Genomic DNA, 72,089 nt, shown 5'->3' on the forward strand with positions numbered 1-72,089 from the left:
ACTAAGGTCATTCCCTTGGTAAAAGTACAATGGGGTCATCATTCGGAGGTTGAGGCGTCTTAGGAACGCGAGGCTGAGATTAGAGAGCGTTATCCCCATTTATTCGATGCTTGATTGCTTGTATTTCTTACATTGCCTTCTCTTATGTTTGATGATTGAGGTATATATATATATGATGATGTTTATACATTTTGTTGTTCCAGTTTTGTCAATTTTGAAGACGAAATTTCTTTGTTGGTGGGGAGAATTGTGAGACCCAACCCAAGTTCGCATGTGTGCATGTGTGTGTGAGTATGCATTCCATCCATTTTGGTCCCACGGTCCTATCGGTCAGATTCCGCCGACCCGCGACCTTCGGATAGTGATTGCGGTCACCCTTGAGTTCGGTCACGTAGACTCGACTCAGATTGACCTAAGACCTATGCCATTGCGACCACATCGTCGCCGCATTTTCAACGTTATGTCTCATGCATAAATCTGATATGTCCATCAAAAGTTATGGGTCGTGCATCATTTGGACCATTGATCGCATTTTAGGTGGGACCCGTATGATTTACACATTTCCCCATGTGCACGTTTGCCAATGGTGATGACATTACCATTTCCATGATGACCAATGGCCTAGTCTATAGACCTATAGCCACCAAGCAAGCATGAGATTTCTTTCTCCAACAAATAATCATGAGTTATGTTTTTTTCAAAGCAATTATGACTCACCCTACCCCATGAGCAATGAGTATTTTGCTCTTCTCAAAACCCATCATTTCTTTTAAACAATCTTTTTGTCCCATGGCTACAACTCTCTCATCTCTCTCCCTCTTTCTTCATTTCTTTCTTCTTCTCCTTGCTAAGCTTTAGACGTCCACCTTTGCTAAAATTTCCAGCTCTCTTCCCTCTCTTTTCCCTCTAAATCTAAGCATCAAAGACCTATCATCACCATAGAATCCCCTTCCTTCAAACTTGAGTATGGTAGTTGAAGAATCTTGAAGTCCATCGGGTGGGTGAGCATGTAGAATAGATTATATTGTTTTTCTTCATAGATCTTTTATTGTTTCATATGGAGAGTGTAGGACTCACCACATCAATGGTGGAGGTCCTACACCACTCCTTGGATGTGATCTTTAGCCACCACTTGCATGCATGTGATCTTGATGGGGCCATTCTCCATGGACCCCATCTTGATGAGATTTTTCCTTTCATCTATGCATCATGGGTCATCTAGACCTTAGATTCCTACCTAGGGCCCATGCATGTATGGGATCCTTTTTGATCTTGTATGTATATGTTAATTTCTTCATTGTGGAGGGTTCATAGTAGCGGAGCCCTCCCTATGGCTAACATGTTTCCTTTCTTCTTCTCTCCTTCCCTTTTTGTGGTTTAGATGTGATGATTTGTGTGGCCCACTTGATGTGCCATGCAACCAGGTCCTTCAGATTTTTCGGGCATCTAGGCCCAAGTTGCTTGACGCCCAGGCCCAACTATGTTGCATAGATTTGTTGCTTGATTTAGAAGGCCTTTGGGCCTGATTTCTTGGATTATGTTGGAAGGGGCTCGGGCCTGAGAGTTGTGTGACACATCAGGGTAGACCCCACCTTGTGTAATCGTTGATTTATTTCCCATTTATTTATTTTAAGGGCTGATCTAGACAACAACATGTTGCTGTCTAGATTTCAGGCCCACTATAGTATGATTTTGAGTAATTGTTTGGGACTGTTTGTATGTCCTTTTCTCCCAAATTTCTTTGGAGATTTTCTAGAGTGTGGACCTCACTTTGATGTGGATTGGGGCCCACATCATTTCCCCCATGTTTGAGGCCTATGGGATGGACCAAAGTAGGCTGACTGTCCAGAAATTTCTGGACAGTCCAGCAACATTGCATGTTAGAAATGCTCATTTTTCATCTTGATTTAGGAGTAAGTGGGCCACTCCAGTGGACCCCACTTACTGTCCATATGTGGGACCATCAAACACACCAATCTTCTAGTAATTTGGGCAAGTACAGGCCCACCCCATATGGTGCCAAACATGGGACAACAGTATTTTCTGCACCAGCAGATTTTTTGCATATTCATCGCTGACCATAATTTGTATGAATTAAATAAAATACTTATACAATATCAAAAATTCTAAAATTTTGTAAATAGGTGGCCCACCTATGGTAGGACCCACCCACACTATCTTGGGGCCAATGGACACTTTTACACAGCATGGTGGTGGTTGGACCGGCCCACTATAATGTGGTGTTCAGATCAGTCCGATTTTTAGGATAGATTGATTTCTTTAAATGAATTAAAATACTTATAATTGTCCAAAAATTCTATAATTTTGTAGAGGTGTGTTACACCCATGTTAGGACTCACCTACCAATTTTTGGGGCCAAAGGACTCCTGTGCACACCATGGCAAAGGCCGGACTGGCCCACCACGTTAGGATGTCCAGGCCAGTCCGATTTTCTAGACAGATTTCTTTATTAAAATTAATTAAAATATTTCTAGATGTCTACCAATCTTGAAATTTTGTGGGGGTGTGTCCTACCCATGGAAATATCCTCCTTCAAAATTTCAGAGCCATCGAGCCCTTGGACTGCCCGCGGTGCAGCTTGGAGTGGCCCACCAGGCAGGGACGGCTAGGCTGGGGCATCCAGCCTTGGCTAGCTGTCCAACCTGCCTTGTGGGCCCACCTAGATGTGTTGTGTTCACTTTGTTCATCTGGTGGGGCCCACTGTAATATGTGTGGGTCATCATGGTTCAGTAACCCATTTAGATTAAATAAATTTTTGGACTCCAGCAGGCCCAAGAAATGGGTGGGCTAGAATTCCAGCAAGGAGCCCAAACTTTGCTGCATGGTTGACCTTTTTGGAGCTGATGTGGCCCACCAGATTTAAGGGAGTGTTACACACACTCTTGCCTTCTTTCCTTAGACATTTTTGGGCTTAATTAATGCCCCTTGAGGCCCACCTTTGTGGTGATATTGTAGGTTAGCATTAACTAGATTTTAAGTAGTTTTATAGGCCTAATGGACTGTAAACCTCTTCCTTGAGCCAACATTATACAAGGGCTGACCTTATTGAATTGTGAGCCCAATGGGCCATCTATAAGCTAATCATGTATATTGTGGGCCTTCGTGCCCTCATGAAGTACTTAATTATGGGCTGACTTGTAAGGCCCACATTGATGCATATTGTGAAGGGTCTTGTTAAGTCTTTGGGCTGGTATGGCAAGGCTCACACTGTCAGTTTAGGCCCTGCCCATGTGTATTCTTGGGTTTATGGGCTGCCCTCTAAGTCCACCATAAAGCATGAATTGAATGCTTTTATTTTTGGGCTATTATGTGATGTAATATATATATATATATATATGTGTGTGTGTGTGTGTGTGTGTGTGTGTGTGTGTGTGTGTGTGTGTGTGTGTGTGGCTGCCATTTTGTGTTGGTAATTAGGCCTTATGTACTAAGACCTTTTGGATAGGCCCATTGATCTTGGGCCTATACTCTCCCATCTATTGTGATGGGCTTAGGGGCAAGAATATGCAAGAAATTTGGCCCTTGGCCGCCCATTAAAATTGACCCTATACTTGGGCTAAAAAGTGAGGCCCAACTCACTTGTGTTAAATGTGAGAATTGCCCATGTAAATGAACTACCGAGCTGCCCATGAAGCCCACCACAACATATGGGTTTATGACCCTCATGGTTAGGCCCAAACCTTACTTAAAGGCCCACTATATGGTCTATGAGATTGGGCTTGGAGTATGGCCCATTAGACCATACATTACTTAGGCCTTAGACCCTACATTATATGCTTAGCGGGCTACCTTTTGGGACCCAGTTGAGGTTGAATGTCCTCCTTGGTGGTCCTAAGGTAGGCCTATAGAGGCCCTTATAGGTGGTTGAAGGCCCACCTTAGGCTTGATTAGGACTGTTCGTCCTTAGGGTTATGACTCTTTTAGCTTATGGGTCGTCTTAAAGTACTGGGCCCCCACCAGAGGACTTCTCTTCTTCTTAGAACACCTGTCTATGTGCCTAGACCTTGTCCCTCCTTAGTATGGAGGATTCCATATTCCACAGGTAGCACGCTTACATTTTGTGACCCATATGCATCATCTATATGAATTGATTGTATTGTGTGGTGGTCATTGAGGGATGGAGTTTCTCCCCTTGTGACATTGTGTGCCTGCAGCTATGCATGATCTGTATGTGTGACTTATGCATTGGCATCGCATTCCATGATGATACCACCCTTGCTTCATCAGGGCCTTGCCTCCACAGGGGCATTCGTGGATGGCCGTATGTGTGGACACCAGAAATGATACTTGAGTATACTGGGTGCATAGGATGCTCATGGGTGAAATTCCTAAAACTTCTATGGTACCAAGGATCTGCTCCAATGTCATGACCGAGTAGAAACTATGAGCCCACGAGGGCCTTATACCGTTAGGCCCCGACTCTCACTATCGTGTAGTCGGTTGGATAGGGGTGTGGCCTTACCTGCTTGGTGTGAGGAGGCGTTGCTAGGCTGAGTCTGAACAGCTCATAAATGGGTCCACTACCTTCAGGCCTTGTTGGTGATTGGCTATCCACAGGTGGGTAGTGAGGTCTCTTATGCTCGTTTGACTGTGTGGGGTGTATAGAGCGGTAGTCATTCAGTAGTGTAATGGACGCCGGTGATTTCCTTATCATTGGAAATATACTTAATATGTGGTTTAGATATGAGCACTGGCATTACTTGCATCACATTAGCATTGGCTGTGTAAGCCCCTTCATGCATTGCCTTGGTATGACGTCCATTACTCATTGCATCATATTCATGATAAGCCTTGGTAAGGCTAATGACATTCTTATTGAGCATGTTTCTTTCCTTGTACCTCTTGCTATCCTTCTGTGTACCTTGGTCACACACTTACACCACCCTCTAAGCTTCTATAAGCTTATGCACGATTGATGCGTTCAGGAGACTCTAGGCAGGCATCGTAGCAGTAGAGCATGGAGTAAAGTTGATTTGAGGATTCCAGTGTTGCTGACCTTTCTCTTTTTTCTCATTATCTTATGTATGACCTTTTAAACCCGATTTAAGCTTGTAAAAGTTTAAATTCATAGTGGATTTTATAGTGTGTACCTTCGTTATTCTCAGATATACTTGTTATAATCTTAGGTTTGCTCATATTGAAATTGATTATACTTTCATGGAAATCCTCCTTGTTGGATCCCAGGATCGGAACCTATCTCAGGAGCCAAGAATGGGGTACTATGGAGGCTCTTACGGGCAGAACCGGCTATCGAGTTCCTTGTGAGTCCGGATACCGAGTCTGGGGCGTGACACGTAGCAACCCAGAATACCATATGCCGTTGATGTAATAAAATATGCGGTGTGAATGAATGACCAAGTTGGAGTGTGAAGTCGGGATGATAGTATGTAGTATTGCAAGGTACGGGGTCCATCACAAGGGACTTCTATCCAAATCAGTGTCATATCTAAATTTGGATAAATAAGCTCAATGTGGTAAACTCTTGATCTCAGGTTGGTCGTGTGCCCCAACTGAAATCCCAGTCATTACAAAGATACACATAAAAATTAGTTGCATACCACCAGCCAGAGTGGATAGTGAATGATGAATGAGTATGTAACTCCTACTTAATAAGTCCACATATTAGTACCGTACATCTCTGGAATCATCATTGGGGTCTAATACACTCTACGCCAGCTTGCTGCCCCTATCCGAGCATATAACTGAGTAAGTGGAAGAGACCTCACTATCCACCTACCAATATCGTGCCCGGCTCGTCGATAGCGGACTCATTCCTCAAGATAGTCAAACTCAACCTAGATATTGCCCCTTCACTCAGGCGGGTAAGGTCACACCCCCACTCAACCGACCATGACACAGTGGGAGGCGTGGCCAACTAGTATACTGCTCTCATGCGCTCATATACATCCACTCAGTTTAGACATGAGGGCGTCTCCTGGCCATGGAGGTTTAGAAATTTTCACCTAGGGACATTTATGGCACCCCAATGCTAGTAACAAATTTTCGGTGTTCCATCTGGCCATCCACGACATGCTTGTGGAGGTTACGACCCTAATGTCCCTAGGGCGTACAGTAATCACAATATAAAATGCAAGATGCATGAGTCATACAATCCAATCATGCATTAATCCTGCGCATACTGTGCGCTCATGGGAGACAATCTCTGCCTATCAGGGAGTCTCATAACAACCTGCCCAATGGCATATGCAATGGTCAACCAGATCTCATGACGAACATGTAGATGATGCGTATGGGCATGTATCATGATGTTATACTCTGACATACTCATAATCGGTATCTATAACCAGCATCGATAATCGGCCTAATAAAGGGCCTAAAGGAAGGTCACAATGTGGACATTTAACCATCATTGCCTATCAATGTGGATATTTAACCAACATCGCCCCCAAGGAGTGACCCTCATAGAACCAAACATATAGTAGGCTCATGGCCTCACACAAAGACCTCATACACAACATAATGGGCCGCATACAATCTTAATGGGCCTCATATAATCATAATGGGCCTTACACAAGGGTCTTATACATCACAATGGGCCGCATCACATGGGCCTATTTACACATCACATGGGCCTATTGTAAGCCCCGTATCCTAGATCGTACCGTTCCATAGGCTTCCGCGGTCTTTCCAGTCGAATTCCGGCAACCTTCGACCCTTAATCGGTATTTACGCGCGACCTGAATTCTCGTGCCGTCAACCCGAGTCGACTTAACCCAGGACTTGTACCTTAGCGACCGCGTCGTCGCCGCGGTTCCGATGCCACAATTCGCGCGCTGATGCGATACTCTGGTCAGGAGTTGTGGGCCAGCGTTCGGTGCGAGAAAACGCCACACGTGCGAATTCTAAGGGAATCTCTACAAGGTGTCACATCAATCAATCAATCCCATCAATCCCATCATGTCAAGTACACATCAACTTTCACCCTTTCCTAAGCAACCCCCAAAGTCAAAAAGCTCTTACACAACCCATGCTTTTCTTACACATTTAGCCAAAAAAGTCAAAAAAGTTCTTACACTCCCATCCCTCTCTCCCATCCATCACTCCATCACCCATCATTCTCTCTCTCTCTCTCCCTTACAAGTCTCTCTCTCATTTCAACTCTCCCTTAAGCAATTCCATACGTATGAGCCCCTCTCCCATTTCTCCCAAGTTTCAAGTGTGGCCCATTTCCTACCCCTTCATCTCTCATCTCAACCATCCATTTTTCATCTTCCTCCATCAAAGAGGAGCACAAGGAGCTGAGGAAGCCAAGGGAGCAAGAAGATCAAGTGGTGGGTGCCTTGATAGGGTAGATTTTCATATTTTTAAGATGGGCCAAGTGATACCAACCGATCAATGGTTGGATCTCACTTTGGACCCTAAGATGTGGCCAATGGCCCACTTGGATTATCATGATCGTTCCATGATGGGGCCATTCTCCATGGACCCCATCATGATGTTTATTTCCTTACATGTTTTGGGTCATCTAGACCGTCTAATTTAGTGGAGAAGGGATCTCCACCGTTGGATTTAATTTTAATGGACCCACATGTAAGGGGACCCACTTGATGTATGATTTAGTGCAAGGGAGGGCCCATAGTGCTGGGGTCCCTCCATCACACGGTCTCACTCTCTATCTCTCTCCCTTTTATTTATTTTTTTTTTTTTTTATGTTAATGAGGTTATGTAGCCCGCTTGAATGGACCCCACCATGTAGTATGTATTTTATTTAAGTGGGGCCCACCTCATATGTGTAGTACCCACACCATTCATCAGTGGTGGCCCACCTGAGCAGGCCACCTTGTATGGAAGACCGTCCAGCGTCTCTGGACGCTGGACGTTTCAATGGGAAAACACAAATAGTAGCTTGGTTCAACTTTGGGTGGCCCACTCATGTAGGCCTCACCTTGATGTATGTATTAAATCCATGCCGTCCATTCCTTTCCTAAGCTTGTTTTAGGCGTTGAGCCAGAAGATGGGACCAATCAGACTTTCAGGCGGGCCATGAACGGGTTTACCATTGAATTTTTCCTGTTGTTTCTATACGCCGAAACAGGTCCAATGTTGGGCTTATTTTGCTTGTCAGGAGCTATGGAAGGCCGTTGGACGGAGTAGATTGTTTGGATGTGGACCCCACCAGTGAAAACCTTAGAAAAACAGAAATTTAAAAAAAATAAAATAAAAGGCAACACAGCAGCCGCTGCTGCTGTGTCAGGCGGCAGCAGGCGTTGCCTGCGCCAGCCAGCCGTGGGCCCCACCTTGATGTTTATATACCATCTAAACCGTTCATAGGGTGGGCCACCCCCTGACATGGGCCCACCCCAAAAATCAGCGTGATCCAAGACTCAGGTGGCCCACACCGTATGGAACAGTGGGATTGAACCTCTACCTTTGAAACCCATTTGGGGTCCACAGAAGTTTTGGATCAGGGTGAAAATTGCTCCCACCCTCCACCTAGGCCCACTCGGCCTTATCAACGGGTTGGATGGAAAGTAAACATTATGGTAGGCCCCACATGGAGCCCACAAAATGTATGTGTTTAATGTCCACCGTTCGCCTGGACGGTGGAGCCCACTGTGATGATTGTGTGGGGGACTGTGATGTTCACAGTTGGGGGCCCTTATGCGTGCGTGTGCGTGCGTGCGTGTGTGGTGTGTGCGTGTGTGTATATTTATATATATATATATTATTATATTATATATAATATCATATGTATTATATATATATAATATTATATTATATATAATATCATATGTATTATATATATATTATATTATATCATATTTAACATAATATTTATTGGTGGGAGGCCCACCTTAGTTACTTGTGGCCCATGATTGAGGCCCACTTTGATATGCATGTAAGGCCAATGGGTCGAGGCCCATTTGAGGTATTAAGGGTCCATGGTTTAAGGCCCATTAAGACGTATTGGGGCCTATGGGTTGAGGCCCATTTGATGTGCATTTGAGGCCCCATTGGTGTGGCCCATTTGATACACATAAGGCCCATAAGATTAGGCCCATTTGATGCACTCTTAGGCTCACGGGTTATAGCTCATTGCAATGTACATAAGGCCCATTGGTGCGGCCCATTGATGTGGCCCACTTAATGAATATAGGCCCATATGATACGGCCCATTTGATGTATTGAAGGCCCAATGGGATATACCAAAGGTCCATTGCAATGTGCAATCCCAACATGATTTATGACAGTCGTGCCTTGGGAGCAATGTTGGTTTGACGTCCACATTGCAAGTATAATGTTGGTTAAATATCCACATTATGCCTTTCCCTAGGGCCCATTGTTGGGCCCATGCGTGTTATGTGTAGGTTGTCTAGGCCCACCTTCGTTATGCACGTCATCCATCCTATATAGCATGTTTAATTCCATAATTCATGATCATATGCATCATACGTATGCTTGATATGAGAAATGACTGATCATAGCATATGCCTTTGGGCAGATTATTTAGGGGCTCCCATACAGGGGGTGTTGCCCTACATGAGCGCATGATACGCGCAGGATTGTTGTATGACTGGATAGTGTGATTCATGCATTCGCATTGTGTGATATGGTTATTATACGCCCTAGCGACATCAGGGCCGTAGCCTCCACAGACGTATCGTGGTTGGCAGAATTGGATACCGGAAATACTATTCTACATGGGGTGAGATAGATATCCCTGGGTGAAAGTCCTTAAACCCTTATGGTACCAGGAGGTTGCTCCAACGTCTAGACCGAGTGGATGCATGAGCGCTGAGTGCCGATTACCAGACGGTTGCACTTTCCACTGTGTCGTGGTCGGTTGGAAGGGGTTGCGGCCTTACCCGCCCGAGAGTAGGGGGCAATGCTAGGCTGAGTCTGACCAGCTCGAGGAATGGGTCCGCTATTGACGAGCCGAGCCCGATATTGGCAGGCGGATAGTGAGGTCTTTTCCACTCACCTTATTGCGCGCGATGGGGCGGCAATCTGGCTTGGAGTGTACTAGACCCCGGTGATATCCTAGATTTTTGAGCTGTATTGACATGTGAACTTAGATGAGGATTTGTATGCTTAAGTTGCATTTCGCATTGCATGGCCTTGGTATGGCCGACATCATTCCTTGCACCGCATGGCCTTGGTACGGCTAATGGTATTCTTGGCATTCATCAGCATGTTCCGCATTACTCTGATACTGCATAGCTACATTATCACCTTGAGCATACACTTTCACCACCCTCTAAGCTTTCTATAAGCTTATGCACGACCGTTGCGTGCAGGTGACGTTGGATCGCAGCAGCGCTGAGGCTTGGGCGCGTAGCTGATCTTTTTAGAGCTTTTGGTCTATCATCATTGTATTTCCCTTATGCTCATTGTACTTGTAAAGTTTTTTATTATAGTGAAAATGTGATGGAGTTTTTGGTTGTTGTTTGTGGGTTATGTCTTTGGTTATGCTGATTACGAATTTAACTGATATTGAAAATCCTCCTTATAGCATCCCAGGATCGAAACTTAGCGAATAGGCGCTGGGAACCGAGAATGGGGTTCTACGGAGGCTGTCGGCGCCGGATTCGGCGATCGGGAATTTTGTGAGCCCGGTTTTCGAGTTTGGGGCGTGACACCTATATACATGAGATGAGCCACGTCCCATGGGCCTCGAATACATCACAACGGGCCACAACGCATAGGCCTCAAATATATCATAATGGGCCTCAAATATATCACAATGGGCCGCATTACATGGGCTATATATACATCACATTGGGCCTTACTCATGGGCCTCAGATACATCATATCGGGCCTCATACATGGGCCATAATTACATCATAGTGGACCTTGTCAAATGGGCCTCATATAAATCATAATGGGGCCACATCACATGGGCCACATACATCATAATGTGCCGCATCACATGGGCCTTACGCATCATAATGGGCCGTAGCTCATGGGACTAATACACATCACATGAGCCGCATCACATAGGCCTATATACATCAGATGGGTCACATCCCATGGGCCCCGAATACATCACAATGGGCCACAACCCATAGGCCTCAAATATATCATAATGGGCCTCATATCTAAGCCTCAAATATATCACAGCGGGTCGCATTACATGAGATATATATACATCGCATTGGGCCTTACTCATGGGCCACGAATACATTACAATGGACCTCACCAAATGGGCCGCAAATATATCACATTGGGCCTCATCAAAGGCCTCATATACAACACATCAAGCCTCACTCATGGGCCACATATACATCATGATGGGCCTCATCATATGGGCCGCATGTACATCACAATGGGCCTCATTATATGGGCCACATATACATCACATTAGCCACATCTCATGGGCCGCGCACAGCCAACAAGTGGCCTAATACGTTCAGCAAGTGGGCCCTGCATACACCCACAAGTGGGCCCTGCTTTTAGATGGACAGTGTGGATGTACAACACATACATCATGGGGGTCGCACGTCCCAGAAAATAGATGGCGTGGGTGGAACAGATGGACTGCTGGGCGAAACAAATGGACGGCGGGGGGTAAAACACTTACATCGATGGGCTCCACCGTCCATGGTTGGACGGTGGACGGTGTGGATATGAAACATATACATCATGTGCGGGACCCACGTGTGTGGACAGCTCACACATCAGGTGGGGTCCATGGCCAAATGGCCTGGATGAACACATACCTCATAGTGGTTCCCACCGTCCAGACCGCTGGATGGTGGAGATAAACACATGCATTATAGTTGGCCCCACAACATCGTCCAGGGATGAACGGTGCTGACAATACATAAATACAAGGTGGGTCCCATATCCAGCTCAAAATGGATAGACGAGATGGATATAAAATATATAAAATACATATATCAGAGGTGGGCCCCACCCCACACGTGCTACACGTGTGGGTGGGTCCCGTCCATTAGAAAAATGGACGGACGGTGTAGGATATAATACATACCTTATGACCAGAGCCATAGACACGTGTGAAATCCACATGTGGATGGATGGTTTGGATATAACAATACCTCATGATGGAGGCTCAAAGACACAACTGACGTCAATATAGTCAGCTATATATAGCTATGTGCAATACACTATCCAATCCATTTCCACGCAAGTGGGACCCACCAGCTCGAGACAAAGCCAATATTTGTATTCTCCCTTCATCCAAACCACTGGATGGTTAGTCCAGGCCGTTGGACAGACGTCGTGGACGCTGTACATACATCACGATGGCCTGCTGGCCCTAGATAGCTTGGATAAATACATCACAGAGGGTCCACAGCCATGGATGGACGGTAAGGATTAAACACTTACATCGGGTGGGTCCACGTAAACATGGCCCACCACCTGGATAACCCAGCTGCTATCTGTGTTATGCTCTACAAACAGACCCTGTTTGGGCATCCCTTTGATGGACGGCCTGGATAAAGAAACATACATCAGGTGGGTCCACACGTGTGGCCCACTTGCATAATATTAAGATGATATTTGTATTTCCTTTGGTCCGGACCAGTCCGAATGGACAACTAAAATGGGCCCTAGCCATGGCAACGAGGTGAGCCCCGCTTGGGCAGCGGTGTGGCTAACAAAATGGACAACATGGATCATCCATCAAGGCGGGCCATCATTCATGGAAAGAGAGAAAGATAGAGAGAGAGAGATCGGTGATTTGGAGGGACCCCGCCACTATGGGCCCCTCAAGGTTACAAAACATACATCAAAGGGGTTTCAAATAGGATCCACATCATAAATCATTAGGCCTCACTTGATCCATCACAAAAAAAACATAATCCAAACCTATAAACACCCACCGATTGCAAATCTTCTAGGCTCCTTGATCTCTTGAGCACCTAAGCTTCCTCTTTGATGGAGGATGATGAGAGTTGAAGGGTTAGATGGTGAGGATCTTAGAGTAGGAAGTGGGCCACACACTAGTCTCTCTCTTTTGAAGCTTGGACGTCCACTCTCTCATGGTTTTTTTTTGTTGAAAAATGTTAGAGAAAATAAGAGAGAGAGAGAGAGAGAGAAAGGAGATATAAAGAGAGAGGGATGGTTGTCGTAAGGAAGGGATGGGTGAGAGTTGACATTTGGGTGAGGGAGGAATGGGTGTCATGCCTTGTTGGGGAAAAAGGGACGGCTAGGTATGGGTTGGTACTTGACTTGATTGATGTGAAGTTTGGTAGAGATTCTCTCAGAATTCGCAACACGCTGCATTTTTTTCAAAATAAACGTGGGCCTACAACTCCTGGCCAGGGTATCGCATCGGCGCCCGAGATGAGGCGTTGGAACCACGGCGACGACGCGGTCATAAGAGTACAAGTCTCGAGTCAAGTCAACTCAGATATATGGGATGTGACTCAGGGTCACGCGCAAATGTCAATTGCAGGTCACGGTTTGCCAGAATTCAACAGGGAGGATTGCAGAAGTCTATAGAACGGTATGGTCTAAGATGCGAGTCTTACATCTAAATTGGTATCTTACACATGTATATATTAAGTTAAATTTCATGGTAATACTTGAGAACTTTCAATACTCGGATATTGAAAAGTTTGAGGTGTTACAATCTACTCCCATCAACAAATTTCGTCCTTGAAATTTAATTACTTCTACCATTTATGCAAATTCATTATATTTAACTTTTCAATCTATTCCTTATGATGTAAATATATATGTCTAAGTGTGCGTATAATTAATTACACAACGCGGAGCGCTACCCTAAGACAACATTAATGTGGTTTTATATATCTCGTATGAGAGGCAATTTTTTAGGGAGTTCATCGAGCATAATCGCCTTAAACTCCTGCAACACTGGTTTCAAATCCTCTGGGATGTTCACAAGCTCCATATATTTTTCCTTTTCAACTAATGCATTTACATCTCCTATTTCCTCATATTGTTTTATAAAAAAAATTTCAGTTATGAGAGACCATCCTTCCACTTTAGAATTCTTGGATTGGTTTCCATTCCCATAAAGACGAGGATAATATCTTTACTGTTTTAAATAAATATAAATACGTTATCCCGACATCTATGCATAATATCAATATTATATTGTCATGGTCAACTAAGTAACATGTAACAAGCTTTCATGTCAACTATGTCAAACATTACTTTGTCCTTATAATATTTGCCAATGGAAAACGATATTCGACATCGTTCAATTATCTCAATTTTGTTAACCTCCTTGATCCATCTAATCATGTACAAAGATGGGTACCTTTCTATTTTCAGTTATAACTTTTTCACCATTGTTTTCGACATGAGATTCTCATTGCTCCAGACGTCGATGATCACATTACAAACTTTTTGGTTTATAGTTCACCTTGTTCAAAAGATGTTGTATCACTGTAAATCTATCTCTATCTTTGGCATGTACAATGGCTTCCTCATGATCAAAGTGGTGGCCTGCGATTCACTATCATTGGGTGATACTCTGTAGAAATTGAGGTTGTGTTGTACAGTAACCACGGGCGGTTAAGCACCCCCTTGGGCTTAAGGAGGAATTAACACATCCGCAATATGGACGAGGGTTTCCTATAGCCCTTGCATGGTCAACTGACTTTCCTGGTGGAAAGCTTCCATTCTTTCCAAAAGATAACGAATCTTAGGATCACCGTCCATAGGATTTTGGTCCATACCTTTGTTGTTTGTCATCGGTCCGAGAGGAGTCCTCACTCTGATACCAATCGACGCAGGGATGGGCGTGATGAGGTCGATCACCATCTTCCTCAAGGGGATAACTACTCTGAATCCACGAAGCTTCTTTGGACTCCTCATAGAGATACCTCGAATCCATAAGGAAAATAAGAAAATAGAAATAAATTCTAAAAAAATCAAAATTTCATTAGTAGATAATAAAAACGAATTTACAATCCTTTAAATAGTGATACCAAACTTTGAAAGAAGTTTTAGAATTGAACTCCAACTCGAACTCCTGAAATTTGTAACTTATTATAAATAGTAAATTTACTATTTAAAGTAAGTGTGCTATCTGGCTTAACCATGTTATTCTCCTAATTTTTCTAAGCACTTTTTATGTTGGACACAACTCCTAAAGCTCAAAGGATAAAGAGTTATAATCAAACTAAAACTTACTATAAATAGTACAAACAAAAATCAAATGGATTTTCGACCATCAATCTGATGAAATCTCGCAAATTTGGCATGGGCAATCCGGATTACTACCCCAAAATCATATATGATATGTCAAGTAACTCATTTCGGTTTACGAGATACACATGTTGTAAGGTTCTGACAGTCCAAATCACCCCCGCCTCTAATTGGGTCTTCTCTGTTCCATCCTGGACATGAAAGTTTCCGCAACCCACTCTACATCAGGACCTGTCCGATATTAGTATATGTATACTTTTAAGAGGTAACTAAAAAATGCATCAATATTTCATTAATCATTTTAAACTTAATCTTGTTATTATGGTTTTTATTAGAGAAATGAAGAGTTACAAACAGTACGTGGTGAATTAAATATTTTCAGAGAGTTCTATCATTCAATGATATCTCATGAAAGAATCAATGATGTATTCATGCATTATATGTCAGATGGTTTACATAAATTAGAAAGTCACTTGCAAGGATGTGAAATGTTCATGGATGACGATAGTGAACTTGATTACATTATCAATAAAAATGATAAGCCTTATATTCTTACTCCAATATAGTATCGACAAACGCACAAAAGGGTACTCAAATAGTCTCTTTCAAATTCTAAGATGGATAAATATATTATCATCTAATCTTTCCCACTTATATTAAATTTATACTTGCATGTATGTATACTTAAGTCTCTAAAGCGCATTCATATTATTATTCACAGGAAGTATCAAGAATACGTTGAAAGTCTTGTGCTTTAAAGCCAAACATCAAGAGGTTATAATCAAAAGATTGCTTCACAATTGGAGAAGCCAATGGATTATGTTCCATGGGTTAGACAATAATTGGGTAATGAATCTACTACTTCGATCACAAAGCGGCTTGCCGATGACCCCAATGTTAACTATTTCATTCAATGCTTATGCAATTAATGGATATGTTTTCTATATGTCAGAATATAAAATAAATTTGTTGAGACAAAATTCTGGGATCTCTATGAAAGTTGTAACTGATTTCAGGAAAATTGTTGGAGATATTAATCTGGTGGATCAAGAAGTCACTTATTACGGCATTGTCAAACAAATACTTGAGCTGGACTATATTAACTTCAGATAAGCAATCATATATTGTGATTAGGTGCATATAGAAGACTCAAATGAGTATTTTGTTAATATAATAATGAATTTAATATATTTTAACTTAGAAATATTAATGAGAAATACTAAAGAAGAGGAAAAATATTTTATTCTTACATCACAAGCAACTCAAATATCATCATATTGTGAAGATCAAAGCTAGCATATTGTTACTTATCATGTTGTCTAAGAAGCTCTAAAGAGATTGAACTAAGATGTCAATGATTGTGAAGATTCGTTAGTTCTTGCAGTAAGGATGAATACAAGTCTTTTAACATTATAGTTGCGAGAAGATGTTATATAAGACAATGATAGAGTTTTGCATATTGCGTCAAATAAGTAATGAGATTTAGTTAAAAGAGGGATGCGGAAATGGAGATGAACTACAGTAACATGATCTTATCATGATGATAAGTATATAGGCAAGCTGCTCTGTAATTGGTTATGGAGAGTCTGATGAAAAAAAAAATCGTTACCACTTAGAATGATTGGATTAATCTAAGTATTATTGTTACAAATACATGTGTTTATCCATTGGTTCTTATATTTTTAAAAAATTATGATATTGATTTTTTTCAAGCAATTATTTAGAATGGGTAATGTAGGAAAAACTCAAAGAAGTCGATCTTCTAATCTTATGTTGTTACCACAGAAGTCCTAGAGAATAAGTTCAATTGTACTTTATTATATCTTTTTTATGTGAAATTTTATATATTTGTGGTTTATGTTACAATGATTAAAGTCATTAACCACATAATATAGTTGTTCATTGTCAATGTTAGGAAGATTGGCAAACCAGTATAAATTTCACTACTAGATTTACTCAAGTAGTCATTAAAAGATTGATGCACGGCATATTCAAGTCTATTAGACTTGGGAAGATTAATATTGACTCATATGTGTGGATAGAAGATGGTTCAGAAAGAACAACATTCAATGTTGCTTGTAAGTTCGTGGGAAAAGATGAACTTGTCAAAATTTTGATATATTTTAATTATATTATATTTTTTATTTGAAAAAGAAAAACAATGGATTATGGTGTTTATAAAAACAATGGATTATGGTGTTTATATAAATTATTTTTATAAAGTGTATTGTGGATTATGGATTTATGATTGAATATGTTTGATTTCTATTTTCTCTATTTCTAAACAAGTCTTCAAGTTTCAGACTGTCATTTCGAAGTTAGGTACAATTTATTTTGATAGTAAATCTGTGGCCTGGATGATGATAATACTTATCATTCATTCATTCACTAGAAGATGGTCGACGTCTTCCATCTTAAATCCATTGTTGCCATCAATTATAACCAGCTTTGAATTGATAATCGAAAATTTTGAAAGCATGTTTGGAAAAAATAAAGATAAACTACAGTGACCTGATCTTATCACAATAATAAGTATTCTGGTAGTTCTCTCGTTGGTTATAGGAGAGTTCAGTTAAAATAAAAATAATAATAATAATAAAACTTAAATCCTCGCTATGAACTAGTTACAGCGAAATTGTCTATCTTTTCAGTTGCATTTGGATGCAGTGTTTTGATTGACTTGTATTAATTGATTTGCGGAAATAAACAAATTGTAATTATTTAAGCATTCACATTGTTAGACCATTTAACTTTACATTTAGGACATGCTTGATTTTTGAATTACATCCGAAAATTATTGTAAATGTGTTATAATTATTTACTTTTATAATTATGACAAGTTACAATTATTTCATTTTGTAATTCTAAGATGTTTTGTAATTATTTACTTTTTGTAAGTACTTTATATTTAGGGCTTGTTTCACTTTGAAATCACTTTAAAATTTGTGGTTTCATATCATTTATGAGTATCCAACAATGTATGAGTTTGTATCATTTATGAGTGTCTGTGTACTAAAAAAAAACTTTCATAATTTGGATATATTTTAATTGTATTGTATTTTATTTTATTTAAAAATGAAAAAAGTGGATTATATTTATTTTAGATTGTATAAATTATGTTTATAAGTTGTATGGTATATTCTGGTGATTTTATATAATATAAAATATGTTTATTTGGTGTACGAGCATGGTCATAACCATAAGGCTTTAAAATTCAATTGCTTTTCTATAATAAAACAAAATTCGACGATCCAAAACCATCGAATGTAAAAAATATATCGGCCCATAAGGATGGTTATAAGCCGTTAAATAATATACCTAGAACGACAACTCTGAGCCATCGAATAATATGCTTAGAATGATAGCTCAAGATTGTCGAATTTATCATCTGCTGAAAAACTCATTCCACAGTACCCTCTAAGCCGTCGAAAACGTATCAACATAGTTTTCAATAGTTTTGGAGTGCTGTATTTTTTCTCCATCGAAACTCTTATTCAACTAATAAACCTGACTAACAAAAAATATTATATGCTTTTAAACCGTCAATTTTCTTTTCAGCCTTGAAATTTTTTTATGGTCATTCTCGACACCCTCATCCATTAATTTTTTATAATTTCGACGATTATAGGCCTTCGAATTGGGGCCTTTTTTACATTGTGCCCCTCACACCTTGTGTATCATGTGAGGCCAAACTTTAATGTGGATCGTTCATTGTGTGGGCCCCACCATGTAGGGCCCACCTTGGTTGTGGGTCATTCATCATTAAAGGCCAACCTTTAATGTTCATAGTTCATTAGGTGGGGCCCACCTTTGATGTTAGTCAGTCATCATGTGGGGTCCACCATTAATGTTATTGACCATCGTGTGGGCCCATCTTCAATATCCACTGCCCATCATGTGGAGCCCACCTTTAATGTAGATCATCCATCATGTGGGCCCACCTCCGATGTGGGTCGTCCATCATGTGAGACCTAGCTTGGATATGGGCCACTCATTATTAGGCCAACCTTTGATGTGGACTTTCCATCATGTGGGACCCACCTTGATGTGGATCATTCATCATGTAGGGCCCACCATTATTAATTGCCCATCATGTGGCGTTCACCTTTGATGTGGATTGCCCATCATGTGGGGTTCACCTTGGATGTGGGTCATTCATCATTAGGAGTGGACCTTTGATATGAATCGTCCATCATATAAGGCCAGTTCGATATGGGCTATCATCGTGTGGGGTCCACTAGATTACTACTCATTTATGGGAAGATTTTTCAATCTTAAGAACTTAGAGAGGCTCATGGCCACATGAGAGCATTTTCCCTTAAACAATTTCTTGAGTTTCTCGGTCCGATGAAAATAAAATAAATAAGTTTCTTTTGAAAGTTGAAAAACAATAAAAGAAAACTAATGATAATAATACTTCTTCTAAAAAGCTAGTTATTTAAATTTGGAACCCTTTTAAATACCATCAAATAAGTTACTTTGTCTACTTATAGCAATAGATAAGTAACTTATTTGAGATAAGTAAGTTTGGTTTATAATTAATTATAAGTAATGTTTTTTTAAAAAAATAAAATAAAATAAAATTTTTATATACTTAAAGCTACTTATTTACTTTAACTTGATAAGTAGAAATCATGATAAGTTAATGAAATCATAAGTAGCTTTAAATCCCAACGCTCCCTTAATAACCAAATTAACTTATTTAAGAAAATTAATCTTTTTTTTTTTACACACCTCACACACACACACTCACACCAAAGTGACTTTTTACTACAATGGTACTCAAACCCATGACCTTGTGTTGAAACTTTCATGAGTCTACCATGGCATGAGTAAGGACAGTATGGAAATAACTTCTAAATTTAAGTTAAAAAGTCCACTCATTTGGTAGTATCCAGACCGGCCCTAATTGTCTCTTAGCTTTAGCATACATTTCATGTGCTACGTTGTGAAAATGTACTGATGCTAATGGGAAGAAAATCGCATTAATAAGATGATCTCATCCACCGAGTTGGCCTTCTCTTTTATAGCCACCATTTTCAAAAGCCATAAGCGAGATGATTGAGATTCTTTTACGATGGTTTTTCTTGAGAATCATAAGAAATACGTGTAACAATTGGCTCAAATTGGGCTACTAGGCCTGTTCTTCGAAAAAGAGGTGGAAGGCGATTGATGTGAGGTTAGGATTATCTAGTCATGTGATTTTACATGATTGCCTGTGAAATGCGTGCCGGACCTAACGGACAACCAACATTGGTTGACAGGACGGTCCAATCATTGCTATACGGTTGGGAAGCATTATAACTTACAGTGATGATGCACTATCGGGGACGCGGTTTGGCAGGTGACCTCAACATCAGCCAGCTAGCTGATGTCAGAGCTCCGTGGCCCACCATGATGTATGTGTTTTATACCTCCGTCAATTCATTTTTTCAGCTCATTTTAGGCATGAATCTAAAAATGAGACGGATCCAAATCTCAGGTAGACCATAAAAATGAGACGGATCCAAATCTCAGGTAGATCACCCGGGGAAAATTATCGGGGATTGAACGTCCACAGTTAAAAACTTCCTAAGACCCACTTTAATGTTTATTTGCCATACAACCTGTTGATAAGGTCAAAAATAACTGGATGAAGGGAAATCATAAATATCACCATCATGATCTGAAACTTCTGTGGCCCTAAAAAGTTTTTAAATGTAAGCTTGTTTCCTGTGGTGCAGTTTACATAAGATTTCGATTTACTTCATTTTTCCATTGGTATTCTAAAATGAGCTTACAAAATATGGATGAACGGTGAGGATCAAATATATACGATAGTGGGCCCACAGATCTTTGACACCAGCTAGCTGGCCGGTGCTGGCGTCACTGGCCAAACCGCGTCCCAGGGTGTAGGAAGCCGACTGCGTACTGAGTAAATCTGTAGGGCTTACAGTGGATGTATGTATCATATCCACACCGTTCATCCATTTTTCCAGATCATTTTAGGGCATAAACCTAAAATTGAACCATGTCCACAGCTCAAGTGGACCAAAGTACAGGAAACAGTGGTTATATTCACATCCACCGTTGAAACCTTCCTAGGGCCCACGGTGATGTTCATTTGTCATCCAAACTGTTCATAAGGTCACACATACATGGATGAAAGGAAACCACAAATATCAGCTTGATCCAAAACTTCTATGGTCCTCAAAGAAGTTTTCAACTGTAGGTGTTCAATTCACACTGTTTCCCGTGTTGTGGTCTATTTAAACTTTAGATATGCTTCGATTTTATGATTTTCCCCTAAAATAATATGGTAAAACGGATGGACGGCATGGATAAGACACATACATCATTGTGGACCCAATGGGTTTACTCAGCACGCAATCCGCATCCAGTGGTGTAGCACTTGCAATGTTAGTGGAGCGAGAATGGCAGTCAAAAAGTTTTTTAAAAAAAAAAAAGAAAAAAAAGAAAAAAGTAAAAAGTAAAAGACCATGAAATTCACTAAAGTGGATATCTATGATTCTGAGGGCCAGCACACCGAGACAACAATGATAAACGGTCTAACAGAATTTTGTGGAATTACATTTTTATCCTTCCATTCTTTTAAAAAGTAATCAAAATTTATAAAAAGCATAATTAATAGTCTTTGAAGTGGGCCATACCTGGGCCGTAAAAACAAAATAACCTTTGATACGCAAATCCCAATAATCTCAATTGTAGGCCCAAACTAATCAGGCCCGGCCTAATGCTAGCCCTAGAAATCATTCTTTAGAATTACAAGCTATCTTCACATGTTAGTAAAAAATAAGATTTCGGCACGCACGTTGGGCTTGTAATACTCTGAATGTTGTATCATTTTGATGAAAGGAGATTATGTTATGTGCGACCAGCACGATTAGGTGTGTTGATGGTTCTGGGCCGGCCTTTGAATGGCTCATCTTTAACAGCCCTAAAAATGAGGCCAGAGGCCAGAGTGTAGGTCCATTAGAAATTGGACCTTTAATTCAGGCCACAGCCCATTAAAGTTATAGAAAAGCCAGTGGTCGGTTCCGCCAAGATTTCTCTAAACCTAACCATGGGCCTAATGAATGTGCTAGAGTTAGGTGCCAAGGCTCCACCCATGGTAGCCCATGAGCCTGAAACACGACTAGTCTTGTATACTGGGCCCTATGGTCTAGTAATCCGGAGCATTGGTCTGATTCACTCATTTATCGATGGGCCATGCCCCAAAAATCTTCCAGGTTGGCAGATCCAAGCATCCAAACATGGTCCATTCCTTGTATAGTTGTCTTTTTCAGTGTCTACCCATAGGTTAGTGCACTTGACTAAAGGTTCAAGGAGTAGTCCATCTGAAGTCAATTCAACAGATCAACGGTATGGATTACCAAACGGTGGGCCCCCACTAAACATCACTGCAATTTTGTAAAAACCTAGGGGTATTTTCGTAAACGAAATAAACATCATCACTCCCCATGGCATTGCAACTAGTTGCATGATTTTGCTCCCCATTTGTTAACACCATTCAGATCACAAAAATTCAAGACTAAGCAACAACTCCCTTTTACCCCCTATAAAAGCCCAGGGAATCCAAACTCAAACTACTACAACCTCCTTCCAAATTCCACCAATCCAATCGAGAAAATGGCATCCATGTCCTCCTCCTTCCTCTTCTTCCTCTTATCTCTCTCCTTCCTCTCCATGACCCAAGCCCAGGTCACTGGAAACCCACAACCCAGAATCCATGGTCTGGCCCAGGAGAAACCCGCTGAATTCTCTCCGTCCGCTTTCAACTTCTTCCACCCCAAATTTCCTACCCCAACTCACCATACGTTTTGCGCTACTGCCCGTTGTTCAGCATCGCCCGTATCCTCAGTTTCCAGCACATTTGATAAGCCGGAGGCAACTCAAGTTCACAAAAGTGTGTGGCTGGGCCCACATGAAAATGGGCCGGGGATCGGGGCTGGTGGGATAGCTGGCATTGTATTTGGATCAGTCCTTTTCGTGGTTCTAGCAATGGGAGCTTACTATGCAGTGATCACCCATCGAGCCAATGCCGATCGAGCCAATAGCATGGTTCAGCCCGATGTTTGATAGGCTCATCATGGTTGTCAATGTGGAACGAGTCAATGGAAATTGTGAGCCATTAGCCCCATGCGGCATCACCGACACTCGACCGGCTCATAGTAGCGACTCCAGTTCCCAGTCATTTTCTTTTTCTTTTCATTTTCTTTTTCCTGGAGGTTGGGAATGTAAGATAGTTGGATTGGTGATTAGTTAAAGATCCTTCTTTATTATCTTTGTGCATGAAGAACTTAATTAGCTGAGTCTGATTCAACTTGTCCGAGTCGACTCAGATTCGGTCTAGTCCAAATAGGGTAGGCACCATGAATCTGTAGATGAGACTAGAGCGTGACATGGCCTGACTTGACCAGACAAGCAGGTCCGAGTGTCCGAGTCAAAAGTAAATGAACATAACTAGGCCTGACTTGGCCCAGTCACAACTTGACTCGGGACGGGATGAGTCTGAGTCTCCAAGGAAAAGAAAACATGAACATAACTCATGCAAATCGGAAACGAGATGGACCGAAGAAAAGAAGCCAAGAATGATCGACAAATTTCCGCATAGTTCCAACGTTTGACAAGTCACAATTCTGCTAGAAATTCCATAATTGTTGTTGGACACTTTCTGCGAGTTTCAACATGTTGATAGGTCTTGTCGACAGGTCAAAATACTAATTGACGGGTTGACAAGTCGAAATTCATAGAATTTCTAGTTTTAGTCTCTGGACATTTTTTAGTTATTTTGATCGATCAACAACAAGTCGATGGGCAGCGGAAATTTGCATATTTTTTCATAAATTATTTCTTTACTTAATTAGGACTTTTTTATTATGTTTTAGGGTTTGTTTAGGGTTATTTAAGAATACCAAAATTATTATTTTTTATGATTATTATTATTTTTCTATCAATAAAATTCTCAAAAATTAGTTATTCTTCCCATGGATTTGAGAATTTTCTCTTGTGGATTCAAGGTTTTTATCGATCGAGGAAGACAGTGATCGACCTCATTACGTTGTTCCCCACATCAGTTGGTATCATAGCAAAGTTTTTCCTCAGATCAAATGCTTTTAACGATGAGTCGGGCAATAGAGGACACGTCTAATCATCCACCCCAAATGTGACACATTCCCTCCCAATTCCATGGACGATGCTCCAGGGAATTACTATTTAATAGTGGCAGCTTTTGAAGCGGCGCAGTGAGAAAATCAACAAGTCATGCAAAGGCTGCAGGCTACCATCAATCACATGACGGAGGCCCTAGGGCAACTCCGTATTCATGACAATGATCCACATCCGCTAAGCGCTAGAATTTGCAATCATGCTCATCGCAGGGTGATGCCGGCGATGTATCACATAATCACAGCTGAGGAGGTTGGATCTGACGACAAAGGCATCAATGACATAATCCTTTAACATCCCGAACGAAGCGGCGATCTGGTAGATCAGACGGATCAAGAATTCAGGATGAAAGTCGATCTTTCTAGTTTCAACGGCCAACTTTACATTGATAACTTCCTTGATTGGTTGCTTGAAGTCGAGCATTTCTTCGATTACATAGAAATTCCTAAAGAGAAGTGGGTCAAATTAATAGCATAAAATTTGAAGGGCGGAGCTTCGACATTGTGAGAGCAACTTCGGCTCGCAAGAATGAGACAAATGAAAGTACTAATTCGTACATGGCAGAGGATGAAGCAACTACTATGTGCATGTTTCCTCCACAATTACTACGATCAAGTATTGTTCTAATAATACCAAAATTACCGACAGGATATTCGAACAGTGAGAGATTATGCTGAGGAGTTCTACCATTTGGCGGTACAGAACAATTTAGTTGAAATTAAATCGCAATAAGTCATCCAATTCAACGGTGAGTTACATGTTGCAATCTAAGATTGGGTTCAAATACAGCTCATTTGAACAATAAATTAAGTGATAAAATTGGACATCCGAGCAAAAATGCAGCTTAAATGATCCAATACACTGTCTTATCTTGCTAATAAGGTAACCACAGCGGGTCCTTCACAAAGAGAACCACGTACCAAAGTGAAAGAACCTGTAGGGGGCATCATCAACCTCCTATACCCGCGAACCGAGAGTTGAGGAGCGGACAAGAAAGATCCCAATGAGTAGCAACCACTACTGCCAGTCCGAGCAGGATCTCGAATCCCAACGGTCAGCCAAGGCCCGACCATTGCTATCGATGTGGCCAACTAAGTTATTTATTAAACACTTTCCCCCGGCGACAAGTGGCTAACCTCACCATTAATAATGGTAGCGTTGAAAACGTAGAGGAAGATTAGGATATTGATGAATTAGAGCACGCGGTGGAGGATGAAGCAGATGAAGCAAATTACTTTCCTTAGGATTACGGTTAATATCTAATAGTGAGACGACTATTGTATGCACCAAAAAAAGAGCTACACCCGCAACGATATAACATTTTTCGAACAAGGTGTACGGTGAATCAAAAAGTCTGCGATATGATCATCAACAGTGGGAGTAACGAAAACATTGTCTCTAAAGTCATGGTGGAGAAGTTGCAGCTGAAAATAGAACAACTTCTCTCCACATATATAATTAGATGGATTAAGAAGGTCAGCAAGATGAATGTAACTGAAAAGTGCATTATTTTTTTTTCAATTGGTAAACATTACAAGGACAAAGTAGCATGTGACGTAGTTAACATGGAGGCTTGTCATATGTTACTCGATCAACTGTGTCAATCAAATCATGATATCATCCATAGAGGATGAGACAATATATATATTTTTCATCAAGGATGGTCGAAAAACCATACTCACCCCTATGAGCTCAGATGAACAGTCTAAAGCTTCTAAAGTGGAGAGGCATTCTCTCCTAACCATATAGGACTTCATGGAGGCATCCAAAAATATGGAAGAAATATACACATTAATAGCGAAGGGTGAGGATGTGGGACCCACGAATATCCTTAAGAATTTGAAACCCTTGCTTCATGAATTCAAAGATATTCAGCTGATGATCTTCCTGATAGATTGCCCCCCTATGTGGGATATTCAGCACCACATTAACCTTGTCCTAGGGGCTAGTTTACCTAATCGGCCTCATTATTGGATGAGCCTGAAAGAGTGCGAGATTTTATAGGGACAAGTGGAGAAATTGATCCGTAATGGTCTAGTTTGAGAAAGCATAAGCCTATGCATCATTCCTGCCCTACGAACTTCTAAGAAAGATGAGAGTTGGCGCATGTGTGTCGACGGTCGGGCGATCAACAAGATTACCATAAAGTACAAGTTTGCCACACTGCAGTTAAATGATATGTTGGACATACTTAAGGGTGTGAAATTGTTTTCTAAATTAGATTTGAGGAGTGGCTACCATCTGATCTGAATACGACCGAGTGATAAATGTAGACAACTTTTAAGACCAATGAGGGGTTTATGAATGGATGGTTATGCCCTTCCGTCGTTCAAGCGTGTCTAGTACATTCATGAGGTTGATGAATCAAGTTTTGATACCATTCATTGGACAGTTCATGGTAGTTTACTTTGATAATATACTTAAATACAATCAGAGTGAAGTAGACTATATGGAACAACTCAAGCAAGTACTATAGGTGCTAACCAAGAACAAGTTATACCTCAACCTAAAGAAATGCAGCTTCCTGACCGAGAGTCTCTTGTTTTTAGGTTTCGTAGTGACATCCACGGGCATCCAGGTAGACGACGAGAAAAGTGAATTTTATTCTTACAGGAATTCACATTCACACTGAAACATAAAGCCATGTAGCAGAATAAGCTGGTTAATGCACTTAGTCGTAAAGTATCGTTATTGGTCACAATGAGTAACAAGGTTGTCGTGTTCAATTATCTCAAATTCATTCAGAAGATGACAACTTCAAGCACGCGCGGATTAGATGCCAAGAAGGTCATCCTAGCGACCTTCATATTCAGAATGAATTTCTCTTCAAAGGAAATCAACTATGCATCCCACAGAATTCCTTGCAAGAGCGCATTATCCAAGAGTTACATGGGGGTAGCCTCGGCAGTCACCTAGGGTGAGACAAGACTATAGCTCTTGTGGAGGAATGACACTACTGGTCATTGTTGAAGTGTGATGTAAGAAAGACGGTACATAGATGCCACATATGTTAATCTTCTAAGCGACATTTTCGGAATACGGGCTTATACATTTCATTGCATGTCCCTGAAGGTCCTTGGGATGATTTATCCATAGATTTTATGCTTAGTCTACCGTGGACCCAGTGTAGCATAGATTTAGTGTTCGTGGTGGTGGGCATATTTTCAAAGATGGCGCACTTTATTTCATGCAAGAAGACTCTCGATACTACGCATGATGCAAACATATTCTTTTGAGAGGTTGTACCGCTAATAGTGTTCCTAAATCCAGCACATCCGATCATGACAAAAAGTTCCTCAGTCACTTTTAGAGAACTTTTTTAAAACAATTTAACACCCAGCTTCAGTTCAACAGTGTGTATCACCCTCAAATAGATGAGCAAACTGAAGTTGTGAACCATACACTTGGGAACCTCATTCGGTGCATTTTTAAAGATAAACCGAAGCAGTGGGATTTGGTCTTGACTCAGGTAGAATTCGTATTCAATAACATGCTGAACTATTCCACCGACAAGTCCCCATTTGGAGTTGTGTACAGACAAGTGCCCCACCATACTCTTGATTTGGTTCCTTTGTCGAAGCTCACAGGCATGAGTGTTCTAACAGAACATATGGCAGACTAAATCATGGGCATTCACGATGATGTTCAGGGTAAGTTGCAAGCTTCCAATGCCAAATACAAAGATTTGGTTGACAAACATCAGCATCTAAAGGTGTTTGAGGTGGGCGACAACACAATAGTTCATTTACGCAAAGAAAGATTTCCGACTAGAACGTACAATAAACTAAAAATTAAGAACATTAGACCAGTACCTATCATCCATAAGATTAATGACAATGCTTATGTTATTGATCTTCTCAAAGATACAAAGGTCTCACGCACTTTCAACATAGCAAATATGTATAAATATCATGAACTGATGCTGGAAGATAACTCGAGGACAAGTTCTTTTGAAGTGGAGGGGACTGATGTAGAATAGGTCATGGATTTTTTCATAATTATGATGGATTGAAGAAAAGAAGCTAAGGGCGAGTTTGGGTTGGTGCGTTAGGGTGGAATAAGAGGGGTAGGATTGTAAAATCCTACCAGTTTCAATCCCTAACACGTTTGGGAAACTCCTTCATCCTTCCCATCTTTCATTTCTGAATCCGACTGTCAGAGGCGAGGGATTTGGGTGATCTTGCGTTGGGGAACGGATGGTATTTCGATGACTCCTCGAGCCCATCCCACAATGATAGCAGATCCAGTGTACGGAGACCGCCGGATGTGAAATGGCAACCAGTTGAAGAGGAGATGTTGGCGGGATCCGTTTTATACCACTACGGCTATGTCTTTGGATGTGGAGAGGGAGAAGAGAGTGTTCACAACCCCAAGTGTAGGGTCATGATGTAGTAATAATCTCGATAAGACTGAGGTCAACTTCATAGGGACTGAACTTGTACGTTTCTGAAATTAACTAGAACTAGAACTAGAAGAATATGTGAATCTAATTATGAAGTAATTGAGAGAGTAATTGTGATTGAAATAATTAAAACTTGTAAATTTAAAGGTGAGAACTAGGGTGCCAAGAAACCATTTGTACCTCTTGGGATGCTACCTTACTTTTATTCAAAAAGCACAATTGGAATTGGAGTCCTATCTTATCCAATTGGAAGATAAAACAATCAAATTACATCTAAACTTTCATTAACCTAATTCTCAATGGAAGAGAATTGTGAAGGTTGGAAGGGATTCTATCACCAAACCATGCCCAGGAGACAATGGCAAACAACGAGATTTACCAATCCCACAATCTCAAAATAGGACGAAGAAGATACTTAAAGCCATTGCAGATCTATTATAATTTGAGTCACAACAAACCATTAAAAACTAAAAGTATTCCTTAAAAATCAAATTAGAATCCATGAAGTTCAACATAAACATGAATCAAAGCACAGAAAACATCTTAATCACACTACAAGCTTCACCTCTTACCCCTAGTTAAGAGGTTTAGCCAACCATAAACATAATTAAACCAAAGTCTTTTAAATAAAACATGAAAACAACTATGGAATAAGAAGAAGAACTCTTGATGACGACTTCTCCACCCTTTTGCTCTACTCTTCAAACCCTAGAAGATGCTTAGGAATATCCTAGGAACTCTTATTTATAGTTGGGGAACTCCAACTTTTGCACCGATTTAGAAAAGTTCTGAAACCACCTCAAATTTACGCAGTTCGTGTAAAATCTGCGTAACCCTGGACTAGTCGAGGATAGTCTTCGACTAGTTAAGGGTCACCTTCGACTGGTTGAAGATCATGCAAAATTAAAAGTTCATGTTACTGGAGTTTGAGCTGAAGTTTCTTCGACTTGTCGAGATAGAGCTTAGATTGGTCGAATGAGGACTTAGACTAGTTGAAGCAGGCAAGTTTTTAAGATTCCTTTTTTTCACTTCAAGTCTTTGATTCTCTCCATTCCTCACTTAGTTTTCTTGGATCTTTAATATGTGAATTCTTCATTTTTGGTCTTCTAAGATCCAATCTTTGGCTTGATGATTTTTCAGCATCAAATCCATGCTTTTAACATTCTTTTCAATCCAAGCTCTCAGATTCACATTGCAACGAAAACATGTATAAAATAAACCATTAAGCATTATCATGTTTATAAAACCAAGATATAAATGGGGGATAATATACAATATTTGACCCTCAACACAATCCTCAACCAGCATTTTGCTAATCCCGAGCAAAGTATGCGTGAAATAAACCTCAATGCTCAATGTCCAAAACCTCTTTTAAGAAAACAATCTTTATGCAATCAAGTATGAATAAGTAGACTCAGGACATAAAAGTAAGATTTTAAAAACCTAGAGCCGAATCACATAAGCAACCAATCAAATAAGTTCTTTATCCATTAAATCATAGCATAGTTTGCATATCCAGTTTTTTTCAATGTGCTCAGTGAAAATCAACTTCCCGTACGAATACTATCAATTCATCATGTTAACCATGTTTACCATAACTAAATTACTTGAAGACATAAGTACTGATTTTGAACTTATCCCATTTTCTTTCTTTTTCTAGTCTTTAATTTTATATCGACGGTCAATTTTTATACTTTCTTTTCAGACTTTGCATTATTTTTCATTCTTTTCCAATGTTTTCACTATACATGACCTTTTAGTCGATCTCACTATTTTTTAACTGGTTCTTTTCATCTTTTAAGGTGGATAAAATTCTCCAGACTCAATTCTTAATATCTATTAATGATTTACATGCTAACAATTAAAGGTTCTAGTATTATTTACAGAAAATAGTTTGAATGTATCATGTGATTTAGAATAACATGATATTCAAACTTCCTCTTAATCAATTGAACGCAAAAACTTAGGTGATAGATTACTTAGTTGATCAAACTCCGACAATCCAAAATTCAATCTCTATCTTATCATACTCAAATCATTCTTAAGTACACAATTCATTGCTTCCCAAACAGATTTCAACTTGAAATATTGAAAATTTTCAAAAATTTTGCCCAAAACTAAGAAAATATTGATTAGTTTGCCTAATCCTCTATTCCTAACCTAAAATCTACGTTGTCCTCAATATAAAAGAAATAAGCATGTAATGCAAAAGCGGCAATGAAAAGAAAAGGGAAGTGATGGAAAGATAATACCTAAAGAAAGAATTTTGAGGTTTTTCCAATGATCTCAGTGTGAAGATGGGTTAGCACAAAAGTCTTAGACGGGCAATAAGCAAACTATAATAAACACAACATATATGAAAGCAATATATCTAAATATACCTCCATCAGATTAGGAGGTTAATCCTGGTAAACAGGATTAATCATAGGTATGGACATGTCCTCTGAATCAAATTTCTCAACAAATGGCTTTAATCGATGTCCATTTACTTTGAAAACATTACCATTGTTTGGATTCTGAATCTCGATGGACCCATGAGGATAGACATTAGTAATTGTGAAAGGGCCAATCCAATGAGATCAAATCTTACCCGAAAAAATATGTAACCGAGAATTGTACAAAAGGACCTTCTGACCTGGTGTGAATGATTTCTGAAGAATGCGTTGGTCATGAAATACCTTCATTGTGTCCTTGTAAATTCTCGAGTTCTCATATGCGTTATTTCAAATTTCTTCAAGTTCATTCAACTGAATTTTGCGCAGTGAGCTAACGTTGTCCAAATTGAAGTTCAGATTTTTAATAGCCTAATAGGCTCTATGTTCCAGCTCCACATGTAAGTGGCAAGCCTTCCCATAAACAAGTCTAAAGGGAGACGTTCTAATCGAGGTCTTAAATACAATACGGTAAGCCCATAAGGCATTGGTCAATCGGATTGACCAATCCTTATGGTTACGGTTAACTATTTTCTCCAGAATATGTTTAATATCCATGTTGGAAATCTCAGCTTGCCTACTTGTTTGTGAGTGGTATAGAGTGCTCACCTTATGTGAGATATCATATTTCTTCATTAAGTTCTTAAATGGCCTATTACAGAAATGTGAACCTCCATCACTAATGATGGCTTGAGGCGTTCCGAACTGGGAAATGATGTTCTCTTTTAAAAATTTAATGACCGTTTAATGATCATTATTCCGGTACGGAATCGCTTTGACCCATTTAGTGACATAGTCTACTGCTAGCAAAATATACAAATTCCCAAAGGATTAGGGGAACGGTCCCATGAAATCAATGCCCCAACAATTAAATGCTTCAATGATCAAAATGAGGTTTAAAGGCATCATGTTTCAACGAGACAATGCTCCCAACTTCTGACAATGCTCACAGGCTTTACAAAACTCATAAGTGTCCTTAAACATATTGGGCCAGTAAAAGTCGCACTACAAAATTTTGGCTGTGGTTTTTTTAACAGAAAAGTGACCACCACAGGCCTAAAAATGACAGAAGAAGATGACACTTTGGTGTTCGTTGTCTGGCACACATCTCTTTAAGATTTGGTCTGGGAAATATTTAAATAAATATACATCATACCAGAAGAATTTGTGTACCTCGGTGAAGAATTTTTTTTAATCTCACGCAGTCCAATGTGTTGGCGTGAAACCTGTAGCAAGATAGTTAATAATATCAGTAAACCAAGGTGAATGGAAGACTTTGAACAATTGTTCGTCAGGGAACATGTCATTTATATGTGTCGTGTCAAGGGAATCAGAGAAATTAAGGCGGGAAAGATGGTCAACCATTCTGTTCTCTACTCCCTTTTATCTTTTATTTCCAAATCAAATTCCTAGAGTAAGAGGATCCATCTTATCAAGCGAAGCTTAGCATCATTATTAGAAAGAAGATACTTGAGCGCCGCATGATCAGTGTAAATGATGATCTTGGATCCAATTACGTAGGACCTAAATTTATCTAAAGTGAATACTACGGCTAGGAGCTCCTTCTTTGTAGTAGAGTAATTCCCTTGGGTAGGATTTAAAGTTTTACTTGCATAATGAGTAATGTAGGACTTCTTTTCTTTTTTCTGGCCTAACACTGCCCAAGAGCGCCGCATGATCAGTGTAAATGATGATCTTGGATCCAATTACGTAGGACCTAAATTTATCTAAAGTGAATACTACGGCTAGGAGCTCCTTCTTTGTAGTAGAGTAATTCCCTTGGGTAGGATTTAAAGTTTTACTTGCATAATGAGTAATGTAGGACTTCTTTTCTTTTTTCTGGCCTAACACTGCCCAAGAGCATATCCGGACGCATCATACATAATTTTAAAAGGAAAGTTCAAATTGGGTGGTTGCATGATAGGTGTAATTGTCATGCCCCAAACTCGAAAACTGGGCTCACAAAATTCTTAATCACAGAATCCGGTGCCGACAGCCTCCGTAGTACCCCATTCTCAGCTCCTAGCGCGCATACGGCAGATTCCGATCCTGGGATCCTATAAGGAGGATTTTTCAACATACATTTATCTCGTAAGAAGCATAACCACGAGTTTACCCAAATCACAAAGGCAACAATATCATCACATATACACTAATATAATGTAACACCCTAGTTCTCAAAACCCGAGGATAGTCACTCCTCATTGAGACCCCGAGTATTACACTATGAAGTAAACAACTTTACCTCTAATCACTAGAAAAATTCATGACGTAAAACAAGGCAACTACCATGTAAACTAGATTATCAAGAGTAATAATAAGGGAGTTTAGTACAAGTAAAGGAAAGAAAAATGAAATCTCACAGTAGGGAGTTATTATTACAATTCAAACAAATTACAAAATCTGAAGTACAAAAGTAAGTAAATCCTAGAGCCCTAAAGGCTTAACAATATTTACATAGAGTTCTTCCTCGCCAAACTCCACCTCAGCCGTCCCTAGAATCCCGTCATAGGGGTCTTCACATGTTCATCATATCTATGTCTATTTGATGCAACCGCACGATTAGGTAAGTGAAAACTCAGTGGGAACTTCCTGCAAGGATTCATGCATATCATATCATTCCACAATAGTTTAAATTAACATATTCAAATTATAAGGAGACAAATCATAAAATTATAAATGAATATATGAGTGTATGAATGTATGTACAAGTCACAGATCTGGGAATGCACATCCAGCTATCAAAATAAAGGGTCGCCCAAGGCGAACTAGTCACCCAAAAAAATACTCATAGGTACACCCAAAGAGAATTAGCCACCCGGAAAAGACCATGCAGACCGCCGACAGTAGATTATCTACCTGAAAAAAGCCATGTAAGTGAGTGCACATAAGGATATCTCCTGAAAAAATACACGGGGTACGCCCGAGGAGTGTTTAATCCTAGAAAATCCTCATGTAAAGAAAGAGCACCCTAAGTGGCACAAATGCACATGCTCTGTGAGTTTAACTGAGCCTTTAGGAATTCAATCAGAGTGTGACTTACATCGAGTACTCAGAAAAGCTCATATGTCATGTGTGAATGTCATGTACCATGATGCTTATGCACATTCCATGGGATTAACAAGATTACTCTCATAAGCATGATCAAGACTTGTAGTCCTTTAATAGGATATCTAGCATTCAAATATGTGCTTAATATAAATTCATTTACTTTTCCAAGGTCCAAAGGAAGGCCCACAATTATTACATTTCAAGCATATTAAATTGTTAACAAGTTTATTCAACATTTCTCATGTAAGATAGCGTTCTATACATAACTTTAGTTTGTAAAATATGATGAAATGGAATATCGTAACACTTATCATTACTAGTAGGACTATGTCTAAAATCAAGCCATTACTAAAATATCATAAAGAATGTAATGCTAAATTCCAACTACATAGTTATCAACTGTGGGGCTTGAGTAATGGAATTTAACATACTAACTCATGTTTATCTCATCCATATGGGAAACTAAGGGCTACTTACTATTGATGTTATTCTAAAACTTCATTAGTATCAAATTATAACAATTCTAATCCATTTAGAAAACTTAACATTAGAATGGGAGCAAGAATCTTAAATTTAACGCAACTAGTAGAAATATACATGTATTTAAGTAATTTCAAATGTGGCATAATGAATGTATTATAACTCTCATGGGGTGGATTAGAGTAACACAATTTTAGGATATTCTCACATGATTATGTAAGAACTCTATTTAGTGGGCCTCACTGATCAACGGTCTGGATTGTTATACAGTTGGACTGGATGATTGAGTAGACCAGTGGGCCCCACTTCAGGTGATGCGCTGCGCAGTTTATCTGCGCAGCTCTGCGTACTAGGGCTGGAATGCTATAGCTATCTTACGCAGACATCAGTTTGAGTTGAACTAGGATGCTACAACGTGGAGCATGGGAGAGAGAGTTGTGATGGGTTTCAAACTCCCTCTCCACAGACTCTATAAAAGAGAGCTAGGTCCCCAATCCTACACTGCAGCAGAAATTCGAGTCCCATCTACTGATTTACAGAAAGGGTGTGAAGGAGAGGAAGATCCTAAGTTCTACAGGTATTCTGGTATTCTTATCCGGCTTCCATGGCGGCGTCTCAGCTAGGTAAGCTATCCGACCCCTGATCGCCATGTCCCATGCACAGACAGATCCGTGGGCCTATTCCGCATCTAGATTAGATCCCACAGTTGGTATCAGAGCTACCTGTGCATAGGAATGGATGATCAAATCCAGCTATACTTGATTAGATCAGGAATTATTTTTTAATTCCTAAAACAGATCAGCATTAGGGATTTCGAATCCCATATCAGATCAACATCAGGGATTTTCGAATTCCTGAAACAGGATTTCGAATCCCAAATCCAGATTAGGGATTTCAGTTCCAATAGCCCTAAAATTTGAGATTTTAGATTCGAACCCCTAAATTCAGACATCCAATTAGGGACTTTTAATCTAGTAATTAGGGATTTAAACCCCAATTACAAAATCCAGAGTTAGGGATTTCGAATCCCCAAATCCAATTGAGAAATTAGGGATTTCGATTTCGGCCCCCAAGTCAGAAAATTAGGGTTTTTTCAATTTTCAGATCCCCAAATATGCATTCGGATTAGGGATTTGGATTCGAAACCCTAAATACAGAAATCTAGATTTGGGATTTTTCCAATTGGGGATTTCCATTCCCGAATTCCCATTATCCTAAAACCTCTCACTGTGATCTGTTGGACCGGCGGCCATTGTCGAACCTCATTCATTTGGACGATGGTGATGAGTCTCCACCTTTTTCCTTCCTCTATCCGGAGAAATCACCAGCGCCTCGAGCTTTTGCATTCGTCTATGGCAGCCGATGCACCTGCCGCAGCCACTGTTTTTCGTTGATGTTTATAGAGATGAAAGAAACCCAATCTCTTCTCCTTGCATGAGGCAGACGCCGAGAAAAGCTGAGACTTCGTCTCTCTTCCTCCCTCTCTCCAGATGCTGCTTCCATTGTGATTTTTCTCTCCCTCTTTCAGACGCTGTTGCATCAACTCATTTTTTCGCGGTTCCAACATCCGAACGATGGCACACAGAGAGAGAGAGAGATAATCGGGATTTGAGATTTTTATCTCTCCGCTCGGGCGATGGATGTTTTAATCCATCTGGTCGGCGGACCCGATTGATAATTTTGGACCCGCTATCGACCATCAATTTATAATGGTGGGCCGTGGCCCATTATATGAGCCCATTGATCTAAGTTTTTAGACCGTTGGATTTAGTTCCACACTTAATCCTTGATCTAGGCACTGTATTTGTTCCATCATGAGCATATAGTCTGACTCATTCAGGAGGATATGGACCATCTAATTACGTTGATCGTGAAATTTCATACATATTAAGACTTTAAACTTAATTATTCAAACTGTGAACAACCATTCATGGATCTACCCGTCCAGTTACATAGTCCATTCTATCTGTCTATCATGAGAATGACAGGAGTTAGATTTAGTTATGTTCATTTGAACGAATACACATCAAATAAGAGTTCTGATTCGGCCCTATTATAGGCCCATCACCCATCCTTAAGAATTGATATAGGCCATTGGAATATATAGTATGAAACCTATCTGCGTGTATCACTTTAAAGTTCATATATATTTTCCAATGATCAATACCAACTATCTTGTGGGCCGCATCGGACTAATTAAGATATAATCCATAGAGAGGCAGGATTATAATAGCAATCCTAAAGTCTATATTTGTAGTTTTGGATTCGGTTGTGTTAGCCACCATAGTGACCTCAATCGATGAAAATATTGCAAGTACAGACTTGTAACATTGAGATAAGTGGATTGCATACAGTTGCGTTCACATTTTCATGCATACGGTAACGAAAACACAGACGATTACCATTTGGCAGTCAAGTGAACGGGTGAAGTAAATGGTTTTGATGATGTAAAGCTGAAAGACTCATCTCACCTACAGGTGTTGAGTGTCTCAGATTTACATGACTGACATCACTTAGCTTCATGTTCAGGAGAATCAGTAACATGTTGTCATTACCTCCCACAGGAGGAATGATGATGATGTAACAGATTCTCACTAAGATGTGATGGTTGGGCCCATCTTCATCCTGGATGATTCAGTTGATGCCTCCCTTAGCAACTGAATTGATTAACTTTGCCTGATATTTATTTACATTCACTAAATTGCTTTGTGGAATAATGAACTAATGTGAGTATGTGTATCTCTTATATTTCAGTCTCAATTCCAACTAATACGCATCAAGTCCCTGCCTTAAATGGGTCTAATTATACTCAATGGAAGAACGCCATTGAAGTTGTACTGGGCTGTCTTCAATTAGATCTTGCCTTGATAACACCAGAACCGCCAAAGCCATCTAATAATGCCACTGAAGCTGAATATAATAGATGGGTTGCATGGTTTAGATCAAATGATACATGCCTGAAAGTCATTAAGTATTCAATTTCTGAATCAATGAAGGGTGCCATGCCTGAAACAGATAAGGCCAAAGTTTTCCTGACTGAAATGGGAAAACGATTTAAGAAATCTGATAAATCTGAAGTGGGCATTCTTCGAAATAAATTGACCCGCTCGTCCTACGATGGAAAAAGCAACATCCGTGAATACATCGTAGAGCAGATCGAAGTCGTTTCTAAGATCCGTGCTCTAGGGCTTGTACTCACTGATGATCAACTGGTTCATTTGATCATGAACAACTTACCTCCCCTAATACGGCACGTCCTGGTAAACTATAACACTCTGAAGGACATGTGGACATTGGATGAACTCATCACTCAGTGCGTCCAAGAAGAAGACAGGATCAGACAGATGATAAAGGTTCAAAATGTTAACATGGTGACTTCAAGACAAGGGCATGGGCAAGGAAATAAAGGTAGAAAGAAGAGGAAACAAGGTTCTAATAATGGATTCTCTGGTCCTCCATCTGGAAACCATGAGAATCAATCTGGAAATGGATCTAAACGTAAACAGGTTAAAGACAAACCGTGCTACTTTTGTAAAAGACGGGTCATCTAAAGAAAGACTGCGAAGGTTTTAAGGATTGGCTCATAAAGAAAGGTAATCATTCTGTTCTTGTCTGTTTTAAATCTAATCTGACCGATGTGTCAGTTGATTCCTGGTGGATAGATTCAGGAACTACTATTCACATATGCACTTCTATGCAGGAATTACTACAGGCCAGGCCACCAACTGATGCGGAGCGCTCAGTATACGTAGGCAATGGTGTCAAAGTTGACATGGAGGCAATAAGAGTCTATAGGCTTAAGTTGAAGTCTGGTCATTTTTTGAATTTAGTTAATACATTCTGTGTGCCATCTATAAGGCGCAATTTAGTTTCAATTTCCTGTTTAGATAAGTTGGGATATTCATTTCACTTTGGAAATAAAAGTTTTAGTATTTACTTTAATTCGATTAAAGTTGGAACCGGCTCTTTAGTAAACAACTTATACCAGTTAGACTTGATTGCCTCTCACGTCTATAATATTAATACCTTGCATGGAACTGTAGCGGGATCCAAGCGAAGACTAGACTATGAGAATTCCTCCATGTTGTGGCACAGGCGGCTATGCCATATATCTCGTGAGAGATTAGACAGGCTTGTGCGGGAAGGAATTTTGCATTCTCTAGACTTCTCTGACTATAAATTATGCATTGATTGCATAAAAGGGAAACAGACTAGAACGAGAAAGAAAGGTGCAACCAGGAGTGTAGATCTATTAGAGGTTATACATACAGATATCTGTGGACTATTTCCTACAGCCTCATGGAGTGGCCACAAATATTTCATTACCTTTATAGATGATTACTCTCGCTTTGGGTACCTATACCTTATCAGTGAGAAATCGGATGCCCTGGATGCTTTTAAAATTTATAAGGCAAAGGTTGAAAATCAACTCGATAAGAGAATCAAAGTTGTCAGATCTGACCGTGGTGGTGAATACTATGGCAGATATGACGAATCAGGACGCAATCCAGGGCCATTCGCTAAATACCTACAGGATTGTGGCATTGTTGCTCAGTACACTATGCCTGGTACTCCAGAGCAGAATGGAGTTGCTGAGAGACGTAATCGCACCCTTATGGATATGGTGCGAAGTATGGTAAGCAATTCAACATTACCAGAATCTCTGTGGGGTGATGCGATCAAAACCGCAGTTCATATATTAAACAGGGTTCCCAGCAAAACAGTAAGCAAAACTCCTTTTGAGTTGTGGAATGGGAGAAAACCAAGTCTCCGATATCTACATGTTTGGGGTTGTTCTGCTGAGGCCAAAATTTATAACCCACATGAAAAGAAGCTTGATCCTAGAACCATAAGTTGTTTCTTCATTGGATATCCAGAAAGATCAAAAGGCTATCGATTCTACTGTCCTTCCCACTCCATCAGGATTGTTGAGACTGGGAATGCCAGATTCATTGAGGACACTGAAAACAGTGGGAGCACGAACATAAGAAATTTTGTATTTGAGGAACAAAGGACTGTGACTCCTGTCATAGTCAATCCAGATCACGTGGACATTAATAATGCAGTCACTGCAGAGCACCACGTAGAACCTCATATACAAACCACTGATGAGGAAAATCAAGATCAGACCCAACAAGCTGAACCATTAAGAAGATCTGAAAGAGAGAGAAGGCCTGTAAATCGAGACGATTACATCGTATACTTACAGGAACACGACTTTTACATAGGGGTGGAAAAGGATCCTGAATCCTTTACACAAGTCAAACAAAGTGCGGATCCTTCTCGTTGGTTTAATGCCATGAAAGATGAGTTGAAATCCATGCAGGACAATAAAGTATGGGATCTTGTAGAGTTACCCACTGGAATAAGGCCGATTGGTTGTAAATGGATATTTAAAACCAAACGGGACTCCAAAGGTAATGTCGAACGATATAAAGCCAGACTTGTTGCCAAGGGTTTTAACCAACGTGAGGGCATTGACTTTAAGGAGACTTTCTCACCAGTATCAAAGAAAGACTCATTCAGGATCATAATGGCTCTTGTAGCTCATATGGATTTAGAGTTATATCAGATGGATGTAAAGACTGCATTTCTCAATGGGGATATAAATGAGAATGTGTACATGTTGTAGCCCGGAGGTTTTGTAGCTACTGGCGCAGAACATTTGGTTTGCAAACTTAAGAAGTCCATCTATGGGTTGAAACAGGCATCGCGGTAGTGGTACCTTAAGTTTCATGAAGTAATTTCTTCATATGGCTTTATAGAAAACACTGCAGATGAATGCATCTACATTAAAACCAGTGGGAGTAAGTTCGTTATGATGATTTTGTATGTTGATGACATTCTGTTAGCTAGCAGTGATACCAGGATGTTGAGCGACACTAAGAAATTTTTATCTCAAAAGTTTGAAATGAAAGACCTTGGTGAAGCTTCTTACGTCATTGGCATTGAGATTCGCCGTGACAGAACACTTGGACTGCTCAGTTTGTCACAGAGGACCTATATTGCTAAGGTACTTGAAAGGTATGGCATGCAAAATTGTGCTTCAGGAAAGTCCCCCATTGTGAAGGGTGACAAATTTGGTTTATTTCAGTGTCCAAAGAATGATTTAGAAAAGAATCGAATGAAAGAATTTCTGTACACATCAGTAGTAGGGAGCATCATGTATGCTCAAGTCTGTACGCGACCGGACATTGCCTTTGTCACTGGAATGTTGGGAAGATATCCATCTAATCCAGGAATGCAACATTGGATGGCTGCAAAGAAAGTATTACGGTATCTTCAGAGAATAAAAGACTTCGGACTCACATACAGAAGGTCTGATCAGTTGGAGTTGATCGGATATTCAGATGCAGACTTCGCAGGCTGCGTCGATACTAAGAAGTCTACTTCAGGATACATCTTCATTATGGTGGGAGGAGCTGTGTCGTGGAAAAGCGTGAAACAATCTACCACAGCCTCATCCACTATGGAAGTTGAATTTATTGCTTGTCATGAGGCATCTAATCAGGCACTATGGTTACAGAGTTTCTTCTCAGGTTTGCGGGTACTGAAGCATATCCCGAAACCGTTGAGAATATTTTGTGATAATTCAGCTACTATTCCCTTCTCTAATAACAACAAGCATTCGTCAAGGTCGAGGCATATCGACATCAAGTATCTTGTTGTAAAGGAAAGGGTTCAGAATCATCAAGTGTCCGTGGAATTCATCGGCACTAAGCAGATGATTGCAGATCCGCTCACTAAAGGGCTCCCTATCACGCCATTTCAGGAGCATGTAACATCCATGGGAGTCATTGATCCCACAGATGTTTTCAGTTAGTGGGAGTTGAGCATACTTTGATTTTCACAGACACTTAGAGATCTCGTTTTATATAGTTTGTTTGGATGATTTTGATATAAAGATTTATTTCTGCTTATTTATATATATGCGCAAATTTTGAATAAGTGGAACTACAGTTGTGTCTCGTTAGAGACATGAAAAAGCTTCAGGACCTCTTAAGGAAAGGCACATATTATCACACTAAAGTGTGTAATCCTTATACCACATTTCCTAGTTCGTGATCTATGTCGTTAAGATTGAAAGTATTTGTAATCGCGCTTAGACTCACTTCGCCTAAATTAAATGTTGTGATGACTACCGCGTTTCGATACTGACTGTTTTGATGGACCAGATTGAATAGCATTACTCATATTGTCCAACTGTTTTTCATTGGTTAACCATTTAGATATTTTCTTAAAATATCAAAACTTGTTTACAAAATTATTATATATATGACTATCATTGACGTTGCTCAATGAGGCCTAAGTGGGAGAATGTAAGAACTCTATTTAGTGAGCCTCACTGATCAACGGTCTGGATTGTTATACAGTTGGACTGGATGATTGAGTAGACCAGTGGGCCCCACTTCAGGTGATGCGCTGCGCAGTCTATCTGCGCAGCTCTGCGTACTAGGGCTGGAATGCTATAGCTATCTTACGCAAACAGCAGTTTGAGTTGAACTAGGATGCTACAACGTGGAGCATGGGAGAGAGAGTTGTGATGGGTTTCAAACTCCCTCTCCACAGACTCTATAAAAGAGAGCTAGGTCCCCAATCCTACACTGCAGCAGAAATTTGAGTCCCATCTACTGATTTGCAGAAAGTGTGTGAAGGAGAGGAAGATCCTAAGTTCTACAGGTATTCTGGTATTCTTATCCGGCTTCCATGGCGGCGTCTCAGCTAGGTAAGCTATCCGACCCCTGATCGCCATGTCCCATGCACAGACAGATCCGTGGGCCTATTCCGCATCTAGATTAGATCCCACAGTTTTAGGATATTCTCACATGATTATTCATGCCAATTAAAAATTAAAGGAACACAACTACTATTTGTACAATTAAAATATCTTTATACAACTATCTTAGAATTCAACGAAATGATGAAGCCACGTGGGATATCCATCACCTTGGGTATATATTCTTCTGTTGATTTGGAATGCTCCTACGAGGTGAATGTCAGGATCTGGTTTGGACTGATTGAAGGAGAGGATGTCTTCCAAGGCAGTCAACTTCAGGTAGTACCTGGATTAGGACTATTCCATGCTTTTGATGAGGTATGATTGTCCTCCCAAGCTTAAAGGTGTTCCTGGATGTACCATTTCACGGGTCACCACTGAGTCAACTCAGTCTAGTCCTTAAGCATGTAAATGAGTGAATCCAAAGAGCCCATTTTCTATCTGTTCCTAGGTTATTTAACTCAGGAGATTAGGGATATCTCCTAAGGGTCTACGTAGATCGTTCTAAGCATATATTCCTAGAGACGGAACGCACTTGATTTGGTTGGACATTTGTAGAGTCAACTCGCTAACGAGTTGAGTGCGGTGACCCATCAAACGGTTGGAATAAACTCGAGTTGTCTGATGGTGTGGAGAGATTGAAGCAGCCCGAGCTCCAGGTTTGATCTGAGTCAGGGTCTTAGCTTGACATACAGATAAAAATCGAGTTACATGTTGTTAACTCGACCGTGACTCGATCTCGAACTCAGCCTTGGTTAGAGATCTGATACCTAGAATGCGAGTCGGATGAGGCACAACCATCAGATTCTTCTGATTCACGGCTGATATGAGCTGCTAGAGATGACTGGTTGAGCTGGTCAGGTCGGGATTTGCTGGGTTGAGGCGGAGCAGCCGCTGGAAACTCTTTTCAGTCGGCTCTCTCTCTCCCATTCTCTTCTCCCTTTCTTTCTCTCCATCATTTTCTTCTTCTTTCCTTCCTACTTCCCTTCTCTTTCTCTCTGTCTTCTTTTCTTTCTTCTCCATTCGAACTGGCAACCCCAACCAGCGTCCATGACCCAGTGGGTTGAGGCAGCCGACTCGACAATAACAGCCCAACCTCCTTCTCTCTCAGATTTTTCTCCTTTTCTTTCTCTCCATATGCTTTTCTCTTTCTTTTTCTTCTTTCCTTCTTTCATTCTCAGAACTTTCTCGTAGGGTTGCTCTAATAAACCCGACCTGACTCAATTATCAGTGAGTCGGATTTACTCGACTTGGAGGTTTGGTGCGGTAGGGAGACAACGGCGCAATGTAGCCCTAAAAACAGTCTTTTTAAAGGCTCTGCTAATCTCTTTCTAGATGTTTCGAAAGCAACATTAATCGTTGATTAATTACAAGTTACCAGCTCCAAACCACGAGAATTCAGGGCAGCATCACCAAAATTTGGTGGCATGGTTGAAATCTGATGTTGCAGATGGATTGCTGACACCATGATCCACCAGGTGAATGGCTCAGATCAAGAGATGGGGCCCACTGCAGATGGTGGGTGTTTTCGTTTTAACGAGGAAGATGATGGCCATAATCATGGCGGGTTTTGATCAGGTGGCTCATCCCTCGATCTGAGGCACTTGGATGGCGTGGATAGGTCCCAGGGTCATTGTGGGACCCACCGACCGGATGGCTATTAACAATCTTATCCTAATGAGCTCGGTTTTTTTTTTTTTTGTCCTATGGCGGTGGGTGAGAAAAATTCAAGCCATAGCTGAGGAAGCCCTGAAAGGGAGGGCTGAGATCTGCTGAGGTGGAGGGATGGGATCTTAGAAAGCAACCCTACGCGGATTGCCAGCGTGGAAAAGCAAGAAAACGGATTCTTTCCATTTTTGAAAAAACCAACCGCACACAGCAGTTTTGTGCCCCGGGTTGTGTACACACATGTGCGACCCAGTGAGTGGAATCGCCTACGGTTTGGTCAAAACGGAGGGACGCACATGATGGATGGTTTGGATCATGAAAATGTACCGTGTATGGTGGTCCACTGATCAAAACGATCGATGGCAGTCCGTTGCTGGTGCAAACAAGGAAAGGAGAGAGAAATTTCTCTTTTCCAAATAGCGTCGGGTCAGCGTTTTCTGATCGAGCTGTGCATTCTAGTGCACAGCAGGCGTGCACGACTTGTGTATGCGCACAGGTCTGGAAGTGGGGTCCACGTACCTCTCGGTGCAATCCACTCCATCCATTTACTTTGGGGCGTCCAAATTAACTTAATTGCCTACATATCAGGCATACCAAAGCTCATGTGGATTAAAATTCTCTGATTTGATCATCTACTGACAATTTTTAATAATCCAATGGTCAGATCATTTTGGTAGTTTTAATAATCAAGATTTTTGAGCCTAGGGCCTTATTTCAATGTGGATTATGTGAATAAATGGGCCACAATTAATTTAAATAAAGTTCCTAGTAGTTACTAACAAGTTATTGAAATCTAATGGTTTGATTGGTTTCGAGCTGTCGACCCGTGTTAATCCAATGATTGGATAGTGTCTATTACTAGTCACGGATTAATCGATTGGTGGATTCATGAGTTTGGTCAGTGTCGGATTTCTAAATTCAAGAGTGTGGATACAATGAATGACGATTCGGGTCTCAAACTTACAGACGATCTATGATTAGGGTCTTCTATGATTCGTAGTGGATGCTTTAATCTGCCTATCAAAGTAATTAGTTTATTGGGGTGATTGAAATCTTAAAAACGGAGTTTACTTGTTGATGTAGTGATCCCTCTATAAAATCAACGAATGGATATTTTGTTCTAGGATTGAATATTACCCCCGACGGTCATATTTGACGTAGATCGTGTGAACATTTAGAGAATTTTAGATTTGTGATTATATTGAGTTAGATTACCCGGTAATACTCGAGCACTGAAAAGTATGGGGTGTTACATATAAACAGTTGAATACAATACTGACAAGGAAATACATATATCAAAAATCAAAGCTCCAGAAGACCATTGCACGCTTCAAACTCGATACTATTACAACCTAACATCACCTGCACGCATCTATCATGCATAAGCTTATAGAAAACTTAGAGGGTGGTGTAAGTGTGTGCACAAGGTAAGTGCAAAATATTCAATACAATGCTATAATCATACAATATCGAAAATTCTAGTAAGATCATGAATCATATGATATTAGAGTAAGCGGAAATACTAACAAGTCTATGAGTCATACAATATCAGAGTACGCAAGACAGATCAGCTATACAAATGAGGAGTCATAAAGAGCCAAATATCAGATGTTGAGGATGTAATGCAATATTCGATGCGAATGGAATGACCATACTGGAGTGTGAAGTCGGGATGATAGTACGTAGTATCGCAGGCTACGGGGTACACCACAAGAGACTTCTATCCAAACCAGTCTCATACCTAAATTTGGATAGATAGACTCAATGTGGTAAACTCCTGATCTCAAGTTAGTCATGCACCCTAACCGAAATCCTGGCCATTGCGAAGATACATGTAATAAATAGTTGTGCACCACCAGCCCGATTGGATAGTAAGTGAATGAATGAGAAAAATGCTGAGTATACAGCTCCTACTCAATAAGTCCACATATCAACACTGTACATCTTTGGGATCATCACCGGGGTCTAGTACACTCTATATGCAATCGCCGCCCACTAGACATGCAACCATACAAGTGGAAGAGACCTCACTATTCGTCTGACTAGTAGTCAGCCAATATCTACCCGGCACGTCGATAGCGAACCCATTTACGAGCTGGTCAAACTCAGCCTAGCTATGCCCCTACCCTTGAGCGAGTAAGGCTACACCCCCTCCCAACCAACCATGACACAGTGAGAGACGCGGTTTACTGGTATTTAGCACTTGGGCGCTCATGTATCCACTCGGTATAGACGTTGGGGCGTCTCCTGGCTACGAAAGTTTAGAGACTTTCACCTAGGGATATCTATGGCACCCTATGTAGAAAAGGATTTTCAGTGTCTCATCTAGCCATCCACGACATGCCTGTGGAGGCTACGGCCCTGATTTTGTTAGGGCGTACAGTAATCACAACACACAATGCAAGATGCACGAGTTAAACAATCCAATCATGCATCAATCCTGCGCATATCGTGCGCTCATGTGAGATAATCTCTGCCTATCAGGGAGTCTCATAAAAACCTGCCCAATGACATATGCAATGGTCAACCACATCTCATAAAAAGTATGTAAATGATGCGTATGAGCATGTATCATGATGTTATATTCATAATCGGTATCGACAACTGGCAATGATAATCAGCATCGATAATCAGCCTATATAATCGGCCTCGACAATCGAAATCAACCTCGATAATTGAAATCTGTCTCAACAATCAGCCTCGACAATCGGAATCAACCTCGACAATTGGAATCGGCCTCGACAATCGGAATCAACCTCGACAATTAGAATCAGCCTCAATAATCAGAATCGACCTCGATAATCAGAATCGACCTCGACAATCGAAATCGGCCTCGATAATAGGAATTAGCCCTGGCAATGGAATCAACCTCGATAATCAAAATCGGCCTCGACAATCAGAATCGGCCTAGATAATCAGCCTCGATAATTAGAATCGGCCTCGGTAATCAGCCTCGACAATCGAAATCGGCTTCGATAATTAAAATTGGCCTCGACAATCGGAATCGGCCTCGACAATCGGAATTAGCCTCGACAATCGGAATCGGCCTCGATAATCGAAATCAGCCTCGACAATCAGAGTTGGCCTCAAAATTGGCCTCGACAATCGGAATCAGCCTCGAAATTAACCTCGATAATCGGAATCGACATCAACAATCAGAATCAGTGAGAATGGGCCTAACAAGGCCTAAGGGAAGGTCACAATGTCGACATTTAACCATTATCGCCCATCAATGTGGACATTTAACCATCATTACTCCTAAGGAGTGGCCCACATAGAGCCAAACGTATCGTGGGTCCATGTCCTCACACAAGGACCTAATACACCTCACTATGGGCCTCACTCATGGGCCGCATATACATCAAATAGGCCTCTGCACATGGGCCATAATTACATCACATCGGGCCTCACTCGTGGGCCCCATATACGTCACAATGGGCCTTGACACATGGGCCGAAAATACATCACAATGGGCCTTACCAAGGAGCAGAAAATACATCACAATGGGTGCAGGAAAAAGAATGTAATAGTCTTCTACTTCCACTTGTATACATAGGTGATGGATAGATGATGAAAGACTAGGAAGAGGAAGAGATGGCCGAGTCCATCATTGTTCTTGCAATGGTAGCATGCATTACAGCTGTTAGGGAATACTGTCGACACTACATGTTGAGAGAACTGGCTCGTCAAGGGGATGATGTGCAGGCCAGATTTATCGATTCTATTATTCACACAAGTGATAGGGACCGTATTACTCAACTCACGATGAAATAGGATGCATTTTTCCATATATGTCAAGTAATGCATGAGAGGACGACCCTACGCGATGCACATAATGTTAGTTTGGAGGAATAATTAGTCGTGTTCCTATATATAGTCGAATATAATGTCTGTAATCGCGTGATAGGACACAGGTTTTGTTGTTCACGTGAAACTATAAGCCATCACTTTCACTGAGTTTTAGATGCAGTAGTCTCCCTATACCCTGAATAGGTTAAGCAAGCCAGCGCAGAAACCCTGAATGAGATCCAATCAAATCCATATTGGGCCACTTACTTCCAGGTACCATTATCGACCAAAGACTCTTTCTTGAAGCAGTAGTTAAATTATGCATCATTCATACTAATCTTATAGGCTCAAAAACTGCCCCCATATAGGATTGTGTTGGTGCAATTGACGGGACACATATTCCTGCACATATATAAGCATCACAACACGCAAGCTTCCACAATCGAAAGGGTATCTTGTCTCATAATGTACTTGCTACTTATTCGTTTGATATGTCAATATTATTCGCGTTAGCCGAATGGGAAGGTTCAGCTTCGGATATAATGATCCTACATAACGCCTTGACGTAAAATGATGATCCGCTAATTGTGCCACCTAGTAAATGCTCTTCACCATCAATCACTCATCATTTGCTGCGTAAAATCATGTTGCTGATAGGCTGAAAGAATAATTTTGTCAATTATGTAGGAAAATACTTCGTTGTCGACCCAAGTTACGCTCATTCACCAGGCTTCATGGCCCCTTATTGTGGAGTTTGATACCACCTGCAAGAGTATCATACCAGGAGAGCGTCTATGGATATCAAGGAATTATTCAACAATCAACATGCGTAATTGCAAAACGCAATTGAGCGATGTTTTGGTGTAATGAAGGGAAGATTTCCAATTTTAAAGACGACAGTGTAATATCTTTTTGATACACAAGTCAAAATTGTTATTACTTGTTGTGTGCTACATAATTTCATACGAAAAGAAGATGGATCAGACCAAGATTTGCTTGATGTTGGTATACCTATGGGTGATGTTAAGACTAATCTTACCCCAAATGAGGTATCAACAAATGATGGAAGCAATGGCTAGTCCAAGTCACTCAACGAGAGAAAGATGCTTGGATCAGAACTCGTGATCGAATTGCGGAGCGCTTATGGGCAAACACCCAAAACAAGAATAGGATAAGATAGGCATACTTAATGTGAACGCTGAAAATTGGCACCCACGCAAGTTGGCATATTTTGGTTTGATTTGTGGAGGTGATTAGGCAGATTCATGGATGTTGGAGTCGCCACTAGCCAATAAATCTCAGAATACCGTAGTCGGCTAAAACCCGCGGAATACGTAATGTTGGAGAAATCTGAAGACTCTCCTACCTTAGATTGACTCCTGATTTGCGATCCGAGATTCCGGGTAAGGGACCTTGCTTACAAAGATGGAAGGTGTTAGGCACCCTCTCTACCCGTACAAATATATGGTCTCCACGTAGTGTGATAAAATAATCTCAAGGGATGATGAATGCTAGGGACAAGATAGGACTAAGCACACACACAGATTTCTGATGCGACAAGATTTGAGATTTCGGCAAGCCACAGAGCATACGTCCAACGGCGTGTCTAGAAAGCGGATGTAATGATGCTTATGTAAAAAGTAAAGAATAGTGGCCTAGGTCACTAGGAATTTCTAATGTGACGAGATCCGTAGTACGGCAAGTGACGCAGGGATGAACGTGATGAGGATAACTACTCCGAATCCACGGAGCTTCTCTGGACTCCTCACAGAGACTTCTCGAATCCACGAGGAAAGAAAATAGAAAATAGAAATAAATTATAATAAATTTAAAATTGATTAATTGATGAATAAAAATGAGTTCACAACCCTTTAAATAGGGGTACCAAGCAATGAAAAAGAAATTAGAATCAAACTACAACTCAAACTCTTAGAATCTACGACTTACTATAAATAGTAAACTTACTATTTATAGACGGTCGTAATGTCTACTAGTGCGCAAGGTTTTCGGCCAAAAATAGTAAGTGTCCTATTTGGCTTCACCAAACCGTTCTCCTAATTATTCTAAGCTCTTTTCACATTGGGCGCAACTCCTAAAGCCTGACGGATGAAGAGTTATAATCAAACTAAAACTTACTATTTATAGTAAAAACGAAATTAAAACGGAAAAATGACCATCGATCTAGGGATTTTTCACAATTCTGGGCTGTGTAACCCAGTGTAGCGGGGTTGGTTGGCTTCAGTAGCTCGTTCTACCCCAAAATCATATATTTTACGTCAGATAACTCATTCCGGATTGCAAGATACGCCCGATTTAAGGTTCGATGGTCTGGATCACTTCTGTCGTCGACCGGGCCTTTTCTGATCCATCTTGGCCATGTAACTGTCCGCGACCCGCTCTACATCAGCAAGTCACAAAGCAAACGTTCACTAGAGCTTTAGAGAAGCAGGGGGGTTGAGAAGGGAATAGATGTCATGATGGTGAATGCTTGTATGAGATTATTTAATCTTTGGCTTGAACTTGAATAGGCTAAAACATGGACCGAACCATGACCAATCTGGGCTAGGCTTAGGGATTGAAAAGGGTAAGAGGAAGGGCTAGGGGGTGGCTAAAAGATCATAACTTGGAGGTTTGAGAGCTCTTTCCCTTTCCTTCACTCTCTCTCTCTCTCTCTCTCTCTTGGATATGGATGTGTTGTTTTTTAAATGTGAAGAGGAGAGGGCTATTTATAGCCTTCTCCAATGGTCTTATGGTAAATGTGGGGTTTAGGAGGGGTAAAAGCTAATGTGGCAAGTTGTGAGTGGTTGAGGGGAGAGGAACGCTACCTGGCGCACTCCCATTGGCTCTTGGGGTTGGTAAAATAGTAAATAAGGTTGAATAGGGGGTTAAAGCTGATTTTTGGACGTTAGGCCAGCTGTTACTCAGAGGACACACGTGCCTCGGGAGCGGTGGTAATCGGAGTACTGCCGGCGGTAGTCAAACTATCGCCCGGGCTGGGCTCGAGAGTGTGGGCCTCGTTTGGTGTACCGATTCGTCCGATGGTCCTTTTTTCACATTTTTAGCTCAGATAGGTGCATTCCCGTGTTGACCTGGCTCTGGTTGGCTTTAGGTTTGGAATTTTAGGTTGGGTTGTGAGGTCCTAAGGGTTCCAATTTGGGCTTTGAGTTAGGGTTTGGATTAAGATCCTGAGTTTGGATTAGGTTTTGGGGGTTCGAATTTAGGTTTGGGGTTCGAATTAGAGTTTTGGGGTTTGGATTAGGGTTCGAGGTTTGGTTTGTTGATCATGGTACGGATTGTCCTTATATCTTCAATATGTTAGCCTGGGTGGGGTGTCTACAGATGCTCCTCTTTGGCTAAGGTTGCATGCAACCGAAGGTCAAAGCGAGTGGACACCCCACCCTTCTGGTAAAAAAGGATAGTTATTCGAATCTATTGCTTGCCATTGTATCATTGTCAGCTGACTGTTTGGAAAACAGATGACTCGCACATATCATGAGGGTTGAGAAAAACATTGTGATTGTCCCTGCGCGTTGGTGTGGCATTACAGCTTGCCAATCACAACCCTTTCACGTTAGATTGTTAATAGAATTGGAGGGTAAGTCTGAAAAGTAGGGCCTCTGCACGTTGGTGCAGCTTTACGAGGATTCCCGTACTATTTGATCTGTCGTTCCTTTGCTATGTAATCACCATAGGAGTATTCGATCCATTTGATCATCAAAGTAGTTAGTTGCCCGGCACGTTGGTGCGGCCTTACGAGGAACTCACTACGGCTACTTGGACTCGATCAAATTTTACGAACATCTCGGACTAGGTGTGTGCAGGTAATCTTTTGCCATGCAATCTGCTGATTCATATACTTTGGTTACAATTAATTGTTGTCACTTTGAGTTTGATTATTCTTTCCAGAGACAGATCCACTCATTTTTACTAGCATTTGTACAATTGTCCGGATATAGAGATTAGGTCAATCGTACATGTATCATGTACGGATTCGATCATCCTCTGGGGAAACGAGGAGAGATCAAATCTTATTTAGCTGTTTGCACTGACTGTAACTGGAGAATATGGAAGATTCCTCAGTATACTGTGCGCCACGTGTGTTTTTAAAAAAAATATTTTAAAAACTAATCTCTTTGGAACTAGACTCCTTAGAGATTTTATTTGAAAATATATATATATATTTTTGGAAAATATCCATTCGATCTCACGGGTAGGCGTCATCATTTTGTTTTTATTTACGAAAGTTAACAGTTGCATTGCCTCCATAGATAAGCTGATGGACCTAATAGTTTGAAATATTTTTAGATTTTTTTAAAAGATCCGTCTAATCTTTCTGGTGGGCGTTGTTGTTCGGCTTTTATTGTGCGAGTTTAAGTAAATAGCCGCGTTGCCTCCACTGATGAGTTAGCAGTGCCAATGATTTTTATTTGAAAATATTTTTGGAAGATCCGTCTGACCTCACGGGAGGGCATCGTCGTTCGACTTTTATTGTGCAGTTTAGATTGAATAGCCAGATGGCCTCCACTAATGAATTAATGGGGCATTAATCATGATTTCTTATGTGGGCGTCTAGGGCTTTGAACTTGTGGGCTTTGAAATGTGAGCCTCTGGGGCTTTGAAATGTGGGCCTCTGGGGCTTTAAACTTATGGGCTCTGAAACGTGAGCCTCTGGGGTTTTGAACTTATGGGTTTTGAAATATGGGCCTTATGAGCTTTGAAATGTGGGCTTCGTGGGCTTTGAACTTATGGACCTTGTGGGTTTTGAAATATGGGCCTCTGAGGCTTTGAATTTGTGGGCCTTTGGGGCTTCAACTTCGTTGGAAGGATACAGATGATTACATACCTGGCAATGATTAGTTTAGTTATATCACATGATCATGTATCATCAGTTGTACAAATCTTCCATATATATGGAACTTCAGTTGCCCGATGTCGCCTTTTTAGTTGCCCTTTTTTCTGTTGATATGTTGTTCTTGTTAGCCACACATGGCCATCTCATGTCTGAGCTGTCAATATTTCGCCCTGCTTGCAAGGATACGTCCCGTCGTCTAGTGGTGGAGCGACGATATGGTGAGAGCATGATCGCATCGTGCCACTTGAAGAGAGACGAGGTCTTCTACATGTGCATGGAGGTAGAAAGACTTAGGCAGAGGTTGTCGATATATGAGGGATAGGATAGAGGCCTACCTTGTCATCCTCGATCTTGCTAGCTACTTGTCATGTATGTGTGGATGCTTTTTGTTTTTATTTTTATAAAGAAAGAGAATGATGTAAAAGAGACTTTTTGAAAAGAAATAAAAGTTTCGTTGGTGCCAAATTTGTCAGCTCATGTTTGAATTTGTGCTTTGGATGATTGAGATCAAAATATTAGACTCAGCCCACGCTACGTGCAGTAGCCTAGATTATGTACTAGAGATCTTGGTTTCTTGAGAGTGTGTCCATGACCATGTCTTTTGGTTTTAGGTAGAGCCTGATACAATATTGATCTAAAGTTGGTCCTTTCCTTGTATCTCTTTGTTGTGCTTGTTGCCTCGGCTTCTTCTGTTCCTGCACTTTTATTATTATTTTTTTTGTTAGCCATTTTTGCCCGTAGCACCCTTTCGGGTTTTCACAATGACTAGCTTTCCCGTCATTTTTGCCCGTAGCATTCTTTCGGATTTTCACTATGCCCCGGGTTTTTGGTCTTGCCTGCCCCTTGGCAGCTATGTTGTTTTTACCCTTGGCACCCTTTCGAGTTTTCATCAAGTCCATTACATGCCTATTGTTTTTACTCGAGCCGCCCGGTCGAGTTTTCAACTTGCCCTTTTGCTTAGGCATGTTTCTCTCCTTCTTCTTCTTTTTTTGGTTTGAAGTGCCGGAAGAGACGGAGAGGTTTCCTTCATAGCCGGCCGAATTGTTACCCTCCTGTCCATGTCTTTAATCATAATCGTAAGTTATTTTATAGTGGTTGGGGGATTTGGGGATGACCTTATTTTCTTCTCCCCTTTTTTTGTCTTCTTTTTGGGATTTTGTCTTTTCCTCTTTTTTGTTCCCTTCTTTTTTTTTTGTTGGGAGAAATGATAGATTTTTATTTTTTTTAGTCTAGGAGAGGTGATGGATACTCTTTAGTAGGAAAAGCGGTGGGTACATATACTTTTTTTTTCGGACGAAGGGTACTTTTCTCCTCTTCTTTTTTTTTGAATTTTGATTGGGGGAAGTGATGGGTACAGCTTTGCGATTGTAATCATTGACAAGGTTAGGTATGGTTACCCATGATAGATCATAATGTTGTCGACGTTGATGAGCTTGGGAAGATCTTCTCCTTTCAGACTGGTGCGCCGAAGTGCGCCTCCTAGAAGTACCTCTTGAATGATCAGCGGTCCATCCCACGAAGGTTTGAACTTTCCTCTGGGATCTAGCAAATGCGGCGGTAGGATATGCTTCATAACCATGTCATCAACTTTGAAACTTCTTTTTCGGACCCTCTTGTTGTAGGCCTGGGCGATCCTTCTTTAGTATTATTGGGAGTGACTTAGCGCATGCATGCGCTTTTCATTTGCTAGGTATAGTTGATCGTATCTTACTTGTTGCCACTCACTTTCCTCGACTTCACTTTCCAGCAATACTCGAAGTGATGGGATTTCAATTTCGACTAGTAGCATTGCTTTCATTCCTTATGCAAGTTTGTATGGAGTTGCGCCTGTAGCAGATCGTATAGACGTCCTATAAGCCTAGAGTGCGTATGGGAGCATTTCCGCCCAGTCTGATATGTTTTGACCATTTTCTCCATTATGTGGATGATAGTCTTGTTTGCAACTTCGACCCCACCATTCATTTGAGGTTGGTAGGGGCTTGATCAATGACGTTGAACTTTGAATTTGTCGAGGAAGTCACCCATCCTTTTACTAATGAACGAAGTCCCGTTGTCTGTAATAATGGCATGAGGGACCCCGTACCGGCTGATGATGTTGTTCTTCATAAACTTACATGAGATGCTGCGATGGTGGTGTAGGATGTTGCCTATATCCATTTGGTGAAGTAATCTACCACCACTAAGATGTACTCATGCCCGTTTGAATCTTTAGGGTTGACTTTGTCGATGATGTCAAGTCCTCATATAGAGAAGGGCCAGGGTGTCGTCAGGTTGTAGAGTTCGGAAGTAGGTGCATGGATCTAGTTCGCATGTTCCTGACACTTGAAGCAATTCCTAATGTGTTTACAGCAATCTGTCTCCGTCGTTAGCCAGCAGTAACCAAGCCGTAAGATCTTCTTTGCCATTATATGTCCGTTCATGTGAGGGCCGCATAGTCCTTCGTGTATTTCTGACATGATCTGCACTTCTTCTGTTTCATCCATCAATGGAGAAGGACTTGATTGAAGGACTGCTTGTAGAGGATCCCCCGGTGATCGTAAACTAGGCTGCTAGCCATTGGATAGTGCGATGATCAGTTGATGTCGCTCCTTTTGGGTTCTTTTGATGCTCGAGGAATTCCTTAATATCTATGTACCATGGCTGATCGTTCGGAGAGGTTTCGGCTTCATCGATCTATAGGCAGAACGCGGGTTCTTCCTGGAGTTCAACGGTGAGCTCCCATTCAGCAACTCCTTTCAAAATTTCCACCATCGAGGCAAGGGTAGACAGAGCGTTCGCGAATTGGTTCTTGGCTCGGGGCATGAAAGAGAACATGATCTCCTTAAATTCCTCAATCAAATTTTTCAAATAGACATGATACAGGATCAACTTTTCATCCTTGGTCTTCCAGTCGCCATTCATCTGATTGATGATGAGTTATGAGTCTCTGAAGACTCGTAACTTCTTTATGTTGAGGATTATGGCTTTTCTTAGACCAGCGATACATGCTTCATACTCAGCCACGTTGTTTGTGCATTGGAATGCCAATCGCCTAGAGATAGGAATTGGGACGTCATCGCAGGAGTAGAGTATTGCTCCTACCCCACTCCCTTTTGAGTTTGCGGCTCCATCGAAGAAGAGTGTCCACTCTCCTGCCTTTCTTTCTTCTTCTTCCTCAATTAAGAGAATGTCCTCATCGGGGAAGAAGGTCTTCAGTGGTTGGTAATCTGGCAGATAGTGTGATGTTAAATGGTCGGCCAGTGCTTACCGCTTGATCACCTTCTGAGTGACATAGGTGAAGTCAAACTCGAAAAGCAGCAATTTCCATTTTGCAAACCTACCCGTTAGTGCCGGTTTCTCAAACAGGTACTTTAACGGGTCCATGCGAGTGAGCAGAAGGATTGGGTGAGCGATCATGTATTGTCGTAATCGTTGTGTTGCCCAGACTAGGGTGAGGCACTTTATCTCTAAGTTGGAGTATTTGGCTTCATAGCTTGTGAATCGTCGGCTTAGATAGTAGATCGCTTGCTCTTTTCTTCCTGAGTCATCGTGTTCGCCAAAAATGCATCTGATTGCTTTCGCTACAACAGAGATGTACAGCAGTAGGGGCCTACCTAGGATAGGTGGCTGAGCATTGGAGGATTTAGCAGGTACTTCTTGATCTTGTCAAAAGCCACTTGACAGTCGTCATTCCATTCCTTTGGCGAATTCTTCCTTAGGAGCTTGAATATGGGCTCATAGATGGGCGTGAGTTGTGTGATGAATCGGCTGATAGACTGCATCCTTCCTAGGAAACCCCGAATCACTTTTTTAGTACTAGGTGGCGGCATCTCGATGATTGATTTGGTTTTGGTAACGTCCACTCAGATGCCATCTTCACTTATAATGAAGCCTAACAGCTTGCCCTTGGTTACGCGGAAGACACATTTTTGCAAGTTGAGGCGTAGCTTGAACTTTTCTAGTCTGTCGAAGAGCCTTTTAAGGTCTTCGAAATGTCCTCCGATCATGTGAGATTTGACGATCATGTCATCCACATAGACTTCCATTTCTTTGTTTATCATGTCATGGAACAAGGCAGTCATGGCTCGCTGATATGTAGCTCCTACATTCTTCAACCCGAAGGGCATAACCCGATAGCAGAAAGTTCCCCATGGTGTGATGAAGGGAGTCTTCTCCTGATCTTCAATGGCCATCTTGATCTAATTGTAGCCGGAGAAGCTATCCATGAAGGAGAAGATCTTGTGTCTAGTAGTGTTATCTACCAGTGTGTCGATGTGAGGCAAAGGGAAAATCATCTTTAGGACTTACTTTGTTGAGGTCCCTAAAGTCGACGCACATCCTGACTTTGTCGTGCTTCTTTGAAACTGGTACGATATTTGCGAGTCATTCTGGGTAGTTGGAGACTACTAGGAATCCCGCATTGTATTGCTTGATGACTTTATCACGGACCTTCAAGTCCATTCTAGCTTCATTCTCCATAGCTTTTGCTTGATAGGCTTCATGTCTGGCTTTGTTGACAAGTGGTGTACCACCAAATCTTCATCGAGCCCTACCATATCTTCATAAGAGAAGGCAAAGTTGGACAACCTCGGTTTCAAGAATTCCATCATCCCCTGCTTGTATTCCAGAGCTAGTGATCTTCCGATGCACACCTCTCTAAGGAGTTCCTGTGATCCCAAGTTCACAACTTTGAAATCGTTTGCCAAAACGTTGGCCTTTGTTTCGAACCCTTCAAGGGAATCCTCGAGTTCGAGAGCTATATCATCATTTCCCTCATCCTGGCCTTCATCCAAACCCATGAGTTCGAAATCTAACTCTAGATCGAAATCGTATGAGTTGACCTCCAACTTTAGAGCTGCGAATGATGTGTTTGGCACAGTGAGTTTTGAAGGATTTTCTGTTGTTTTTGAATTTTGAAGATTTTTTTATGTTTTGTGATTTTGAGAAATATTTGGTGTTTTTGTGATTTTTGGAATATTTAATATTTTTGTGATTTGAAGATTTTTTAATTTTTTTGTGTCACTAAGGGATCCCAAATAGGACAGTGTTACAAACCATAATTGATCCTGTCCTAATTCGGGGAACCAACTGCTATTTATATTGGCTTTTTTTTAGGCTAGCGTTCATGGGCGGCTCATCGGCCGATTCGATAGTCAGGGGGATGGATGGTTGTGGGTCATCCATCCCGATGACCATGATGTCTATTGGGCTGGGTTTAAAGTCAAAGTCTGATTCGATCTCCTCACTCAGAAGTTGGAGCTCTTTGGGCTCCTCAGGTCCACCTTGCAGTGGGACCCAGATGTCTGTCCAATCAAGGGAAGGTCATTTCCCTTTTTCAATCCAATGAATAGGCTGCTTCTGCCCCCTGTGCTGCTAAGTTGTTGGTGGGGGTGTTTTTCCTTGATTGTTGGTGGGGATGGGTGCCTCCCTGCTCTTACCTGGGTGACTAACAACGAGCACTCCTGGTCCTAGGTCCTTTATAGGTGGCCCTATTTCCGTGCCCCTAGCTTCATATGATAGATCCAGGGGTTCTGCCTCTAGCATTGAGTGTGCCTTTGATGCTCTGAGGATCTTATCCCACCGTATTGGCGGCCAAATGGATTCCTAGCTGGAATGTTTTGTTAGTTTAAGCCGCTGGAGGTAGTCCTTAAGAGAGATCATTGTGTCACCATATACCGTTCCATCCTTAACAAACTTGATGAGTGTGCACTTGAACAGTTGCCTCTTTTTCGACCTTGTGGTCTAGTCTTCCGGTGTTGGTTGGTACCTCAATCCCTACCTTTGCATGTTGGCGTGAGCTGGCTTCACTTCCATACCTTTCTCATGGAACTCGGTACGGAAGTTCAAGATTAGCCGTTTAGCAGGAGGGATGACATATTTGACTGCGAGTGGGTAGGGATTGGCGATGGAGTTCATAATTTCAAACTCAAAACTATGATATGATATATCGCTCCCCATGTGCTGGACGTCAATCACTGGAATGTCAGTTTCTAGGGCATTGACCACCACCGGTAGGATGATTTCTAGTTCAGCCAGCACTGAGATAATCTGATTTCCTAAAGGGAATTTAACCCTTTGGTAGAGAGTGGATGGGATGGCTCCAACAGCATGGAGCCATGGCCGTCCCAACAGAAAGTTAAATGAGACAGGAATGTTAATGACTTGAAATGTGACAAAAGTCATGTCTGGTCCGATTTGTAACTCAATGTATATTTCTGCCTCCACTTGCCTTTGGGAGTTATCGAAGGCTCTGACACTCATGGTGCTGGGCCTGAAAGAAGATGGTTCGATCTTCAAACGTTCGGCAGTCCTTAAAGGACAAATGTTTAGGCTTGATCCATTATCAATGAGTATGAGTGGTACTTTGAAATTTCTGTAACGGACGGCTATATTAAGTGAGCGCCCATGTTTGTGACCTTCAAGTGGCAACTCATCGTTAGAGAAGGTGATAGCTCGCGGTGCGAGGAGTTGTCTGATCATGCTTGCCACCATTTCAGGAGGTAAGTCAGGAGAGATATGTTCATCATTCGGAGTTTTTACAAAGATTTCACAATACAATCTTGACGTGTACAAGAGTTCCCAGATGAAAATTTGTGCGGGAATGGATTTGAGCTGAGCTGCTATGTCGTAAGCAGCGTCAGCCTTGTGGGTTGTTCCTGACAAAGTTCCCCTAGTTTCTTTTAGATTCTGATTATCTCTCCTAAAATACCTACCATTATTACCTACTTCGGCGCACTCTGGATAATGCCATGGGGCTGCCTTTGTGTTATAGGAGGGAACTATCCTTCCTTCCAGATATATCACTAGATCTTAGGGCTGTGAATTCGTTGTCGGGACCATTTGCGATGGACTCAATGATTTCTCTTGGAGTATGACTGGATCCTGAGGGGTTTAACAGTGGGATTTTCCTTCTCCTCTTGATGTATGCTTTATGAAGGAGGGATCCCCTGGGCATGCGCCAGTTGGTGAGGCACTAGAGAACTTGGGGATTAGACCGATGGTGCCCCTTGCAAGGTTAGCGGGGCTAGGTCGGTGAGGCCTATAGGAAGAATGAGGGTTCAGAATTCGACCTATTTAGATATGTCGAGGATGGGGCTAGACATGCCCCTTGGAGAGAGAGAGAGAGAGAGAGAGAGAGAGAGAGAGAGAGAGGCTGAGATTGTGACCTGGTGGGCGTTGCTGACGCCCTTTGGAAGATGGGAGATTGTACTGTTGGTGCTACTTCAAGGATGAGGAGTGGTGTTGTTGGTGCTGCTTTAAGGAATACCTATGGCCCAGGCAAAGGCGCCTGTCGGTATACCCATGTCCGATTTGTGGCATCTGGCATGATTGCCTGTATGGAGTGATGGGGGGAGGAATATGTGGGACGCTCCTTTTTAATGCTATTGACGGTAAAGGTGTCAGATGTGTTGGGTCCTGCTTGATGCGATGGAAAGGGATTTTGGAGAATGTTGGCCTGGGTGGTGTTGCTGGCCTGTGGGATGATTGCAATTTTCTGGCTTTTGATCAAATCCTGGACCGTATGTTTTAAGGCGAAATAGCGGTTTATTAGATGACCAAGAAACTGATGATATGCATAATATTAATTTTCATTGTAACCAGGCGGTAGGGGATTTGGCGGAGGTCGCATTTGGAGTGGTGTCAGGAGTTGCCCTTGCATTAACATTGTTAAAACTTGACTGTATGTTTGTGCGAGTGAGGTGAACTTCCTGCCCAACATGCCCTGCCTATACCAATTTTGTGCATTTCCCTTAGGCCTTGTGGCTGTGATTGAGGCGGCTGCGCCTGATATCCCTGTTGGGTTTGCTCTGGTTGGTATTGCATGTGTGGTTATAGCATGTATTGCCTATCTTCTTATGGTTCTAGTTGCGGAGCATACTGGTTGCCTTGGGTGTTGGCGACGATGTTGTTGACCTCTATGGTGCGTTGTGGAGGAGCATTGTTGTTTTCATTCCCATATCCGACAGGTTTCCCCTCAACTTTGTTTCTTTTGATTGAAGGGGCCTGATGCGGCCATGGAGAAATGGTCCCGGCTCTGATCCCGGCTTCCACCTGTTCTCCAGCTCAAATGAGCTGAGAGAAATTCACGTGTGGGTACGAGATTAAATATCCTGAAATGTTTAGGTTAGCCGAATGGATAATCATAGATATCTGCTCTTCATCGTCGATGGGGTTTCTCATTCGGGCTGCCATAGCCCGCCATCGTCCTATGTATGTTAACAATGATTCATCACTTTTTTTGTCTCAAAGCAGCCAGATCTACCCTCCATGGAGCCATGTTCAGATTGTATGAAAATTTGTTGATGAAAGTCTAGGAGAGTCTCTCCCAGGTCCTAATCCAATGGCTATGCAGGGATGTATACCAATCCAAAGCATCGCCCTTAAGGGATTTCTGAAAGAGCCGTATCAAAGCTCCATCGTTCCCTACTATTGCATTGAGTTCCTAACAAAATACTTTTAGATGTGCTGTGGGGCACCCTGAAAAGGCCAAGCTATATGTCCTAAAGGGGGGTGAATAGGACTATGCCAAATTTAAAATAATATCAGCAGAATTAAATAATGTGATAGCCAAATAAAAGAAATCAATTCACAATGCTTAAATGGAAAGCAGCCTCAATAATCAAGTATTGAGAGATTGAAACAAATGTAGTTCTAAGGACAACCTTACACCATAAAGACTAAGGGTTTATAGCAGGACAACCTTATTTCTAGAATGTTCTTTGAATAAAAAACTCAAACCGAAAAGGAATAAATAAATAGCAAGGAATTGAGATAAATTGTAAGAATTTAAATCTAAATTATTACAACATTCCCCACTTTGCTTGAAATGTAAATATTACAACATTCGTATCCACACATACATTCCACAAACTCGAATGATAAAAGATAGGAATTTAAGTAAACATTCAAACCACAAAACACAAGGAATTATAGTGGTTCGCTTGTGTGTTCATCAATTGTTAAACAACAGCCACACAGCTACTCCACTCCTAATATCCTCACACAGGGGATATTAGCATTCACTATCAAAATAGGTTTCACAGGTTCACCTAAAACCTTCACAATTGTGTCTTTTTAACTTGGGCATACACAATCCAAAAACCCACACTTTCTGAGTTTTCTGGCTCTCCTCAGATAACCAACATAATGAAATTTTTCTGGCTCAATCTCAAAAGAAACCAAAAGAATGTAAATTACATAAAAGTAAAATACCTGGATTTCTCCTTTTTGTAGTAGCCCGGTAGAACCAATCGGAGTAGATGTTCGAATTAACGTTCAATGTCTAATACTCACTTTACAATGGTTTTAAGTTCTAATTGATTTTAAATTAAATCAAATGGTCTTAGCTCTATTTGATTTTGATTCCAAGAAGAAGGAATACAACAATTCCTCTTTTCAAATAAGATTAGAATATAGGAATAAAATCAAATAAGAAAATCTAACAAAAAGAATATTAAATATGCACAGCGTAGCATAAAATGAACAAACTTATCTCAGAGTGGAGGCTTGAATTTTCTTGAAATTAATCAATGAAAAACTCTGAAATTTGTATTCAATTTATAGATGAAAAGATCACGTCTACGACTAGTCTTAGGAACCCTTCGACTGGTCATAGAACCAACGGCATTTTGAAATTTTTGAGCGCGATCTTAAAAACCGTTCTATGACTGGTCTTAGGGAGTCTACGACTGGTCGTGGACCACCTACGACCGGTCGTAGCTGACCCAGGACTGGTCGTAGACAACCAGGTTTGGTTGCTGGAGTTTGAGTCGTAGTTCTAAGACTGGTCGAAGGTCGAGTCGTGACCTCCCTATGACCGGTCGAACAGTCTCAAGGACTGGTCGTAGAGTAACAAAAAAAATTCTGAAAATCTTCAACAACTTAGGACTGGTCGTGGAATTTCTTGGACTGGTCGAACCAGTGCTAGGACTAGTCGAACAAGGTCCAAGACTAGTCTTAAAACAAACCAAATTCATATATAAACATATAGTTTGAATTATGTATCCGAAATGACCTACCCTAAGGTCAATCTAAGGTCAATCATACCTAGGACATGAAGTATGAACATTGAACTTCATCCTTTCAGATGTAGGTTGACCTTTGAACCTTATGAAGCTTGAGATCTCTATCTTGATGTAGCTTGATCTTGAGATCTTCAAAAGCTTGAACTTAAACTTCCTCTTTAGTTATACTTGAGTCTTGAAATGTACTTGAGTCTTGAAATATACTCTTCTTATCGATGTAGCTCTGAACATTGATGCTTAAAGTACATGACTTTACATTTCTTGAAGCAGAACACCGTACATGTCTTGAACCATTGTGATGCAGTGTCTTGATCATATATATATATATATATATATCAACATACAAACACAAGACACAGATAGAGGTTTTGGCACAACAAAATTTGACAATCAAAGGAGCATACCATAGCACTTACAATCTCCCCTTTGTCAAATTTGTGACAAAACACACTCATATAAAAATAAGAGAAGCACCACATGCATAATAAAGAATCATGCACCAGTTGTCATAAACTAGCATGCACACAAAATTCATTTATACTTACTCCCCCTGAGTAACAGCACACATATAAAAAATATAATAATTGTTATACATATAATAGTACTACTCATATCCATAAGCAATCAAACTAGAAGCTTCTAAAAGAGCTTCCAACAGCCTTCTCCCCCTTTTTGTCACAAAAGGACAAAGGAAAAAACAATGTAAACGATTAAAAGATGGAGTAATAGATGGATTTAATTGACAATATATAAGCAAGTAAAAGTTCATAATCCATTTACCGATTTAACTAAAAAGTCGCAAACTAACTAAAGTGCACAATCCAACATAAGTATGAAAGTTAAATACAGACCAAGAATTAAAATCACTTAATCAGATCCTGAAAAGATAGAGCAGGAATGTTAGGATCAAGTTTATGCATCCCCTTGTTCAAGCGCCTAAGATATTTGTGCATATATTTAAACTGAAGATCATGGGCAACATTCATATTATCTACCTTCTCCTCTAGAGCAAGAAGACGAGCATCAAACTCAGATGGCTCATAGTCAGGATCATTTCCAGAATCTGAATCAAGTTCATCAAAAATATCATCCATATTCACATCATTAGAAGGAAGATCACCAGCTTCTTCATTCCTAGCTTCAGCTCCTCCACCACCAACATCCACTTGGCCACGAGCCAATTCCAATTTCATCATGTTAATATTTGAATTGTTACAAATAAGATGATGGATGGGAGCCTCTCCAACAAGCATAGTGACTAGCATGTGATTAGCTAAAATAGTCATGAGATAGGCAAAAGGAATATCACTATGACCTGGATAGAGACGAGACTGAATAATGGAATGACATATCAATGAAGGAAGGCAAACTTTAGTACCAGAAATGATAGAGTGCAAAACACAGACCATAAAAGTAATTAATTCTGTCTTATTATCAGAACGAGGATACAGATTAGAAATAAAAATCCTGTGAAGTACCCTGTATTTGGGTAACATGAGGGGAGCGCATTCCCTTTATGAGTCCATTGCACATTCATGTTACATAAATCTCTGGTTAGTATACGTTTTTCAGATTCTGAGGGTTTTTCAGCTAAAGTATGAATAGGAATACCCTCCTCATTAACAGGTATATTCATTAACCCTGCAATCAAATGACGATCAACCTCAAATGGACCTTCTCTAGTATCAATTTTAAAAGTTAAATTCTCAAAAGAGAATTCTGAGATACATGCAAACATGGCCTGTGCAATAGATTAGTATGCAGGCCCACCCCAATGTAAAATGTTATCCCATCTTATAGCTTAGAGGAGTGAAAAGATACCAAAAGGAGTAGTGTGTTCAATGGATACTGGTCTCTCAACAATGACACTACGTATACGCAAATCCCGCACATCAAAGGGATCATCTTCGGGAGACCGATGATGGCACCTAGTGGTTGGAGTTGATCTAGAGGATGATGGACCTCGAGAAGTTTTCTTTTTCCCTCTAGCATCCATTTCCAAGAATAAACATACGGAAACAAGAAGATACAATATATTTAAAATGTGGTTTTGATAGATCAGATTTTTCAAAAGGAAACCCAAAAATCGTAATGAAAGATCAAATAGATTACTCCAAGAGTGAAAATGGAGTACTATTAACAAGAATCTACAAAAAAAAATGCAAAAGAACCACTAACCTCAAAGAACAATGAAGGTGGGTTCAACTAGTCGGGCCACGGCTCGTTGGAGAGGAAAAAGGAAATGAGGAAGATAAGATTTTCCTCAAATTTTAGAAGACCCAACACGCTCCATGACTAGTCTTGAAATGTCCTCGACCGGTCGTACCACGACTGGTCGTGTACCGACTAAAATATGTAATTTTTATAAAAATTTGAAGTTTAAACACATAAATTATCAAATATAAATACACTATGATACAAGTATGCAAGAATATTCAATTTAAATTGCACATACCAAGATCAAATTTTAATTTACTAAACCTGTTTTCGTCAAGTGGTTTAGTGAAAATGTCAGCAAGTTGAGTCTCGATCGGTATATATTCCAAAGATATTATCTTTTCTTCTACTAATTCACGAATGTAATGATACCTAATATTAATGTGCTTGGTACGTGAATGCTGGATTGGATTTTTAGAAATGTTTATAGCACTGGAATTATCACAGTATAAGACCATAGAATCTTGTGCTATTCCATAATCACTTAACATACGTTTCATCCAAACAAGCTGAGTACATGCATTTCCAGCCACAATGTATTCAGCCTCAGCAGTTGAGAGTGATACAGAATTTTACTTCTTGCTAAACCAAGAAACTAAACAATTTTCAATATAAAAACAACCAACACTGGTTGATTTCCTATCATCGATATTTCTAGCCCAATCAGCATCAGTGTACCCAGCCAACTGAACACTAGTATCATATGGATACCAAAGACCTAAATTAGCAGAACTTGCGACATATCGAATAATCTGCTTAATAGCAGTTAGATGTGATTCTTTAGGATTAGCCTGATATCTAGCGCAAATACCAACACTGAAAGCAATATAAGGTCTACTAGCAGTTAAATAAAGCAAACTACTAATCATGCTACCATACAATTTAGGATTCACATCTTTACTTATAGAGTCCTTTGAGAGTTTTAGAGTTGTACTCATAGGAATCTCAAAACTCTTACCATTCTCAAATCCGAATCTTTTAATCAAGTTCAAGGCATACTTAGTTTGAAAAATAAAAATTTCATCAGGTTATTGTTTTACTTGTAACCCTAGGAAATAGTTTAACTCCCCAACCATGCTCATTTCGAACTTAGATTTCATTAAATCTGCAAACTCAACAGTCATGTCAGTACATGTTGATCCATAAATAATATCATCCACATAGATTTAAACCAATAAGATATCATCGTTATATTTCTTAACAAAGAGCATCTTATCGACACTACCCATTTGAAAATTATGACTTAGTAAAAACTTAGTCAATTTTTCGTACCATACTCTAGGAGCTTGTTTTAAACCATATAGAGTCTTTTTAAGACGGTATACATGATCAGTAAACTTAGGGTCTTCAAACCCTGTAGGTTGTTCAACATATACTTCTTCATGTAAATCGTCATTCAAAAAAGTACTCTTTACATCCATTTGATAAATTTTAAATTTTCTAAAGCATGCAATGGATATAAAAAGTCTAATTGATTCAAGGCAAGCAATTGGGGCAAAAGTTTCATCGTAATCAATGCCTTCTATTTGAGTGTACCCTTGTACAACTAGTCTTGCCTTGTTTTGAATAATGTTACCAAGTTCATCAAACTTATTTTTGAAAATCCATTTTGTTATGATAATATGTTTATCTTTAGGTCTAGGAACAAGATACCAAACATCATTTCAAACAAATTGATTAAGTTCTTCCTGCATAGCTACTATCCAGTTTTCGTCAGAAAGCGCTTCTTTTACGTTCACTGGTTCTATCTGGGAAGTAAAGCACACGTAATTACATATGTCCTCTAATTGTCTACGAGTGCACACACCAGTGAAAGGGTTTCTAAGAATTTGAGTGGTTGGATGATCTTTGACAGTCCTTAGTTCAGAGTTTTCTTGATTTGATGAATTATCTGGTTTGTCAATTAAAAGAACTTCATCATTATCTGAACTTGGGGTAGGTGTATTCAAGTGATCATCAATGACCACATTAATGGACTCTTGAATCACACCAGTTCTATTATTCAGTACACGATATGCACGACTGTTTAAAGAGTATCCTAAAAAGATCCCTTCGTCACTTTTAGTGTCAAACTTTCTTAGATTTTCACGGTCACGCAAAATATAGCACTTGCTACCAAAAACTTGAAAGTATTTGACAGTAGGCTTCTTATCAAACCAAAGTTCATAAGCCATTTTATTATTAAATTTACAAGTATAATCCCGGTTAATAATATAGCAGGCGATATTCACTGCTTGAGCCCAAAGATTTCTAGGGAGCTTCATACTATTCAACATTACGTTTCCCATTTCTTAAAGTACTTTATTTTTCCTTTCCACAATTCCATTTTATTGTGGCATTTTGGGCATAGAGAATTCATGCGATATTTCTTGATCGCCACAGAATTTCTCAAAACTGCTATTCTCGAACTCAGATCCATGATCACTACGAATCTTACAGACTTGAGAACTTTTTTCAGTCTGGATCTGTTTGATAATCATTTTTACTTCATTAAGGGTTTCTGATTTATCTCTTAAGAAAGCTAGCCAAGTGAATCTGGTAAAATCATCCACAATTACCAGGATGTATTTTTTGCCACCTCGACTCTCCATCCTTCTAGGTCCTATAAGATCCATGTGGAGTAGCTCGAGTGGTCTTAATGTGGCATTGGAGTTCACCTTTTTGTGAGAGCTCCTTGTTTGCTTGCCATATTAGCATTCACCATATATTTTGTCTACTTTTTGTAATTTAGGTAGACCTCTTATTAGTTCTCCTTTGCTCAATCTGTATAAATTATGGTAGCGTACTTGTCCAAGGCGTTTATGCCATAATTCTGTCTCATCGATATGGACTATGTAGCACGATTGATTAGATGAGCTACCATCACATACAATGTAGCAATTTTCGAAAGTTCTGCAACCAGTTAATATTAGAGAACCCTTTTTGTTTATGATTTCACAACCTTGATTAGAAAATTTTACACTATGATTGTTATCGCATACTTGAGATATGCTTAACAGGTTGTGTTTTAGTCCCTCAACATATAAAACATTCTTAAATAAGGGAAGGTTATAGAGTTGAACCGTACCTTGGCCAATAATTTTACAGTTGCTACCATCACCAAATGTGACTAATCCACCAGTCATATTTTTAAGGTCGGTGAATAAAGTCTTATCGCCTGTCATATGCCTGGAGCACCCGCTATCAAGGTACCACTTCGAATGACTTTTTGCTTTGAAAGCGGTGTGGGCAACCAAGCTGGTAACCTTAGGAACCCATTTCATAACTGTTTTGGGTTTAGGAGTATAGTTGGTCTTTTTGTTTTTGTAATTGTAAGAATGACCCACTGAGTTAGATTTTAAGAGCTCCTTAAGCAAATCAACTATTTTTTCCACTAAAGGGTTTTGGTTCTGATTTTTATAGTTGACATAGTTGCTTTTAGGTTTTTGAAAAGATTTAACATTTTTAGAAAAACTATGATTAATACTTTTCCCTTTTGAGTTTGAGGTTTCTCCCCTTACAAACTTAGGAGGTGTATTCTTTTGTTTAGAAGGTCTATTCTTATCATGGCCCAACCTGGATCTATCGCCACATTTTCTAGATCCGGATAAAAGTTTTTCAACCTTTGGATCTCCTTGGGCATACCTCCATGTATCCTTTAAACTCAAAAGTGAAGAGTTTTCAAGCTTAAGTTTATCATTTTCAGATTTAAGATTTTCAATCTAGGAGGTTTTGAATTCTTAATCACTTTTTGTCTTTTCAAAAAATCTGAAATAAGGGATTTTTCTAAAACAAGTGAATCAAAATTTTCTTTGAGTTTTAAAAACTTTTCTTTTTGAAGTTTCAGTTTTACGGCAATTTTACAACTTTCCTTGTATAGGGCATTGTAAGCATCTTGAAGATCTTCTTCATTTTCATGATCACTATTCAGATTTTCTTCACTAGTTGAATCATCATAATCTGAAAAAGTGAACTTGGCTAGAGTCATAAGGGCTTTAACTTCATTACCCGACTCAATTTCAGAATCTTCTGATTCAGAAGAGGCTTCAGTGCCAGAAGATTCATCCCAAGTAGCCAACATTCATTTCTTTTTAGATTTATCCTTTTTAGGACATTTGTTTGCTAAATACCCATATTCTTGGCAGTTGTAACATTTATTATCTTTCAAAGATTTCTAAGTTTTAGTTTTGAATTTAGATCTTCTCTTATCATTTGATTTTTGAAAGTCTACCCTCTTTTTACTTTTGAAAATCTTATCAAACGTTTTTGCTAAAAGAGCTATATCATCTTCAGAATTTTCTAAATCAGAGTTTTCTTGAGAAATACATTTAGAAGATTTAAGAGCAATAGATTTACCTTTAGGAGCTTTAAAGTTTAACTCATAGGTTTGTAAAGAACCAACTAGTTCTTCTACCCTCATATTGTCTGTATCACAAAGTTCCTAGATCGCAGTTACCTTAAAGTTGAACTGTTTAGGAAGTGAGCGTAGTATCTTTGCACATACTTTACTTTCTAGGATTTTGTCGCCAAGACCCCACATAGAGTTTACAATATCATTTAATCTTGTATAAAAGTCCATAAACATTTCATTTTCCTCCATATGAATTTCTTCAAATTTGGTTGTGAGGAGTTAGACTTTAAATTTTTTGACAATTGATGTACCCTCGTGTGTCATTTCTAATATATCTCAAGCTTACTTTGCAGTATCGTAGGATATAATTCTTTTGAATTCATCCGGTGGTAGTGCGCAAGTGATTGTGTTTAGTGCTTTTGCATTGACACTACTCTCACTTTTCTGAAGTGTGGTCCAAGAGAAATAAAGTAAAATTTTTATTGATTTTGAACCATCGACACTAGTTACTTCCATGGTAGGAGGGGTCCATTCAGTCACTGTGGCTTACCACACACTCTCATCCATTGATTTGAGAAAAATCCTCATCCTGGCTTTCCAATAGGCATAGTTAGAGCCATCAAATGGTGGAGGCCTAGTGACTGAAAGGCTATCAAAATTTGACATCTTAAATATAGCTTAGATCGTTAGCTCAGGAAATGAATCCAAAAATAAAGAATTTAAAAACGAGCTATTAGGCTTTGATACCACTTAAAAAGGCAAAGCTATATGTCCTAGAGGGGGGTGAATAGGACTATGCCAAATTTAAAATAATGACAGCGGAATTAAATAATGTGATAGCCAAATAAAAGAAATCAATTCACAATGCTTAAATGGAAAGCAGCCTCAATAATCAAGTATTGAGAGATTGAAACAAATGCAGTTCTAAGGACAACGTTACACCATAAAAACCAAGGGTTTATGGCAGGACAACCTTATTTCTAGAACGTTTTTTGAATCAAAAACTCAAACCGAAAAGGAATAAATAAATAGCAAGGAATTGAGATAAATTGTAAGAATTTAAATCTAAGTTATTACAACATTCCCCACTTTGCTTGAAATGCAAATATTACAGCATTCACATCCACACATACATTCGACAAACTTGAATGATAAAAGATAAGAATTTAAGCAAACATTCAAACCACAAAACATAAGGAATTATAGTGGTTCGCCTGTGTGTTCACCAACTGTTAAACAACAGCCACACAGCTACTCCACTCTTAATATCCTCACACAGGGGATATTAGTATTCACTTCAAAATAGGTTTCACAGGTTCACCTAAAACCTTCACAATTGTGTCTTTTTAACTTGGGCTTATTAGATAACCAACACAATGAGATTTTTTTGGCTCAATCTCAAAAGAAACCAAAAGAATGTAAATTACATAAAAATAAAATACCTAGATTTCTCTTTTTTGTAGTAGCCCGGTAGAACCAATCGGAGTAGATGTTCGAATTAACGTTCAATGTCCAATACTCACTTTACAATGGTTCTAAGTTCTAATTGATTTTAAATTAAATCAAATGGGCTTAGCTCTATTTAATTTTGATTCCAAGAAGTAGGAATACAATAATTTCTCTTTTCAAATAAGATTGGAATATAGGAATAAAATCAAATAAGAAAAGTTAACAAAAAGAATATGAAATATGCACAACGCAGCTTAAAATGAACAAACTTATCTTAGAGTAAAAGCTTAAATTTTCATGAAATTAAACAATGAAAAACTCTGAAATTCGTGTTCAATTTATAAATAAAAAGATCACGTCTACGACTGGTCTTAGGAACCCTTCGACTGGTCGTAGAACCAACGACATTTTAAAATTTTTGAGCGCGATCTTAAAAACTGTTTTATGAGGGAGTCTACGACTGGTCGTGGACCACCTATGACCGGTCGTAGCTGACCTAGGACTAGTCGTAGACAATTAGGTTAGGTTGTTGGAGTTTGAGTCATAGTTCTAGGACTGGTCAAAGGTCGAGTTATGACCTCCCTACGACCGATCGAATAGTCTCCAGGACTGGTCATAGAGTAACCAAAAAAATTTTAAAAATCTTTGACAACTTAGGACTGGTCGTGGAATTCTTAGACTGATCGAACCAGTGCTAGGACTAGTCGAACAAGGTCCAGGACTAGTCTTAGAACAGACCAAATTCATATATAAACATATAGTTTGAATCATGTATCCGAAATGACCTACCCTAAGGTCAATCTAAGGTCAATCATACATGGGACATGAAGTATGAACATTGAACTTCATCCTTTCAGATATAGGTTGACCTTTAAACCTTATGAAGCTTGAGATCTCTATCTTGATGTAGCTTGATCTTGAGATCTTCGAAAGCTTGAACTTAAACTTCATCTTTAGTTGTACTTGAGTCTTGAAATGTACTCTTCTTATCAATGTAGCTCTGAACATTGATGCTTAAGGTACATGACTTTACATTTCTTGAAGCAGAACACTATACATGTCTTGAACCATTGTGATGCAGTGTCTTGATCATATATATATATATATATATATATATATATATATATATATATATCAACATACAAACACAAGACACAGATAGAGGTTTTGGCATAGCAAAATTTAACAATCAAAGGAGCACGAGACCATAGCACTTACACACCCTCTATCGTCGTATCTTTTGAATTTGGGTACTTCAAAGTTTGAAGGCACCCGAGCATCTAGAAAGGGACACGGGTCCCTAAATTTGGTGGATGGATGATCCACTCCTTACTGCCTTTG

The 72,089-nt window shown here is 40.2% G+C and overlaps 1 protein-coding gene across 1 annotated transcript; it reads left to right on the plus strand.

The window, feature by feature from the left end:
* Positions 1–22,678: 22,678 nt before the first annotated feature.
* LOC131247286 (uncharacterized) lies at positions 22,679–23,408 on the plus strand. Its single transcript, XM_058247672.1, has one exon. It carries the CDS (start codon positions 22,759–22,761, stop codon positions 23,206–23,208), a length of 450 nt encoding a protein of 149 aa, XP_058103655.1. The 5' UTR covers positions 22,679–22,758; the 3' UTR covers positions 23,209–23,408.
* The last annotated feature ends 48,681 nt before the right edge of the window (positions 23,409–72,089 follow it).

This window comes from Magnolia sinica, chromosome 5 (assembly GCF_029962835.1).
Source record: "Magnolia sinica isolate HGM2019 chromosome 5, MsV1, whole genome shotgun sequence".
NCBI classification, from domain to species: Eukaryota; Viridiplantae; Streptophyta; class Magnoliopsida; order Magnoliales; family Magnoliaceae; genus Magnolia; species Magnolia sinica.

What these genes read in the sequence shown, in the direction of transcription:
- LOC131247286 (XM_058247672.1), top strand. Translation starts at nt 22,759, where the DNA reads ATGGCATCCATGTCCTCCTCCTTCCTCTTCTTCCTCTTATCTCTCTCC.